The 65,400-nt window shown below is 33.0% G+C and overlaps 5 protein-coding genes across 7 annotated transcripts; 3 read left to right on the top strand and 2 right to left on the bottom strand.

Moving 5' to 3' along the window:
* Positions 1–19,189: 19,189 nt before the first annotated feature.
* Positions 19,190–30,886, top strand: LOC144853896 (lamin-B1-like). Its single transcript, XM_078711756.1, has 10 exons — positions 19,190–19,669; positions 24,525–24,714; positions 25,046–25,138; positions 25,362–25,532; positions 26,162–26,287; positions 26,726–26,946; positions 27,297–27,513; positions 28,269–28,493; positions 28,784–28,834; positions 29,746–30,886. Exons 1-10 carry the CDS (start codon positions 19,290–19,292, stop codon positions 29,776–29,778), a joined length of 1,707 nt encoding a protein of 568 aa, XP_078567882.1. The 5' UTR covers positions 19,190–19,289; the 3' UTR covers positions 29,779–30,886.
* A 7,970-nt stretch (positions 30,887–38,856) lies between these two features.
* LOC144853899 (ADP-dependent glucokinase-like) lies at positions 38,857–50,075 on the top strand. Of its 2 annotated transcripts, none has more exons than XM_078711760.1 (6): positions 38,857–38,934; positions 46,452–46,677; positions 47,056–47,121; positions 47,393–47,624; positions 47,917–48,101; positions 48,951–50,075. In XM_078711760.1, the coding sequence occupies exons 1-6, from the start codon at positions 38,918–38,920 to the stop codon at positions 49,497–49,499; spliced, it is 1,275 nt and encodes a 424-aa protein (XP_078567886.1). In that variant the 5' UTR covers positions 38,857–38,917; the 3' UTR covers positions 49,500–50,075. The 2 variants fall into 2 exon arrangements, with proteins under 2 accessions (XP_078567886.1, XP_078567885.1); XM_078711759.1 differs by lacking the exon at positions 38,857–38,934 and adding an exon at positions 45,805–46,022.
* On the bottom strand, positions 43,090–46,009 carry LOC144853907 (metaxin-1-like). The gene is made up of 8 exons (XM_078711772.1): positions 45,945–46,009; positions 45,451–45,572; positions 45,108–45,177; positions 44,770–44,939; positions 44,335–44,514; positions 44,159–44,235; positions 43,788–43,945; positions 43,090–43,482 (listed from the first exon to the last, which is right to left on the bottom strand). Exons 2-8 carry the CDS (start codon positions 45,544–45,546, stop codon positions 43,268–43,270), a joined length of 966 nt encoding a protein of 321 aa, XP_078567898.1. The 5' UTR covers positions 45,547–45,572; positions 45,945–46,009; the 3' UTR covers positions 43,090–43,267.
* Positions 50,076–50,283: 208 nt separating the features above from the next.
* On the bottom strand, positions 50,284–53,122 carry LOC144853905 (zinc transporter ZIP3-like). The gene has a single exon (XM_078711768.1). It carries the CDS (start codon positions 52,744–52,746, stop codon positions 51,664–51,666), a length of 1,083 nt encoding a protein of 360 aa, XP_078567894.1. The 5' UTR covers positions 52,747–53,122; the 3' UTR covers positions 50,284–51,663.
* A 2,462-nt stretch (positions 53,123–55,584) lies between these two features.
* LOC144853901 (uncharacterized) lies at positions 55,585–65,030 on the top strand. Of its 2 annotated transcripts, none has more exons than XM_078711763.1 (7): positions 55,585–55,697; positions 58,391–58,487; positions 58,896–59,182; positions 59,732–59,848; positions 60,599–61,036; positions 61,475–61,588; positions 62,118–65,030. In XM_078711763.1, exons 2-7 carry the CDS (start codon positions 58,410–58,412, stop codon positions 62,278–62,280), a joined length of 1,197 nt encoding a protein of 398 aa, XP_078567889.1. In that variant the 5' UTR covers positions 55,585–55,697; positions 58,391–58,409; the 3' UTR covers positions 62,281–65,030. The 2 variants fall into 2 exon arrangements, with proteins under 2 accessions (XP_078567889.1, XP_078567888.1); XM_078711762.1 differs by lacking the exon at positions 55,585–55,697 and adding an exon at positions 56,894–56,985.
* Positions 65,031–65,400: the final 370 nt, after the last annotated feature.

The following is a 65,400-nucleotide window of genomic DNA, read 5'->3' as shown; positions in this document are numbered from 1 at the left end:
TAAACATGGAGGTAATTTTTTCCCTCCATGATTTAAAATACAGACCCGTTCACACTTAGGCCTACTATTTTACCCGGGTAAGTTGGTCCTCCTACCAAAGTTAGCGGTAATTTATGTGTGCCCATGAATCCAACTATATAGCTCTATTGTATCAATATTTGAATACATAATGTGTGACTGTTGTTATTTATTAAATCTCTTTGGTTTATAAATCCACTTCACTTTATCTTAAGATCATAATCACGATTTCCACAAACCACAGGAATCTATTACTGTATTAAATTTAAATCGTCATAAAACCTATTAGTACCGGTATTTATACACTCGGAGACTTTGATTTAGAAGATAATCACACACGGCATAAATATACCGATAACAATAAGTATTTGCTATAATTAACCAGTAAATAAGATCAGTAAATATAGGCCTAGAGTATTTATAATTAAATGTAGGCCTACACATATTTTTCGGACCGGACAAAAAACATACCAGCCAAACACGATAAAAAGTATAAGTCAAAAGAAATTCTTCATATAAATAAAGGAATATGATTTCGTTTACAATTGTAAAATAAACAGTATTCATATGTTTAAAAATACAAATACGGAAAAGCAAACACTAATATAAGATATAATGCTTTAATATTCTATATGATTAGGCTAATGATGGATCGATTATTATAAAATAATAGTAATAAAAATTATTATATTATTAAGGTCAAATAATTATATACGTTTTAGTTTGATTTAAAAATATCTTTCAATCAATTTTGCCTACGATATTAAAACGAAATAATTCAAAATACACCATATGTAGGCCTATTTTCGCACACACATTTTCAGAACAAGATGCATTAAATAATTTATCCACATCCAATCGAGATTTGACGATTGCAAAAGTCAAAGGTCACGAATATGAATATCTGAATACATAAAATATTGTTTCTCATATCTGATATGGATTAATATGTCTTGCATATCTGAATATTGGTTCATATTATAGTGTATTTGTGGCCTTGGATACGTCGAGATCATTTGCATAATAACAATAACGAATGACCCCTGATATTTCCTGTGCGCATACACAACTTATCACTATCTTTTAAGCGATTCATCCTTTGTCGTTTTTTTATACAAAGCCATATTATGCAGATTAAGGTGGTTTCGTTCTTTGTTATGGAATTTAACGTGATACCTAATATTATTTAATTCCTGATTGAAATAATTAACAGTAGGCCTATTTGTGTCATTATAAATTAATACTGTAAATATAGCAAATATAAAAATTATATTATTAATTGATGATTTTTGATAAATGATTTTGTAAATAAATTTTGGCGACAATCTCAAAGCTAACAAAGAACATATTTTTTTTTTTAAATGCCTAAAATATTATTTATTCAGACGAATGTATAGTTTAACTTAATTTTAATTGTTTATCAACGTTGCAAATAATATTTCACAAACAAGACTTATATTCCATAACACAGTTCCATAGAAAGCATTCGGTCATGGCTTTTTTTAACGAATTCATTTGATATTAATAGCAAAATTTACCATGACTCCATGACACTCATGTATTGCAACAGTTATCATTATAAATATTCCACCCACCAATATTTATATAAGCTCAGGATTTTTTCCTTGCGCTATCAGATCATTTTGAACACAATATAACAGTTTGTTATAACAGAATTCGTTATGATATAATTTGTTGTTTTTACTGAGCAGTATCGGTATTTTGGACATCATTGTTCATACGGATATAGGCATTTTTGCCAATAATATGTAGGAATGAAATTCAATTTCAAGGATACAAGGATACAAGGAAACTTTATTCATCCCAACTTGGGAAATTGTGTTGCTGTCTTATAACAATGCCGTAAAGAAAAGAGAAAAGATAGGCCTAATATATAAGTGTGATAATAATAATAATAACAATAATAGTGTATCGTAATAAATTCCCCTATCTTTGATATCTTTATAGTCTCGTATGCCCCTTTGGAGGAAGGAGAGACGATGGCGTTCAGTGGATCCCCGTGGTGGCCTCAGTCTACCACTACGTTGAGGCAGTCGGCAATGTCCGAGTTAAGGGGATGACAAACATCATTCCATATCACTCTAAACATATTGCGCAATCTTTAATATAAAAAAATAAACCGCACCGAAATGAGAATGTGCGAAAACTTACCGGAAGCAATGCGAACCTTTTCTACCAAGACTTTTCCTACTTTCATGGTATATTATACTATATTATAATACCATAATAGAATTTACCATATTTCTGCATTATTATCGTTATATTGTAGGTGCATATATTAGTAATAACAAAGATACATCAAATGGTGGATCGATAGTATATTTCTAGGTTAATTCTGTAATAACATTAATTGGTTGAATTTATTGATTGGTATATACTTATCATAAAAAGTACAATGAAATACCAAATGCAACGAAAAATTTCAGATTTATTTTTTTTTTTCAATTTTTGATTATGTATATCGTACTATAACCATGGAAAAGTGAAATGACTCTTTCCTGCTATTAGTATAATGTTTCACCTGAAATATGGATAATAGTCCTACCGTATGTTATGATGATAATGTCCTTCAGTGGCTCTGCACACGTCGACAGATAATGTAGGCAACTGATCGGTTGATCATTTCGTTTTAATTGACCAGCCCGAAAGAATACCACTTTTTCAACTAAAGTCCCATGAAAATAAATATGCCTAAATACTGACTATTTTTGTCTCTTTTAGAAAAACGAATACCCTGTAAAAATCATGGCTACGGGCTTGAAATTTAAGATTCGAAAAGAATAATAAATATATATATATATATGTCTATAATAATAAAAATAAAATCAAGCCAATAAAGTAGTGTTGGTGTTGTATAAAACTATCAGATTAATTGAACGATACATGACTACAGTAATTCACAAACATTAATTGAAAATACACCTCTTAGCTCGCATGTTATATTACATTTTTATTCTCTATAGGCCTACTATTAGTATTAATAGTAAAAGATTATTTATCCTCATCAAATCTTATTCAAAAAAATAAGTAGGCCTAATTCTGTATTTGATGACGTATTTATACATTGTACACTTTTGTATTTACAAAATTGCCATGACGATTAATAGCCAGAAATTGATTTAGAGTTGAGTTAGATTACAAAATAGAATAAGACCCGTTTCTATTTGTATATTTTAGTGAATAGAAAATTAGAAATGCAGCACTGAGTTTAAATTGATAATTTTCAGAACCAATGAGGAAAAAAGTCGCCAAATGAATAATATAGGTGGCCTAACCTAAATTTATAAAACTTAGTTCGACCTATTTTTGTCCTATTGTTTTTCTGCATTCTTTAATTTTTTTATTCACATCCAACAGCCAAAGACCAATAACACGATGTCTTAAAAGATACAATATTTAAATATATATAGATTTTTAAAAAACAACACGGAAACAACAAGAAGACGAAAAACAACAGCAAAAAAACAGGACAAAATGGAAAAAATTGGTTACAAAAAATGTTAAAGTTAAAGGTAAACGAATGCTCGGTATTTCAAGAGAAATGGCAACAAGCAAATGACAACTGATGGTTAACAATTTAGATTTACATTGCCCAATAATAGAGGTAACTCTCTTTGATTAAAAAAAAAGGTTATGTAAAGTCTATTGTTGGGTAAATGTTGTAGTCAGGAGACAAGAAACTGCAGGTTCTGTTTTTTGTCTTTAGACATAGTACGGTAAGAGGTACTAACTATAATAATAGCAAATATACGCACATTTATGATAATTATCAATATCAATTATCGTTTACCTGCACAGTATATCATAATGGCAATGGAGGTATAACACAACAGAGCAGTAATTAACATATAGATATCAATTAAGCCAATACAACGAAATATACGAATCTTACGTCTAGGCCGGAAGAAGCACACGACATGTATATTGAAATTGACTCCTTGCGAGGCGGTGTCTGGTGCACTAATATACTAACAAGTTGTAAATAATTTATTAGCGGTCAAAATTAATCTGAGATATTAAACAAATAATTTTTACTATTTACAATTTTACATTTTTATTTTCATCATCTTAAAACCATAGACAAATTATTTCACAGGTGGTTTAGGCCTAGAGTTTTTTCTGCCTCTGAAATTATACAGTATTAGTTGGACCTTTATATTTTGTATATGAAATTACATGCATCTTTATGAAACCTTAATATAGGTTAGAAAGTTACTGATTATCATAACCATAATTTACCAGATTCCCTTATCATAATTATTTAATGTGTAAAAAATAGATGATAAATCTTTTGCAATAAACCTACTCATTTATTATTATACCAGTCTCATCGTCTTTAATATATTTATTTCATACACATCCAACATCGAGAAACTCGCCAATTTTAGGACAATTTCAGATAATTGATGCTTTAAGTCTCTTTTTAATGGTTGGAGTAGAAAGGAGGCCAAGATTGAACCCTGAACCTTGGGATAGGAAGGCTACATCTCCTACAAAATATGTATTTTATAAATGTACAGAATATAAACTACGAATGAAATATTATTACTTTGTTTTAAGCTGTATTAATTAACAGAGGCCTCTGTAGAAAAAACGGTTATAATTCCATATTGTCTATATTAGTGACAAGGTTGTGTAAACATTTTGGTGTTTTTTTTTCATCAAAGAATTCGTTAAATTATGATGATTGTTAAAGTGCAAAATTAATATTTACACTTACACTCGTAGACAAATACCTAAATACTAAGAGTTAAAAATATGGATTGTTATTATTATAGAACATGAGGCTTAATATTTTTGACCTATTACAGCAAAAAAAAAAGAAAACAAATTAATGAAACAAATAAGTGAACACACGACAAAATAATACGTTGATTACGTTTTTATTTTATATACAAATTATAATGCCAAACGGAAACAGCATATGGGATCGATGATATTATAAATTAAACAAAATATTATTGTATTATTATCATAATTATGCACAACGATGATTATGCAGATAAGGCTATGTAAATTAGCGTTATTATTATTTTTATATTCAGTCATGAATTTGCTGGTATTTTTATCCAACTTATAATTTAATGAGGAGTTAAATGATGACGATGATGAGCAGTTAAGACAGTGGATCCATAATACATAATTATCCATAATAATAATTCGAGGCTCGCTCACTCCATGGTTCTGGTTTGTTAGAACGAATCTTCTTGGATAAGAACCATAAACCGTACACAAAGTGCTCGTGTGCAATTTAAAGAACCTTTAGTATATCTTTGAAACGAGTAGGGGGTTACCCCGGTGTAGGCCTAGTTCGCACACATCCACTGTCTCAGGTGCCTCAGAGAGAACAGTCTGACTGAAGAGATCCCCAGTATAAAGTAGGATGGTGACGATGATGACATCATCCAAGACAAACAACAATAGTTGTTATTGTTAAATATTTATTTAATTTCCAACGCAGTGTAGATCAATTATAGGTTGTATATTAATACAATTTACATATACCAAAATAACAGCTTACATTCTCTATGGTTCACTATGTCGGTCGGTCTGTCTGTCGGTCTGTCGGTCTGTCTGTCGGTCCGGTATCACTATGCATTGTAGCACGCGACTTAATGGATGTTGTATATATTTCTCAAATGTTTATATACCGTATTTTAAGTAATTGTAATGAGCTGCCAACAACGTATTTATTTCTTGTATGTTATATGCCAGACTAATAAAATTTCTGTATTCTATGACGTTGAAAAATGTTGGAAACTGTAGTTTAAAATATCTAAAACGAGTTATATGGCTATTCGTATCGTTAGTATATTTCACCACTTTGTTCATCATCGTATGCATGGATATAACCCAAATTGGCGGTTAATTCAATTGATATAAAATATTGATGCGTATGCTCTTGCCTTCATATTAAAGACGCCATATTATTTTATTGTCGCAGATAAAAATATAAATCCTGAACTATAGGGCGGTCAATTAATTCTAACCACCGTTAATGCATATTATATTAAATATTTGTTATAAAGAATACAATATTGACTGAAACATAAGTATAAATGATTTGGTTATAAGTGATAAAATTAAAAGGCTCTTGGATGAAACCATATTTAACAGGCTTTGCGAATTAATAGAAAAATGCTCACTTTTTTTTGTGAAAATGTCCGATTAACCTATATACACTAAACCATGTGTTAGGCTAATTAAAAGTGTGTTCCCCTCTTCCATTTTTTTTAACTTATCCTCTTCCGCAAACTGTCACGAATCGTAAATTAATATAATGGAGGCTGAGGATTTAGTTGCCTCTTATTCCCGCCAAGACTGACTTGTTGTAGGTATCATTGTCTGTCCGTTATCTGACCAATCCTAGGCTTTTAGCACGTGTCACAGTGGTGTCTGGGTAGGAGGTACAAAATGACCTTCAACAAGGGTAGAACCACAAAAGACCTTCTTTAGTCCCGAAGCAGCTGTTGTAGGTCATGCTTTAGAGAAAAAGTATAACTTTAAACTCTTGGTACGTTTTAAGTGGGCCTTAGGTCTATATAAGAAATAATTTAAGAAATTACTTCCCCCAAAACATAAAGAAGAAAAAAAAAAGAAACTTCGAAACCATGTTGTAGTTTTCATAAAGTTATTCACTTCCGAAGACAACTAATTATTTCACAAATAAACGGTTAAGTTTAAACAAATTTTATCTGACAGACAATGGGATGCCGGTTGACAATCTTTTCATTAAAATACGGTTTTGTCGTGTAGGCCTGTATCCTATGTTCCCCTCTATTATTTGATAAAAGTGAATAACTATGTGAAATAAAAATGGCACAATAGGCCTACAAACATAAAAGTTTAATCATATCCTATACTATGAATTCGTAACCGCTGACTAAGTTTAGTTATAGGCATAATACAGTAATACTTTATTTATAATTATGTTATTATTGTTCTTTACCTTTTCTATACACTTTAAATAAATAAATAAATAAATGAACCACTACTACAGACAACCCCATGAGGTAACAACTGAATAACTCAAGCAAAATATTTGGACCAAATAATCTTATTCCAAATAAATATATCTTAAAAACACAGTTTAATGATATTCATACAATCATGTTAATGTTATTTTTCTTTGAAATCAACGCCTACTATACTTGCTTCAACATTCCTAAACGTAATAGATGCAAAATAGAGAAAATTACTTGTCTTCGAATTCAACTTCAAAATGGAAACGGTAATTTTTCTCTTCTTGATAAGTTCACGACCGTACGACGTTTGCATGTTGAATCTCATGTTTGAATTAATTATTGCACGTCGTGAACTAAATGTCAGATAAGTATTTCTTCTCTACTCACTATTTATCATCGGATTTAGACTCTATCCTCAGATTATCTCATATTTCAAATTAATCTCAAGGGAATGAAATGGGAACTAGAATATGAAAACATTACGATTAAAATTAAATTGTATAGCGATAGTTTTAACGCTATATCATCATCGTTGTTGTCTTAAGTAATGTGGATTGCCGATTACACTGGTACGGTACCGTAAATATACGATATTTGCGTTCCGTCTACACTATCAAACTTTATCATGTGATGTGCCTATATATGGACATGATGATGTAATATTACTACCATATTTAAGCATATCACTACCATATTTGGGCACATCACACTTTTTTTGTGTCAAACTAGTTTGATAGTGTGGACAGAGCTTTAGGCCTACGAATCATAGATCAACGTTAAGACCGTAAAAGGGGGTTATTTTCCACAAAAGGGAGAAAATTGTCATAAGTGGAATAATGTAGTTATATAGTTTCTCAATAAAGCCTCCATAAATCATATTACATAAGCTAGTTAAGCATGTTTTTCATCCTTCTTCTGTAGTGTTGCCGGTCTCTATCTTTAAAAAGGGCACTTCAGGAAAAAGCTTAAGAACCTTAACCCCGGTTCGGGCCCCCACCCATTATTGGACGTTCTTCGTGGTCGTGTGACGTCATTATCATCCTTTTTTTAGTGAGCACCGAAACACTTGACTCTACAAAATATAAATTTGAACATTAAGATTGAGAACGATCAAAGAATATTGATCGAAACGTCGGGAACTCAACAGTTCTTTTCAGAATTACAGTATATACCGCACTCTTTATATAAATATATTATAAGTACTTAAATAGAAAATGGCCGGTATCTTCTCGTGTGTGTATTTTTCCTCAATATAATAATAGTATCCCCTACAATAATAGACATTGATTGTAACTGTATAGTAATAATATAAGCAAGAGAAAACAAGTTAATTTAGGTACTGGTATAACTTGCTCTGACAACAAACTGTTCAACAACCGTCCATCTTCTAAATTTCAAATTTAAGTTACAAATGCTATTGTTAAATTACAATACAATGCTTGATCAAAGTTTGTAATTGACCATTGAAGCGAATATTTATCTGAAAATTATTTGTTCGATATAAATAAATTATCTTAGGCTATTTTTTTCTGGAAAGCGTGGTTTCCATTCAACTCAAGGACGTAGTCGCAACGCATGCGATTTGACGATAAGAAACGAAGCTTGAATAAACCCACCACTTGCGTTGCGCTTACGTTCTTGCGTTGCGTCGTAGTGGGAACCAAGCATAAACTTGGTTCTCACTAGCGACGTCAACGTAACGCAATCTACGCAACGTAAGAAAATGCCCTTCTAATAATTGTGTTTTCCCCCGCCTGTGTGAAATCAAACCTGCAATGTTTGCTGCACTATTGCGTCGTCAGTTCCCACTTGATGACAAAAAGGGTTTGAATGAACCGTTTCACGATTGAAATTAAAATTGTCTGATATATTCGTTTTGTGTAATCTCGGTCAATGTAGGTCTAAAACACACAACGCGTCACCTGTACAATCAAGCGGAACTAATCCAATGGAACTTAGTTTTCACTCAAAAGGTTACAAAAAAATGACCCGAAACTAAATATAAAATGCATTTAAGAATCACATGTATTGTTATGCCGATCCAAGGACGCTTCGCTGTGATGATTTTATTATTATATGCGCACAATTCACTGTTTTTAAAGCTCAGAATTGATACTCCTCCAGGGCTAGATATTGTAACAGTCAAGGCCAGTACGTTGACTTCCTGTTCTGTGCTACATTCGTCACTAATGAGTTATTAAAAATTCCTCAATTTATTGGAAACAGGTACTGTTACTATTGATAGATAGAAAGTAAATATTGTACAAGCGTGAGCTGTCTGCAAATAGGTTTAAATGCTTCTGTAAAACGTAAACGTGCTACCTGACGCGTTCGTAAACGTGGTACCCGACGCGTTCGCGTTTCGGCAAAACAAGCTGTATGCATGCTTACTGCATACCGTACATTGTGTATCGTTCCTCGTTCAATCAATCATATAAATATGTTTATCGTAGTACGGTAGTAGGCCTACATTAATGTTACTACATAAAATAGCATTTATCGACTGTGCGAGATCCATGACGTGCGTGCAAGTTGGACATGCGCATCTTAGTAATAGCGTAACCCGTCCTTATTAGATAAATCTTTATGGCCATTTCATCAATGAATTAAGGACAAACTAAAATCATATTGCAGTCAAAGTATGAGGCCATCTAAAAATAGAATTACATGGTACAGTACTAATCCCATAGATATCAGTTAGTACCGAAGAACCCAATTGTATAGTACTTACGACGTATCAATGTTGAAACTTACGGTACTGACTGTGTGTACTTTGAGATAATTATCTGTACACATTATTGTTGCGGTATTTGTAAAACGACGCGTTGATTACCATCTGATTGTCTCAGAGGTATCTCATTCCTACTGCGTTATTAAGTCAATAATGAAAATTAATAAAACCATAGTGTGCAGTGAAACTGGGTCATAATTAAACGTTATGTAATGCTGTATAACATATTAAATGCTGTACAAGGCTACCGTACTATGTTATCTATATAGCGATATAGCAAGAATACGGTATGAAAAACAATATTCGTTACTTGTGTAAATTTCGTGACTAAATACTGTAGGCCTACCTGTATTATACATTACATTTTTCTGGGTTAGGTATACAGATACGATTACGTTTTACCCAGGGTACTGTTCATCGTCCTTCACAACTCCTTCAACACCAAGACCATGACTGTACATTTCCTTCTGTCATGGATAACATCAAGGTCTAGGCCAGCGTATGAAGGGTAGATGTACTTGGTATAGCCGGTACTGTTGCAGGCCTAACCAAGACCAAAATCCTAAGCCAGAGGTTCTGTTGCTGTTTGTGATGATGATTGCACACAGGGGTGACGAGACACCGTATTTATCTTTGGTAACCTAGCTTTATGATGAATAGTGACACTCATACAGCTAGATAACCAAAGAGAAACGCAGCATCATAGCAAATACAATCAGACCTTTAAACATTCTACCGGGTGTCATACGCTACATTGGCCCGGCCTCTCAGTTTCACCCTTAATTGATCAACTCGTATAATATTCGTACGTTTTCCTGTGAATCAAATAGGTGCTATGTTGAATGAACCTTATATCGCTTGTCTATAGACGTCATCATGTACAAAATCGTCTGTTTATCTCGTTCATTGGTTGTATTCCGCCGACCTATCTTCACTTTTATCAGTTTCGATATTAGAAACCTTTCAATATTGTACTTCTAAATCCTTTTCCCATTGTAAGTCAAATTATGATGAGCAGCTACCGTAACTGTCGACCTATCTTTAAACTATTCAAATTGATAGAAAGCTATAAAAATCTCGTGTAACCCTGACTTTAAAATTTCTGATACGTTCGTGTTAAAATTATATGAATAGTAATTAATTTGACATTGTAGCTTAACGGTCAACTAAATGCCTACTTTGCGGGTAAAAAACAATGACCAAAGCAGTAATTTGTTACCTTGACCGCGTGTGATGAGCATTCAACTAGATAAAATTTAGAACTAGGAAGTGCCGAGTTTTTCCTTGACATACAGCCTGTTCTATTTTCGTACTACACAATCGCACCCACTAACCGTTCAGAGCTTGTTTGCATAGCCAGTTTTGCAAGCTAACCCGAGCTTCAATAAAATACAAGAATGTCCAGTTAGTTAATCCGGATTTAAAATTCGTATTCATCAAGCTGCAACACTGACCTCACTGAAGCAGCACGCTGGTGGCGTTAAGAAATAGTCATCGAAACTATCGAATTCACGAACACCATCGCTGCCAGTAGAAAAGGGATTGTGCCCATTATTAACGCGCGGTCGCATTCTCTATGCTCGAAAACGCACATACTATCGACATTCTTTACCTTCACGAGAATCGCTGCCAGTAAAAAGAAAATTGTGCCTATTAACGCTCGGTCACATTCTCTATGGTCAGAGACGCGCATATTTCCATAAGTCATCGAAACTGTCGAAATTCTTTACCGTATTCACGAGCACCATCGCTGCCAGTGAAAAAAGGATTGTGCCTATTAACGCGCGGTCACATTCTCTATGCTCGGATCGGAGACGCACAAGCTCAATGTGGGACCCGGAGTTTCTCTTTAAGTACGTGAAAACATCGCATTGCCAATCTGATGGCACACATTCCTCTTAATTTGATCCCCGGAATCTTATCATATTCATTAAAATATGAACTAAAGATGACATCTGGTTTTAACAGTGTTTAGGCCTAAATAAAATGATACCATACAGGTATATATAGATATGATTCGTCATTACTGCTAGTATAGAAATGTATTGTGAAAATGAATGACTTTGGCCTACAACATAAATGATAACAGTTAATAAGGCCTGATAACAACACCTTAAAAATGGTATTCGGAATGATATACTACCCCCAATGACGTCACTGATTGCAATATTCCTGAAATGTGAAACACTACATTGATATCGGCACTAAATAAGTTCCTTATTTGGAACATTATATACCTATCGTGTGAAAAAAGGGAAAACATTTCTCTACCACAACAGATGTATAAGGGACTAACAATGATCTACATCAACATACGATTTACCCCAATGGTGTGAAACTTGAAACACGACACAATCAATTGTGCAAGGGCCAACATTGATATACCATCACCACGCAACATGTTGAAGGGAAATTGATCTACAAACACCCGACGATGCGAAAATATATATCTACCATTTATGGAGAAAGTATGGTAAACATAAATTAATAGCAGTTAGTGTTAATAATTAAAGGCAAGAGAACACGCGTATAATTCGTTTTTGATTATCTCTGGTGGCAGCCTACATAAATTGAACTTCCTTAGTTATCAATGTATTGGTTTATAAATCGATATGGTTGTATCTGTATGAATGAATCAGGATTGTAGAAAATACTACTGTATTACTGTATATACTTGAAGTCTTTTAAGAATGTCAATAAACTATTTAAAAAAAAGTGTTGGCATTTTACCAACATCTGTCTTATTCCTAGCTATTTATATTTTTTTGCAAAGTGGTTCCGTAGTGGAAACGAAACAGACGCGTTTACGTAAAATATATGACGCAAAAACATTTTACATTGCGTTACACTGAACGCGTTTTCACTCCATGGATTAACGCGTTAAATAATTGCATTCACAACTGTACTGTAGGCCTGTCACACAATAAAAATGGAAACATAAACATCCGGTCCGTTGTCGTAAAACGGATGTTATTATATAATGTGTTTATTTTGACTAATTAAAACAATTAGTCTGCTTAGCTGGGCGTAAAATGTAAATAAACCAGGCTCATGAAGGTTAAGACGTACATATACGATTAATAATTTATTGATACAGTAACGTGGAGGGACTTAAACTCCACTCCTCCGTAATACAATATAATTTATTACTTCAATGAAGATAAAGCAGTGACAAGTTTAATATTTGCTATGCAACGTTCATTCCTCGAAAGCACGGAGGTATACCTCCATGCTCGAAAGCATAGAATTCTAGGTTGGGACTAAAACCAACGACCTCCCGATCACAACCCGGCGTTCATACCATCGAACTTGCTTGCGTTGATGACTAGGGTTATAGTTAGATTAGTCCAGGGGTGTTCTTCAAAATAATGTGTATTCATTCGGGGTAATGAATACACTATTTATGTTCAAAAGCGTAAATAAACGCATGTATTTAATCTTATAACAATTAGTTCAACTAAACAATTCAACACGAACAAATAATCAAGAAAGTCAAGTAATAATTTGGAACGAATTCTAAAATGTGTGATGAAATATTTGGAAAAATGGCTCTGAATGAGGACATTATAAGGATGTTTATGTACGTATATGACGTATCGCAAAACTATTTAACATAGCCTAATAGGAATACACCGAATCCGTAACGGACATTAAAATGGTCACAATTCCGAAAACTATAAATATTCAAAATACACACAATGTAAAGCACGATAAACTATGACGTCATCAATGTGAATATTTGATAAGAACCTATAGGTAAAATCAATTAAACTAGATATGAATATACCCACGGTAATAATTGGGATAATGTATACTTTGACTTTCCATTATACGTTACCGGAAATTACAAAAACACAACTCTGGTCTAGACAAAAAAATGATTTCTTTTAAAATATAAATTTCATGAGACATTGGGATTTTGCTTTTAACAAGCACACTTTCATGCAACATTTCTCAATAAAGCCAAATATTATACTAAGTCTCAGTAGTTGATATCGTCAAATTTATACCACCAGTGAAAAAAAATGAAAATGATTCGAAGACAAACAATTTCAATGCAGAGTTTTCAAACTATTTTAATAAAAAGCAAATTGAATTTCGAAGGAAGAACGGTTGAGATGAGAACCTGCTGGCCACCATGTACCGTATATTCGGTTCTGTTAAGATTTCAAAGAATACCAGAGTTTGTATAGGTACATTTTTACCAGATTTGAAACAAAAATAGGAATTCCACTTCCGTAACAGTTTCCCATTGACGAACCTCTTTTAATAACGGTCTGTATATTTTGCCGTGAAGCATCGTATTCAACGAAAAAATGTAATGTCACAATATTTTAAATGGTTAATGTCTTATTATTCGGACGGAGAGATGGAGTTGTTCCAATGTTTGCAGATAAAGAACAGTACAGTATTTTCAAGATGGCTAGCCAAACGAGGTCTAAAAAAAAACTACACTTCGAAAAGGAAAACAGATAATAAATAAATAATACATGTTTATTGTTGCTCTATTTGTATTTGATAAACATTAACAGGACTAGCAACAATAGATGTTTTGTTTCATCATTCGTTCTTAAATGTAAAATTGTTCTCGCCGGGCAAACTTTGTTCAAAATGTTATGGAAACTAAACTAACCATTACAAGTTTATGTTCACAGAATTAAATAATGTTTAATATGTTATATAAGTTTAGGAAACTCACCAATGAGCTTTGCTGTCAAATTCAAATAGGCGCGAACCGCGGCGTTAGTGCCTGGAATCTATTAGGCCTAGTAGAGTAATAATAGGAAAACCACAAACCGTATGTGGGCGAATTCCTACGTCAGATTCTGGGCCTCCGGGGTCTTTGGCCTAGCTAACAACATTGCTAAACACAATACCACCCTTTTAAATTAGATTATAAAGTCATTTTATTATTTCAACTATTTTACGTACCACATTTTGATGAAACATGTTTGACCAGAGAGACTTATTTTACATCTCCATGGTCTGATCAGGGAGTTGTTTGGTTAATAATTAAACTGTAAAAAGTATACCCTAATATGAATGATGAGGACCGAACTAAACGACGAATAAATCAGTAGGATTATATAATAGAACTGTGTATTATTACAATCTTATTTACAATAAGTAATTGTTATATGTAAATACAGTAATATATATTAATACCAATACTATTCTATGTGTATATACGTTAACCTTAGAAGTAGATACCACCGTGACGTGTTGACCTAAAGGTAATATGGTACAAACTAGGTTTGGTTTCCGAGTTTTTCCATTCTTCCCTATGGTTTATTCCGCATGACTGAGTTACAGTTGAGGAATGTGTTGTGTAGACAATTGTTTACTGTATTAATATTAGTAAGATATAAGTACAGCATTTTATTTTTGTAAAAACAAATTTAGTATACAGATTTTATGTAATATAAGAAACAGAAAAATTAACAAATCAAAGTTTAGTGGAAATTAAGTTTTTATGTAATAAGAAACATAAAAATCAACAAATCACAAATTTTAGAGGAAATGTTTAATTTTTCTGAAAACATCTTCGAATTTAAAACTTCATTATCATAAATTCACAAGCATAATTCTCTGGCTTCATTATGAATAATTCCAAGTTGTCACGTGGCAATCGTTTGGTAAGCGAGACACATTAGGATAATCCACAGAAACAGAGTTGAAATGATGAGGCTTATCGAACTGTACAGGTAACATGGACAGGTGCTTCGAGATTGTACGCACAAAATAATTATCATTAGACAACTTAATCGCCTCATACTTCGATATAGACAAATAAAATATATATTCATTACTCCACATAAACTTATACGTCATTATCAAGGATGATTCTGAAACTAAATGTAGAATAACCCATGGAGAAATAACATGATTAACCTAAGTAAATTAGCCAAACATTCGAACAACTTTTATGATTATTTCTCATTAACTTTTACATCGACACTTCTATATGAACGAGTGCTATACATGGCATCTGTTCTCCGGTGAAATAAGTAATGCCTATTATATCGGATGACAAAGGGAGTGGGATAGTATAGTTTGCACGTCTCCTTGGTGGGTCGGCTCTATCCTAAAACTATTGTTCATTTAGAAATACTGTATACGAAATCGTATCCACGGAATTATTAATAATTATTAAACCAGGGAAGAGTGAAAATTAAAGAGTGAAATTGTAATTTCACTCTTCCCTGATTAAACCAAACGAGAAACGTTTGACCACGCCCATTCGATTACAGTACAATGACCGAAACACAATCGAATACCCAGGCCTGGAATACCACTGTATCAGAACTAAAACTCCAGAAACGAAACAACTTAATCATGGATAAAATAAGTACAGTATCATGATCTTTTACCAAATGAATGACAATGTAATGGTGGTATTCCGAACTTTTATACAATGTTACGCTGGGTTTCTATTTTTAAAAACGCAAGTTTGGTTGCATGGTTTTATTTTAGTTAGGCCTACATTATTATTAAATATTGGGGGCTACGCTATACTTTGGTAACATGTTCAGAAAGATACGGTGAATGCATAACAGGTTAAAATGCACAGGTTCCTGGTAAGTCTACACAGTAGCCTAGCCTACTATACTAGTACTATTTTAAGCGTGGTGTTTGTGTGGACAAGCGATATATTGTAAACAACAAAATAAACAAATCTACGACATGTAATCAGACATTAGACGCGTCAATGGAAGCGGAATAGATTAAATGTCATGTCACTTTCCCGATGATTATTTAGTTGTTGACTCAATATACGGACATCTGTTTGCCGATAATAAAAGGCAAAAATGGAGAAGGAAGACCATGACGGGAATCAAAACAGCTGTAGCGTCAAAAACCAAAAAGCTTCGGGTGATAAAATGAAATGCATGCATTAAGGTATACACAAATTACAAATAAAGAGGCGGGGAATGATTATTATTATTAAATTAACTTCATAAATGTTAAAAAAGATGATTGTTATTTAAATATAGAAAATGGAAAAAAAAGAAAATGAAAATTACGTATGCCTACCAAAACTGCAGACGAGATCCTGTAAACGCAACAACAACGTTAAGTAATATGGTTACTTAACTTAGCGATGTTAAAATATATCTATGATCACTGGTAGTAGATTATAAAATTATATTGTTCGCCACTTATCTTGAATTTACCACCTCTTGCGATGTATCCACAACGATTTTTTTTGGCCCGATTCCGGAGCTGTATTTTTTTTCTCCTTTATCCTAATCAGGAAGTAAGGCACAGAGTTGAAGTTCAACAATGTTTTAAGCACGCACTTACCAAACCATCTCAAATAGCCAGAAACGATTCCAGGAAAATCACTCACAGTACTTACAGGAGTACGTAACATTTCCATTTTGGAAGAGGCCTAGGCTGAGTTTGAGCGCACACAATGTGACAACTTACGTTGTACAAGTCCTTCCGAGCAATGAGAGCGCATTCTTCGTAGTCAAGTAGCGTCAATGACCCGGCGATAAATGGCTTTTGCAGAGGCTAAGTTTGATTTTAAATAGCTAGCCTAGAATGGCGGTATGCACCCGCGGAGAAAGTTCATGGCCAACAGACCACGCCCCCGAGCTCGGGACGCCAACGCCACATTTCGGGCCTAACCATTCGGAACGACTGCTTAAATAGTACTATGGATTTAAATAGTTGATTTAGTCTTGAAAAATAACGTTTTATATAGAAAGTATTCCTATAAAAAAAAAGAAATACAAATTCTTCTTATTATTACACTTGGCATCGCGTGCATTATCGATTTGTGTCATTGGTTTTTTTTATACAATATAATTTACCATGAATGACGGACCAAACAAACATTCTATTCTTTCTGAGACAAACATTTTATAGAATGCCATGGAATGTCAACAGGAGTCATAATAATCAAAATAATAATAATAATGTTTATGAAAAATCGTAACATGCCAAAAGTATATGCCTCCCCCTGGTATTTAGTGTTGGACCCTTCCCGTATTAACTCAAACTCAGTGGTAATTTTAAGGCCGGGCAGAGTGAAATATACGGGAAACAACCATTAATCATGTTGTTACCCCATAACAAAGCTGTACAACAAGTCCCACGACACTTTTCCACACAAAAATGTTTTTAATAATTCTAGGCTAAAATAATGAATGGGAATTTTGACATAGTGTGCACTAATTTGCAGTGTTCGTAACTTACATGTAGTGCATGCTCCCAGTTGCTTTATATTATGTAGTCGGCGACAAGTTGATTAAAATCCTAATTACCTGTATTTATATTAATTATTCGGTATAACTAATTGGGCGCCACTGATCAGAGCGCAGGGCCGTTTGACATAGAATTATATGCAACAGTCAACTGACTTAAAGACAATTACCTAATTTAACCATGGGCTGTAGTACTTCGTTTAGAATTATGGTTTTTTTTGAAATTATGTTTTTTTATGACATAATTTTACAAGGACATAGATTTAACTCTTCGTCTGTTTTATATTCATGGCGCTCGTATGATTCAAATTTTTATTATTTAGATTAGCTTAGATATTTCGTAGCCTAGAGAAATACAACAATGATTTAGGATCGGACTGAATTAATATTCTTTAATTAAAAATTAATTATAAAACTCGGCTAAATACAGGGCTCGTTAATGTGTAAGAGGATTGACAACAGAAGTGGTGGCGCTATTTACTTTTCCAGATTCTGATTTATTTTAAATTCATCCATTCATCTCTTCTACCACCAGAAATAGTCCTCGTCATTTTGTTTTTGTCGTAACAATAACCACAATTACCAAATTAATATGAAACAATATTATACCGGAAAATGCTTCCTTGATATCACTAATTATAATTATTATATTTAAAGGCAGGCCTATACTGTTAAAGCATATTATTTTGTCATAAAGTTTCGAAACGCATTAATTTAGAGAGGGCGGCAAACATGTTTATCCCTGTGTCATAAAACAATAGTTTAGCATAGTTTAAGCAATAAATGTGGTCTAGTAAATATTGTAGGTCTACATAATGTCTTGAACAGTTTTGTGTTAACATAACTCTATCTGAAATGCTGCTTTACTTTTTAATATTTTCATTTATATTAAATTCGTAAATGTTTAACTGAAATTTAAAAGAAAGGGATAACTTTTTAAAGTGAAACAAATATTGATTTTTAAAACGTTGGTAAATTGGAACAAGTTTCAATGTAAAATGTATACAATACGTGCGTGCTATGTGCCATACATATGCCTACCAAAGTAAATGATCATATAGGCACATTATTAGTGTAAATAAAGCATTATTCAGTCATAATTTATACAAATTAGCACTGTAAACCCTCTTAACCCCACCCAAAAAAAGTCTTAAAGATTTCGCGGGAACCAACTTTTTTACATGTTTGTGATTGGCTTACACGTGTCATATGACATAGCGTTGCTTTTCAACTTCCGGGGACGCTGTCTCGTCGCCGCTTGCACGCCGCGAGTTTGTTTTAGGCTGGGCTTGTTGCTGTTTTAGTATTGTTATTTTACTTGGAAAGTACAGTATTTTCAAGATGGCTAGCCAAACGAGGTCTCAAAAAACTACTACAGTTCGGAAAGAATACAGAAGTAGTTCCACACGAACTCCAGGAACCCCTCTTAGCCCAACTCAAACTAGCCGGCATCAAGAGAAGGAAGATCTTGTGAATCTGAACAACAGATTGGCGGTGTACATTGACAAGATCCACTCGCTAGAGGTTGAAAACTCAGGCCTACAATCTCGTGTTACGACCATTGTTGAAGAGCATACACAAGAGATAACCAGTATCAAAGGTCTTTATGAAGCAGAACTTAATGATGCCAGAAGGCTACTAGATGAAACATCTAAAGAGAAAGCAAGGCTAGAAATCGACGTTGGAAGGTATTCGCAGGAGCTTGATGAATTCAAAGGAAGGTAAAAAAGTTACAAATCAATGCGGCAATGAATGCCAACCAGTTGATGATTTTTTTTCCATTTTGATAGATACCTAGGCCTAAAGTAATATCTGAATTATTATTATTAGGATAGTTTTATGAAATTTATTAGGCCTAGGTAGGTAGATGAATGATCTAAAACATTGTTTTTTTGGCACTCCTTCTTTATAAATGGAAAATTACTATCAAACTGCAGCCAGTATAAGGAAAGTACAATCAATACATTAGCTGTTTATGCAAAGTTGTTCATTGTTTATTACAATACCCATTGTACTGTTACATAATACAGTTTTTGTTGTATTACATTACAATACCCACTTACAATTTAAGTGGGTACTATTAAATCACATCCATTGTATGTTGCTATTTGTTTGTTTCATCATAATCATACTTTTTTTATATTCATTCCACAAAATCAAAATTTTAAAAGTCAAAGCTACTTAACGGCAGAATAATAATCTATCCATCACTATACAGTATCAACCTAACCCCAAAATAATGATTATTAATTACGTTATGGCTAAAGATACGGTACCGTGTATTAATTATCACTCACACATGATGATGAAATTATGCCATGTACTGTATAACAAGGGGAGGTGGGTGTTAAAACATCTATTGAAACTAAGTGCTTTTCAAATAACTGAATATTGAATGAAAATAAAGTAAAATTCCTCCAAACAAATCATAATTAAAAAATAATACACATTTTTCAGGTGTGGCAGCATTACTCATTTTGTGTGTATTGTAAATAAATTTATTTACAAAAAAATCAAGGTCACATTTCAAATAATAATAAATAATTACAACAATATTCTTTTGAAAGGTATTCTTTCAAACCTAGTGAATTAAAATTTAAATGTTTCCATCCTACGGTCATTCGCTTGACTGCACCCTTTATAGGTCAGAGTAATTAAAATAAAGTGATTCGGGTGTAAGCCCATGCAACGCAAGTGTTTTAGTACTGAATTTCCTTGATGTTGTTACTTAAAATGTCTGTTAATCAGCCTATTGTAAGAAAGGAAGTGGCTTGATGGACATCCTCTTTAGGCAGAGGAATAGCTTCCTGCATCAGAGTGGAATTGGGGATTTTTTTGTGGTAATATTACCCACACACTACTCGGTATACATAAGAAAGTAGGGGATTTAAATTACCACCGCATACAGTGAAAACGATTTCAATTCGTAGAAATGTGTACTTGAGTATATGTACAGTATTTAAAGGGGGATTCTGGGTTTAAAATTGCTTTTAAATATCGTTTATTTATTAAATAAAAAATATTATAACAATATAGACATGTCAGAATGAAGAAGTAATAACGAGAAATTAAAAAATTAAATTTCATATACATTTTAGGGTAAATTCATGGAAAGTCTGATTTTCAGCAGCTTAGGGAAGCTCATTAATATTCATGAGATATTCACAAAATCACGTCAGTGGATTCCAAACTCGCGACGTCATGTACGTTGTGTTTGTCAACTAATTTACATCTCTCTCCCCCTGTCAAACGACGACCACCCGATCATTGTGAAATACATTTTTTGTAGATTTTCTAAGCTAGGCCTAAAATGTAATAATAACAGTAGTAGCATATATTTATTTGACATTTAATGAAATACAAAATTTAGTACAGATTACGGAGTCATAAATTATATACTATTTTTATACCTCGAATAGTACAGATCGTATTATCAATATCGGCTTCACGTACTAGGCTAGGCCTAGCCTAAATCATTTTTTTTCATGGGTGAGAGCCATTCTGACCGTAGGGATTCCATGCCACGATGGGGCCCATCGTGGGCCTAGCTAGCCTACTACTAAACGATTGGCCCATAAATAACAAAACTCAGTGGATTCCAAGCCCATCCTATCAACCAAACTCCTAAACAATCTAAACCTAATACATTCTACAAAATCGGCTGTAAATATTGAGGCAAAACAAGGTCCGATCGCCGTCCGCACGTATGGTGTCCCGATCGTCTAAGTAGGCCTAAAATAGGCCTAGTTTACTCTCCAAAAAAGCGGATACTGCATCAAGCAAGTAGACCAGGTAGTAGGAAGGAGACCTAGCCGATCCGGCCCAGTTAAAAATTGAGCTAGCTAGTGTAGTAGACCCTATGCGAATTGATACTACCAGGCCTTTTACTATAGGCTACACTTGTTAAAATTAGCAATACTTATGTTTACAAATATTCCAACTCTCTCATTCGAGCTATATTATCTATACCATTCCGGTAGGTCGAGTCGACCTTCAATCAAATACTGTACATCGTTCATGTTGTGATATAGACGGGGTATACTCGACCCGACCAGTTTGGTATTGTATACTGTATCTGCTTATCACGTGACGATGCCAGGCATGGGCGGAGAGAGCACGTGTATCGTCGTCTCGCTCACCTCGCTCAGCAGGAATGTATACGTTACGCTTCATTGATTTTGAAGGCTTTCCCTAAGTCAGTGCGAAAATCGGCAAACGTAAAGTGCAAACATATCTAATTTTTCACTGTTTTGATGAATTTTCATAGAAAATTGACTTTATAAATGGAAAGACCGACTAAAATTACATCAGATAAGTATAATTTTACAAAAGTAATTGATATGGTTAATGATAACGAGTCGTCGGAAGATTGACTATTTCACGAATTTCCTATTCTGTAACACAGCGTCATATCGCCGTAGCTGCACTTGTAATCTGGCCTCATTTCACAGCCTTCGTTCTGCTTCACTGGGCGCTTATATAAATTGAAACTTTTACCGTTCAAGAGACAAACAAATATATTTTACATTTTTTACTATTCATTTTAAACCCGGAACCCCCCTTTAAACATGTCTGCAGTATCCTGTGTAGTGGTTATTGCTTAAGCCAACAGCAGTAACTGTATGATTAAGAATATGAAAATAAAACTAGACATGAAACTCGTCACTTTGACGAGTTAGTTATCCGCACAACGACAAACGCCACGTGCACGTCATACGTTGGAATATTGCACACAGATAAAGATTATGGCATTATGACAAGAACTGAAGAATATGATATGCTGTTAGTGCTGAATTCTGTCAATTTGTGTCATATAGTATATACATGCAAACAGTATAATCTGTATACATATTACATACAGTGTAGAATAGGTGAAATTACGGGACCCGCCATTTATTCCAATTTTTAACATGGCGACGGTATCAAAATGAAACACTTAAATAGCAATTTCTGAAGGAAATTATCTCAGGAACAACATATTAACGTGTAGAAGTAATTTGAATACGTAAAATATAGATGCGCACCCTTTTAAATGTGATGAACTATTACGCAAAATATGAAAATACGACTTTTTTTATTCAACTGGCCATATGATGACGTCACAACATCCGATTGGCAAAATGTTTACATGAATTCGTATCTACAATCCAATAGCTTCCAGAAAAAGTTTTAATCGTGATTATCACATTTTATTCTTACGAGCTATTACAGATTAAAATTTACTGTAAAGATGAAATTAATGACCCACGTAATTAAAATTTTTAGGCATGATGACGTCATAAAAATTAAAATATTTTTATCTCATGCTAAAGAAAGTTGATTGACCTACACAATATATAAATTTAGGAGAAAAAGGAATACAGATAAGCGTGATGCGCTCTATTGAATGTGATGAGCAATAACGAAAGAGACAAAAATCCTATATTTTACATTCGTGTGGCCATACGATGACGTCACAATGTTTTTTTAGCCTTATCGATGCATGATCCGATATCTACAACTCATCAACTTCTAGATTTTGTAATAAAAATAAACGGTTCACGGTTTACTTTAGAAACTATGACTGTTTAAAAAAAGACATAATTTTGACGATTTTTTAAGCTTTTTCATAAAAAACGCGCACGAATTGTCTTATTCAACGTGTTCGTATGGCGTTATTTAAACTGGAAAAGGTCTAAATTGTTTTCAAAATTACTAGGAAAGACTTGAAAAATATAATTCAAGAGAAAAAAATATGTTTTTAACGCTACGTGCGCACCGCGTGCGTAAAAAATTGCGCGCCCGTGGGAATTTTTGACATGCTCAAAATGACAAGAAACGCATAAAAAGTTGATTAGAAATTAATTTTGCGCATTTTGAAATTTTAAATGCGCGTGCGCGCGTAACTTCTTGTGAAACATGCCATTTTTAATCCGTAGAAAGTTTGCCCCTGATATGACTTAAATTTTGTCAAAGTGTCAATACTAAATGACTTTTGGCTTTTAATCTATAATCAATCATTGAAATTCATAAAATTGCGCGTAAGTCACGTTGCGCAACTATGACGTCATTCAAAAATAGGAGGTGCACAACTTCACGTAAATGCCCATATGTTGTCAAAGTTATGAAATGTTATGTTTACATATTTTAGAGAAACACGACTCACAAAAAGGAAGGAAGGAAAGAAGAATAATACAGAAAAAAAATATTGATCTCATACAATAACAAGGAGTTATCCGCTTGGTATACCAAGCGGATAACTAAAAAGTGTACTGTGTGTGTACAGTTAGATAAAGAAATATATCTCTTTTATTTGTTTACTGCAGTTTGGGTATTATTTTAGTACAGTGCCACAGTACTGACTGATACTGCAAATAATTAAAAAATTAGTTTTGAAGAAAAATAAACCAAAATATAATATTGATAATGCTACACTGTATAGTCCAGTAGTTGTAATTTACAGTACATTCAGTCAAAGTTAGAAATGACCAATTTTGTGGTCAAAGAAAGTTTTTATTGTTACTCATTGTCATCATTAATTAGTTACAGTTAATTAATAGTACAAATGAGCAACATTAAATTTGTCTTTTAAAATAGATTTCACAAGCTTGAGAAGGAACATGCGTCCACCATGAAGAAGATGCATAACCTTGAGGGCTCACTTGCAGACAAGGACGCCCGTCTTAAGTCTATTATGAGTGAGAACCGCCAACTAGAGTCTGAGAACAATGACTTGAAAAAGAATCTACAAAACAGAGAGAAGCAATTGACTGTTGCTAAGAAACAGGTGAATATTATTGAACCGTTTAAAATTGTTCTCCTATTAAGCCATATAGCCAATATTTTTGCCGTTTGGTCAGCTGTTTTACTATGGTTGAACTTCTCACCACAGGGTTGAAATTCTTTGTTACTGTATCTTTACACATTAGAGGTTAAAGATGGCCTACCTGTTAGACATGTATCAGCTATCTAGTAACAGAACATACATTTTTTTTATTTTTTTATTATTAAGTTAGAGCAATACCAAATATTTTGAATGTAGTATTTATAGTTTATATTGAAACCATGCAAAACTAAATCCTTTACAAAAATAAATAACAAAATGTTTATTTTTTTAGGTGGAAGAAGAAACCGTGCTACGTGTTGATCTTGAGAATCGACTTCAGAGTTTGAAAGAAGAATTGGCATTTAAACAAAATGTTTACAAAGAGGTGAGCTTTATTATATTTTAAAAATTGAGGTTGGTAGTTTTTTCTAACTGAAAATGATTGTAACAAAAGTGGGAATTACTATTTAAAAAAACCACCAGTGTCTTGATTAATGTGATATACACTCACGAAATATAGCAACACATTTATCATTTGAACATGAGGCTGCATAAGCACCTTTTATTAGTTATGAGGCATTTCTAAAATGATACCATTGTTATTTCAGGAGCTGACAAAGTCAAGAACACGTAGACAAGAGGATATTACCGAAATTGACAATCGTAGACGTGTGGAGTATGAAAGCCTTCTTGTAGATCGTTTGGAGGATATCCGGGAAGAGCATGAGGAGCACATCGAGAACTTGCGCGTTGAGACCGAAAAGGTTTACATCGGCAAGGTGAGTTAATAACGCAAGTGTGAATTAATTTGGATTTGATTAGTTTGATTACTAACCAAAATTAGGTTCTATTTATCGTTGTAAGTTCCCACAATCATCATGTTGATTATCACTAGTGGCAATCTTTTACAATCGCCTATTGATCAATAATGTTAACTGTCTATGGTCCTTTATAGAACACCTTTTCAATAATGTTAGCAGTCTATTGGTCCTTTATAGAACACATTGTCAATAATGTTAACTGTCTATTGGTGCTTTATACAGTAGAACACCATGTCAATAATGTTAACTGTCTATGGTCCTTTATATAACACCTTTTCAATAATGTTAGCAAGGTCTATTGGTCCTTTATAGAACACATTGTCAATAATGTTAACTGTCTATTGGTGCTTTATACAGTAGAACACCATGTCAATAATGTTAACTGTCTATTGGTCCTTTATAAAACACCCTGTCAATAATGTTAACTGTCTATTGGTCCTTTATAAAACACCCTGTCAATAATGTTAACTGTCTATGGTCCTTTATAGAACACCTTTTCAATAATGTTAGCAGTCTATTGGTCCTTTATATAACACCCTGTAAATGTTAATTGTTTTCTTAGTGCTGTTGTTTTTTTGCGTTTGCAGTTAGATGACCTGAAGCGTATTGCAGAACAGCAACGCAAGACTGCGTCTGCTGCGCAAGAAGAGCTCCGTGAAGTCAGACTTGCCAACAATAAGCTTGAGAAAGACAAAGCCGAATTGGATGCTGAAGTAAGTATATATAGTACTATCAAACTTTATGTGACAAAAAAAATGCTAGTTTGATAGTGTATACAGAGTTAAGATGTGGTTCATATAATTTTGATAACTAATTTATATTCAGTGCTTTTAATTTAATATAGACATGCATGTATCTCACAATAGATCTGTGTTTTTGAGGTATGCCCAAAGATTTTGTCCAGAGAAATTTTTATTTTAGTTCGGGTACATTTAGTTTTAATTTAGATAAATCTTGCTAAACTGCACAGCAAGCATCCTAAGACTTCCAGAAATAGAAAAACATGGCCAACATCAACAGACCTTTATAAAATATAACGAAATAGATTCGGGTGGGACCACCTATTTTGCTAGTATGTAAGTAGATGTTCATATTGATTTAGGTTATAAGATTATAGTATAACAATCTTAATTTCTCTTTCCTTTATATAGATCGATGCTTTGAACAAGAGAATTAAGAGTTTAGAGAAGCAGAACAAGGAGAACCGCGACAACTTCCAATTGTCGTTGAATGACCGTGACGATGAACTTTCTTCCCTCCGAGAGCAAATCCGCGTGCAGCTATCCGAGTACGAGACACTGCTAGCAACCAAAGTGTCGCTTGATGCCGAGCTTGCGGCTTATAATAACCTTCTGGAAGCAGAGGAGGTTAGGTAAGTCCACAATGAATGTATTATACAGAGACCGTGGCGGATTTAGAAGGGGAGAAGGCTTCTGCATGTATCTCTGCATTTTCCACTAAATTCCCTTTCTCCTCCTCTCCCCCTCCCCCTCCTCAACATTAAGATATTTTTAATGTTCTCTTTACTTTAATTTCCCCCCCACCCCCAAAATTGTTTAATTATACTATTAACTGTAAGTAAACTTGTCTGCTTTTACACTATTTAGTAATAGTATTATATAAACTTCAACAATAAAGTGATTCTATTTTTGCCTGTGTATTTTCTTATTGCAATATTTTGCAGCATAATTGTTTTTAACTTTGGATTTAAATCTGGTTTAGATTGAATATTACACCATCCCCACCAAGAAGCCAGTCCAGATCTCAAAAGAGAGCCTCTGCTAGAACCCAGACACCAATTCGTCAACTTCGTGCTAAACGTAGACGTGTCCAAGACGCCTCCAGCCTTGTCCAGAGTGACCATTACAGTGGGTCAGTATCTATTGCGGATGTCTGCACAGATGGCAAGTTTATCAAGTTGAAAAACAACACAGAAACGGTAGTGTATTTTTGTTTTCAGTTTGTAATAATTTTGTTTCAGTTTCTATATAATGGTTTAGGCTTTTAACAAATTGTTATGTTTATTTGTTTAGTTTAACATCGCATGCATGATTGATTTTTGGGTTTGGCTCAGTATTAAGTTTTTTTAGTGAGAATTCATACTAATGTCATTATACAAAATTATATAACCTATATAAAATATCTTTAAACTATATTTATATCACAATTGTTACCAGATTATGATTCGGTGTTACAAATTACGATACGATAGTATTTATTGTTATTTTTTACAACAAGGTACAAATGAAATTTGGTTGGTTGATTTACATTTGAAATAAATACAATAACAAAGAAATTACAGAGATATAACAAACTTGCTATTAAATACATGAATAGAATTATAAACAAATGATTGTCAGCAATGTTTAGTGTTTTGATTCAGAGTGATCAGTCTACCAGTTCGGCTAAGCTTATAGAATTTATTTGAGGGTGATCGGGATCTTGACAAATTTTATTGACAGTTTTTAGGATGTCCCTTTCATGAAGTGAAATAAGAGGTTCAAGGCTAATGCCGATTATTTTACTGGCCCACTTTTACAATTTTAGCTAGTTTGTTTATTCTCTTTGAGTTAGATTCGAGAACCAGACAATTGAGCCAAATAAAAAAACACTTCTATTACTAAATTCACATGTGATATTGAAGCTTGTAGATAGATAGCCAAGTAAAAGTTTATTATTATTATTTTTTTGTAGGACCAAGCACTAGGAGGTTGGCTACTAAAGTGTTCTGTTGGCAATGATGAGGTGACATATAAATTTGGAAGCAAGTACGTACTAAAAGGCGACCAAGAAGTGACCGTCTGGTCGTCCGGAAGTGGCCATGCCAGTAACCCACCATCTGACCTTGTGGCTAAGAATAAGCCTTCATGGGGGACTGGAGATGAAGTTTCAGCTACCTTACAGGATAATACTGGAGAGGTAAGGTTTAACCCCAACAAATCCTGATTTTTATTTATTAAGAATTTTGTATTTTTAAATCTTTTGAAACAAAATGAAAAATTGTATTTTATGATGACCAATGATGAGCATTTATTTATTAAGGGTGACCTGTCCAGTTTCAGTGAGGAAACCTATCATTAAGGGTCCTTGATAAACAAAGGAATGCATCAAATATTCAATACAAAGATAAAAGCATGAACATTCTGTACATGTATGTATCTGTCCTAAGATTGTTTGTACTAAAATAATACAATTGTTTATTTGTTTAGGCTGTTGCTACCCGATCATTGAAGAAAGAATACAACTATAGTGATAATACAGTAAGATTTGTTTATATTATATAGGCTATGTGAACGTGATTGATTGAAATGGCATCACATGACTACCATCCCAATGATCATAAACATTAGATTTCCTTGCAGATTATTAAATTATTGTGTAGCAACTCGCGTTTGACGACAAATAAAAAATCCAACATACCACTGGAGTTTGAACTCCAACTCTCAAAAACACGTCTAGTCACACGACAAGGTTATAGCTGTGGGCCATATGAATACTCAAAATAAACATTTCAACTAAACTATGCATATATGGTGCCCTCTTTTTGTTGTGCGGCCTCTATAGATAGACAAAAGATCGTTTGAGATTGGTCAATACTCGCAGGAGTAACCTGGTATGTGCGGGAACTTTGAGAAGGAATCATTAAATTAGTAATTATTTCCCTTTATACGTTCATTCTATGCAAGGTAAGGTGAACGCTACTACTAACTATGCAGGCTTATTTATTTAGGCTAGGCCTAGCCGACCCAACAGTTATTCTACTGATATTTGACTATATAATATAACAGATATCGGTGAAATATAAGATTTCAAATCCACTTTGGAATGATATTTTTCTCAAGGTAATATATATTTCCCTAAGCTTGGCTTTGGTTTACAGCTAGAAAGTCCCAGATCCAGAATTTTCTTATTCTACATTCCTAACTTGACTGGATCATCATCTATCTACCTTCCCAATTTTGTACCATATTGTATGATTGTATAATAGACCATTATAAAGCTCTGTCAATTTTGTTGTGACATATTGTGATATATGGACACGATGATGTTATATCACTACAATATTTGGGTATATCACCATCACCATATTTAAGTACATCACTTTTTTGGGTCAAACTAGTTTAATAGTGTAGACAAAACTTAACATTGAATTAATTTTTTTCATTTTTAGGAAGGAGAAAGTTCCAAGTGTATTTTGATGTAAACAATTTTATAAGATTTTAATAATGATTGAAGTAGGCAGATGGAACAAGACAAGACAGTACCTCATCACCAAAGAATATACACTATCTCTAACTAACCCATTTAGTCTTTTATATTAATGTTTTAACCACCTCAAAAAATCTAATTTAGAACCACCTCGGATAATTTGCAGACCAATTGAACCTTGCTAGTTTATTGGATTTTATTGTATGAATTTATATGGGTACAATCCAGTCTGCTATTGGAGCTGTTACCTGCTGATACATGATCACTGAATAAATTATAAAGAGTAGTTTTGAAATACAATAATATAATGGTGAGCAACATTTTACCAAACAAAGTACTAAACACTAATTTGAAAAATAAACTAAATATTATTGCTTATTTCCATCATTGCGTAACATTTTTTGGAAGAACCCTAATATCTGCACTACAAAAATGGACAATATGATGTCTTCAACTCATTGTTAACTTTTTATATACAAATTTGGTTGAGGATGCTGTAATTTTATATTTTTATCTTAGTTTTTGATAAACATTATAATTGCTTTTGATGAAAATAATATTAGCTACTAGCTATTTTATTTTCTGTAAAATAGTTTTGCCAGTAGTTGTGTTGCTTAGATGTAAATAAAGTTACATGTACTTGTCCGCTCATAAAGCTGTTGCGTTTTTATATTCTCTTATATCAATACAGTATTCCTTACTGCGCTTAAGAAATCTTGCATATAATTATGAAGAAGATATAAAAATGCAAATATTTTTATAATGTACATGAGGCCTAGGAAATTCTAGGCGCCAACAGAGATATGTACTTGCCTTTGTATGATTCTATGTGTGTGAAGTTTTTGATAATTCCATATCCGTTCATCGTATTGGCTAACCACTGGTGCTTCTATATGTATATATATTTTTTATATAAACATTTTCTGCTTCTTGAATATAATGTTGATAAATTGGCTATACTTTCACCACATGTACTACATTTACTTTTATTAATATTTTGAAGCGCACATATCAACCTCAATGTTCAGTGCTCACTTTTACCCCTGTAAATAATTGATTTTTAATTTTAAAAGAAGATAGGGTCCTTGCAGTACTTAAGTACTTGAGTACTAAATAAAATAAGTCCAACCTACAGTGTATTTGTATTCCAGCCATTTTAGCTGATCCATTTGTTTTTATTTCACATTTTTTGATTTACACTTTCTGTTTGATTTTAGTTACTAACATTGTTGAGTGTATATTGTAGCATGAATAGCAACCTTTGTAGCACTGTAAACTTTATGATGCATGGATACTGACGAAAGTTAATAAAAAAAAAGTGGTAAAATGTTTGATTGACACCATTTCTTGACAATTTTTTCGTTTTGAATCGCATGATAATTCAACTATACTAGTACTAGCTTGCATCAATGAGTTAATTGTACTTGGTATGTTAAAAACACTAGTGAAAGTCGTGCACTAGATATACTGTATATCAGAATTGCCATTAAGCTGATAAATGGAACCAACATTGAGAGTTTCATTTACCAACATAGGGAGTTTCATTTTGTGACGAATCGAGTGAGGAAACGCATCCGTATGTGCTCAATGAATTAATATACAAATAATGAATGTTTATGAGTGTAATGGTACAAATAATGGCATGAGGTGACGATCGTTTAATAGTGCGTACTATTGCACGCCATGTGACCCACAATCGTCCAATCAAATGACAGGAATTTATTTAGGTGTTATATAATATATAACTTTGGTCATCCCAAATTGAAAGCTCTCTATTTGGATGTATTGAAATTCTACTTATTTTAATTTATTTGATATTCCAGTCTCCCTAATTTGCATATAGCATGTGTATATTACTACCGTATTTTCTATCTGCTTAGTTGTGCAGTGTGGTACTGTGCAGACAAACCTGGAAAGTTCTAATATTCTTATAATTTTGCACCAGCTGCATTAGTAGTTTTGCACAAACAACATTCCAATACACACAGTAGTTACCAAGTTACGCAAAGTCTTAACTTGACCTTTGTACTGGGGTGTCTAGAAACCCCATGTACTGACCAAGCATCCCAATTAACAGCAAAAAAAATGATTTGTATTGATATAAGGAAGCAAGAAAACATTGTTGGCATAGTCTGCTAGAGGGTACAGGTAACCCCTTTCTGGCTCCCCAACTATCTTCTTCAAATCCAATCGTTGACCACAATTCGAACCCCATGACATTATTATTTAGGGTTTAGCTAATAATGTGGGAGTTGGTATTGTCGCTAGCCGTGTTACGATATTAACATCGACTGCTTATTCACTGAACAACCACACCCTGTCCTGTTTTATCATGTCGTAGGTCATTTTCATTTTATTCATATCAGTTTAAACAAAATTAGTGATTGGGCTGAAGACAATTGTTTGTTTGTGGCTTACGCCACCTTTATTCAAATTCACATTAAAAACATCCTACATATTAACAGCAACAGTGATTCATATTGTAATAAATTCTTTTAATTTAGCTTAAATAAAATAAAGAATTATAACATACATATCTCTTAATGTTATCAAAAAATGTAAAATGATAAATAATAAATTATTCAACTGACTCAAAATAAAAAGCTTTCGCTTGTCTAGACTTGGCCTTATAAAGTATAATACTAAATTATTAACAGACGATAGATATTAATTAAATGCGTATAGCATATAAATAAATACAGAAAATTAAAACACATACAATAAAAGATGTTATTATTGAATAGTACATAATAAAATAACCTAAGAACAAATTATAAATAATTAACAATTAATGACACTTATAATCCTATGTTTTTTTAAATTTTACATTTAATAAATCGCTATTATAATTGCTGTTTTTTAAAGTAAAAAAGTCTAACGTATTACTACAAAATAATCTAACGAGGTTAAATATGTTACAAATTAGTGAAAAGTTTGTCGAAAAATAAGGCCAACATGTTTTACTATACTATGCAAATACATTCTTTAATTCTGAACCTGAAGAAATAACTTGACTTAAAATACGAGGCAAAACAGAAATTTGTGAGTGAGTATTTCTCTGTATTTAACTAAAGTTTTCATTACTATTCGGCCGTCGATTTTCTTACTTAAAGACGTATTGTCCCCCAAATTCATTCATTCATTCAATCTTTTATTTCGGAATCTCTGGTCCTTAGAAAGTAAAACTTACACATAAATGAAATAAAATAAACAAGAATAATTACGTACTACTCATCTCAGGATGGCATTCCACCTGGAGAGCATCTTCGACTTAGCTAAGACGTTGCTTATAATCGTTAAGACTAAAACATTTTCGCTTGCATTTAGTCAACCCATCAGGCCATATATTGATTTTCTTAACAATTCATAAAAAGAAGGAATTCTAGCCTACATTCCGTAAACATAAGGTTGGCACTGCAATCAATTAAGGTTAATAACAAAATACTTAAATAGGTCATTTTGTAGTTGTAACATTATGTCCATAACTCGTGATTTTATAATCCTATCTCATCCTATTCTATGATGATGACATTATTTTCGTTTTAAATCTAATTCCTCGAACACATTGATTTGTGATTTCATTGGAAAGGAAAAGACTAATTTAATATCTAAAACGACTAATCAGATATCTTTTATTTTATGGAATTTATATCAATTTAACTGAAGATTCGATATGGTATTGAAAGTCTGAAATATCTGAAAAATATACTGTATATATTTCATCCGATTCACACGTATAACACAAAAGTAGTAAATTGTTACATGGATATCTGCCGGGATAGTTTCAATGAGTTTAAATGCGCTACTTTTTCATATATCGTGTAAAACGCATTAGTAGAAATCGCGTATATGCGCAGATACCGGTGTGTACATTGTTTACAATGTTATAATTTGTACGTGTGAACGTGGTACAGTATATGTTATATTTAGAATACTTACATACGTACATCATGGATGGACCTTAAATTGAGGTTTTCTACAAATTAGTTCATCAGTATCAAATTCTAGTATGTTAATGTATGTTTTTCCCTGATTTGGGCTGCATTTTGTATGCTTGATATCTGGGATTGTAACATTCGTTGTTCCAATCCATTTTCTAAACCACACTAAATCACAGTCACACATAAATGTGTTGTACGCCACATCTAGATATTGTAATCGAGCCAGAATTTGGAGTCCAACGTCTTCTGTGATTGTAGTCAGCAGGTTGTTGTCCAGAGAAATTTCTTGCAATTGGGATGAACCTTTAAAGGCTTGTCGTGGTATACTGGTAATCTGATTGTCGTTTAGATATAGATATTTAAGAACTGGTAAATTCTTGAATGTTCCGGAGTGAATATAGTTTATAGAGTTTTTTCTAAGATCAACTTTGATTAGTTTTTTGCAATTGTTAAATACCTTAGGATATATTGTAGATAATCCACAATACTGTAGATGTAATTGTTCTAAAGACACGAGATCATCAAGCCAGGGCAGAAGTTTATACAAATATTGGTTCTTATCCATTGTTAAAACAGTTAATTTTTGCAAACCACGGAATGCATTAATATCAATGTTATCATAAAATAGATTGTTGCTATTAATATTTAAATATCGTAGAACAGCTAAGTTCTGGAAAGAGTCGTTCTTCAGTGACGGAATAATGTTGTATTCCAGATGGTAATATTTAACATCAGTTGGCACCGTATCTTGCGATGGAATAGCTTTCAATTCTATATTTGAACAAATCAACTCATGACTGTTCCGTTTCATTCTTACAATATTTACAGTAGCATTTCTTTGGACATCTGAAATCTAGCGGCTGAGTTCCATTTACTGACGGATTGTAGCACGTTAACTTACCGCTAATAGGACAGTAGAATGTTACGAAAAGAACGATAGTAACGGGAAGAAGAGTACACATATTCATAGTGGTACTGTATGAACCTTTTACGTTGAAGTTTAACGTAATAATGAGAGAAATCGGCTGTACATGTATTCTAATAAGAAGAAGTGACAATGACATATCGTTATTCATCTCCTTTTTAGGTAATGTTTCAAGCTGGAAAAATAATGATTTATTAATATTTCACTTTCGTAACAAATGCCAGAATTTGGAGCAATGAAACTGAATTAATTTTTCAAACAGTCAATTATTTCTGAAATTAATTGACGTTATAATCTCATTTTCAAGTAAATTAAACTATTTTCACTTTCATCTTGAGACAAAACATTATGATTATTAATGGTTTATTAATATTTAAGAATTTAGTGTACTAAACCTCATATAATTCTTAAAACAATTTAATTGTTTAGGAAATTCATCGACTTTCATCCTAACCAAAACTTTATTTCTATATCCAAAAATTACCAACGTATAGCTATGTTAAACCCTACGATGTGCGTACAGTAGAAAGTTATTATATATTTATTTATGTACTTTATTGTACGATAAATGTCGAATCCTTCCATGTAAGATACGCCGTCTTGAATTTGTATAGTTGATGCCTTGTCCCATCCGATGTACGAAGTATCATGTCTGGTAACAATACACACCACGCAGTATCGTGTCTTCTAACAGCAACATTCATCCCATATGGGATACTGTGTATGATACTATACAGTTTATAGCCTCTGCTTCACGTGGTCCAATGCTGATCGCAGTGCAAACGGTAAACTGACGGTTTGTAGTTACGACAACAGCGTAACGTAACGGAGCGTATACTAACGCAATATAACGATCTACAGCAACACAATTTACGTTAAGCGATGACGTAAGAAGTATTGACGTCATTAGCGAGTTTAAACGATATTTGTACCGTAATTATTGAAATGCAAGATGACGTAAACACAATACGTCAGTCCGTTTGCACAATCTGCGAATGCCAAAGACACGATAAAAACATTGTGTTTCCTTCGCAGTTTCTTAGATCTAAGAATTAGAACACCAATTTATATCCTTATGTTTTAATAAACTCTTCTAGCGACTGTCATGATTTCATGAAGATTGATAAAAACAATATTTGCGGCTAATCAGTCGTACATCACTTTGGTTGTTTGTACAATGTCAAATGAAGACTAATTTTTACATGTACACACTTACAGTAGCGTAAGTTAGTAATACTGCAATATCTATATAATTAAGAAATTATGCAGCTGTAATCAATTTTTGAAAATTCCCCATCCAAGCACTGTTAGGAGGCTCAAACCCTTTATATCAGGGTTTTCAGATAAAGACGTTGTCCATGAAAAAAAATGTTTAATTTGCCCAGGCGATGCATTTTCTTTTTCAAACAGGAAAATTGTTTAGGTAAGTATTTTCGGAAATGTTCCCGTAATTTCTTCCTGTAAATTCTGCATCCTGAACTTTTACTTCAACATTTCTTTTCCTTTCTGTATCTTGTTCTGTATCTTGTAACTTTAACTTCCTTTTCTTCCACAAATTTCATAAAATGCGTTTCGGAAATTAGGTAAATTATACCAATATATTAAAGGATTCGTCAAAGAATTGATAAAAACCAGACTTCCAGAAAAGAAATTCATATATGTAAGTAATATACCAATGGAACATGTTAACCGGGGTATAAAAACAAGACAACTTGTAACAAGATATGGCAACCAGAGAATACAATACAGTATTGTTATTGTTAAGCAGGTTTTTAGTAATTTTCTGGATTTCTTTGCGTTTGAAATATTCATTGAAGTCAGATAATGATCTTGTTTGGAAATATTGTGATAAATTTTAAAATAAAGAAAAATAGTTATTAATAAAACTATAAGAAAAAATACTGCAATTATCACATTAAAATAAGGTTTATTAATGTAATATAAGGCAGGTATGCTAAACATGGGTCCAACCCAAATCGTAGCACAGACTATCATCTGACGTTTAAATGTTACGATAACGGAGTAACGTAAAGGAGCGTATACTAACGCAATGTAACGATCTGCAGCAACGCAATTTACGTTAAGCATTGACGTAAAAAGTATTGAGGCCATCATAAAGTTTGAAACAGCACTGTACTCTAAATTTATTACCACCGTGTTTATAAAATACATCAGTCCATTGGCACAATCTGCAAATGCCAAAGATACGATGAACACATTGTGTTTGTTTCGCAGTTTCTTAGATCTAAGAATTACAAATATTGCAATACCATTTAAAAGCACAATCAAAGTACAAATGATTGAAACCACGGGTATGATAAATATTCTTGCGTTTTTATAAAACATTTCGTAATAGTAATTCCTCAAATTGGAAATACAAGATGAATTATTGGAGATATTCATTTTAAAAGTTTCACTTTTGACGTATTTGCGTTATTCCTTCGAATATCCGTTGAAAGTTTTAACTTGGCGTTCGAACACGGGTAAACAACGCGTTACATACATTTTTTATTTTTCGGTACAGTTATAGTGATGTCTGAGACACACGTACGTTATGCTTGTGGTGATGATTACGGCGTAACGCAATGGAGCTAAGACTAACGCGATATAACAGTTCAGCGCAACACCAGTTACGTTTAAAAGTGATATCAAGAGTATTGTTGTCGTTATCACATTTCCAGGAGCTTCTAATATAATTAATAATAAATCCATTTGCACAATCCGCAAACGCCAAAGACACGATGAAATCAGTGCGTTTCTTTCGGAGAACTGTTGTTCGTAGATTGACAAAGATAACAACACCGTTCCGAACTAAAATCAAAGTGCAAATTATCGAAACGATAATTACTGCAGTTTTAGCTCTTTCAAAAAATACGTGAACATTGTCAAAAACAGAATTGCAAGGAATAGAAACATTCATTGACACCAGCAAAGACAAGAGGAACACCATACAATAACGGGTACTCAAATTGTGTTGAAAATACGGTCGGTTTAATAAGTCGATTGAATAAACCTGTAAAAGTATTCTGTCCATCATTCCCTGTTTGTCTTAATTCACCAATGTTTGTCACGTTTAATGAACTCTTGACGAATTGATAATTCATTAAAATTAAACTAAACTCACTGTCATTTTCATGAAGAGTTTATTAACTCCAAGTCTCACAATCATCGATTGTTCTTGTTGTTTTATAATTACTCTAGGGCTACTACAGTATTATTATTATTATTATTATTGTTATTGTTATTGTTATTGTTATTGTTATTGTTGTTGTTGTTGTTGTTGTTGTTGTTGTCGTCGTCGTCGTCGTCGTCGTCGTCGTCGTCGTCGTCGTCGTCGTCGTTGTTGTTGTTGTTGTATTGCATCTCGCGATTGTTGAAAATGTACACCTCTAATACGTTGTTAAATATGGTTCTCGGTGAAGTTGTCTATTAAGCGCTATGGTATGGAAGTGTTACATATTATACTGCATGATATTTATTGTCGCTAGGCGTTATACGGTATTAAAATCGACTGCTTGTGCACTGAACAACCACACCCTATCCTGTTTTATCATATCGTAGATAGCTTTCACTTTATTTATGCAAACAAGTCAGCGATTGAGCTAGAGACAATTGCCACGTCACCACTCCTTACATCCTGAATGCACGCGCATGTAGTTTATCAAAATAATAACAGGCATAGAAGTATCATATTCTTATATTTTTAATGTCTTACTATATTTCTAACTACCTAAGTATTGCTGATTTTTTTCTGCATTTTTATATTCTCAGTGAAGTCTACATTTGATTAATATTCATGATTCTCAGTCAGGTTACAATAACGCTTATTCAAGACCACGGTGCGTCTATAGTCTCTGAGTGCGCCTTCTTCCTTACTTTAGGCTTCCTATACATAGGCTGTGCTAATGTATGTTTCACATTTTTTTAAATGTAACAAAATTTTACTTTTTTAAGTTATGAGGCCGGCCTACTTTTATTTTCATTCATAACAGTGATGCAATTCAAGTTTTAAATATGTTTGTTTTAATTTAGTTAATTCTATACATTATAATAAACATTTATTTACAAGGTTACATTACATATTAGTGACAACAGTTTGTTAACTAAAGAAGGCGCCAACACGTTTTATTAATATGCAAATACCATGCAAAATGTCGTGTATGCAAAGTGTAGGTGGTCTTTGGTTCTGAACGTGAAGGAGTGAACTTGCATTAAAAAAGGACAAGCAAATCTTCAATGGTATTAGTTCAATATATAATCAATGCACCATGGTGAATAAGCAGAAGTGAGTATGTTTCTATATTTAAACAGGGTTTCCATTATATTTTCGCTAAGTCTGTATTTAATTACTCTTTTTTATGTTTGTCCACCAGTCGGCGTTTAGATTGCCTAGATTGCGAGCACAGGTATTATACGTATGAAACGCAATAATTGCCAAAATCTTTTCACTAATATTAAGTAGACACACAGTCTATAGAATAGGTTTCCATTAGATTTCGGTCGTAGACATTCACATAAGTTTAGAATATGTAGGTAAATTAAGGTTGAATCATGAAGTACCTAATCAGATACTATATGTAGATGCGGATACGTGTGCAAAAATACGTTTACTAATTTAAAAAAAAGAAATGCATTAATAAAGCTGTTATACATTGCATGCAAATTCGATACCAGATGAAGACAAAGTTATAAGTAGTTGACAAAGAGTTGAATTAAATGGTAGTTATATACAAATTGACTAATCATCCAAATCATCATAATAACATTTAGAGTAAATTTATACATAAGGCAATATCAGCAGGATATTTCTCAGGCCACTGTCTAATCATAATTCTATACACTATATCTTTTCTTTTGCCTATGAAATATTTGGAGTTTACACAAACCTGAACGCACATCCTATAAAACGCAGGTGTAGAGTTTGCTAGTTAATGTGAAAGGGGAATTAATCAGAAAGAATTGGGTTGTTTGCCATCCTGTAAGAGCCATGTGCTTGCTGTTGTATATGGTTGAAAACAAAATCTATATTTTATTAAATCTCAAATATACTAATAAATGTATTTCTTTACATTTGGTAAAGTAATGTGTCTTATGCGGTAACCTTCGGTTTCTATGGGTTATCAATTAGCCTATCTTTTGGACAGTTAGGTGACAAAAGAGCTGTTTCAAGCTTGGCCCAGAACAATGCTTGTCTCTCTGGATGTTCTTCCCATTCGATATAAGTTGTAGTGGTCAATATCTTGTGTAACAGTATCGGCATGTCTTTGGGTGACACCTTCTCAATTAGCACCACAACCAAGATATCTTCATGGTTTAACGTACGCACATGTGCCATCTCTAACTCGAAGTTGCACCACTCACTTTTGGCAAAATGTTTGGAGACAACTAACAAAACTTTGCGACTGAATTTAACAGCGTTTGCAATGTTTGTAGCAATTGCTTCTCCTGGAAGAAAGTCTCGATAGTCGACGCACAGTTTGAAATTCCGCTGCTCTTCCAACGATGGATGTAAAACATCAAGAACCCATTGTATGTCTTTGCTGTTGTAACAGACAAACACGTCATACAGAATGTTTTCTCCGTTGATAGTAGGTGGTCCTTGGTTGCAAATTCGCTGGTATTGTTTACGAAGGCGTCGTCGTTGGTTCCAATACCTAACATTGAAATAAATAATTGAAAAAAAATATTTATATAATATATTTTATTAAACGTTAACATTGAAATGGACGACTAGATGCTTATTGTGTTAAAGATGTATTGTCCCCCAAAAACATGAAAAATGAAGATTAATTAAATCAGACTTTGAATAGGTTATTTTGTAGTTTTAATAAAGTTAATCACTTCCGTAGAAAAAAAACCAGACCAAAACCACTTTTAAAATAACATAATAAATGTTTAAATTCAACCAAAAATCCATTGGCTGGCAGCCAATTTGACCATTTTTGCTTTAAATTCCAGTTTTTTCAGGTAAATAAATTTTTTTTTGATCCAATTTTTGGTCGAAGTCAATAACTATTATGTGACATTAAAATGGCATATTCAACAAAAAAAATGTTAAAAATTATTTTTCAGGGGGACAATACATCTTTAATGATATATTAACATTACGGATATGACCTTTTAAGGATCCCAATGGAAATAAGCTAACGCTTTTTGTGCTATCCTGGAAAATATTTTATAAACGTATATTTTTGTAATGTCAGTAATTATAATGATTTTCAAAAAATTAAAATCAAAACATTTTTAAATACATTAATTTTTTTTGGCATAAGCAATTATATATTTAAAATACTAATAGCACTGATCTTACCTTAAATGAAATCTGTAACGGTAAAGATTGACAACAATTATTACAACAATAAGCCCAGCTGAAGCACAAGGAATTGTAATTCTTAAGATTCTATCCAACTTTCTACAGTGTAGTTTATCGGGATCGAAATTTAACATTTTCGTGTATTCTTTACTATCTATATATTGTCTACATTCTGTTTTGTTGATGTCTTCAATTGTAACATTCGTTGTCCCAATCCATTTTCTAAACCACACCAAATCACAGTTACACAGATATTTGTTGTACGCCACATCTATAAACTGTAATTGAATCAGATTTTGAAGTCCAACGTCTTCTTTGATAGTTGTCAGAAGGTTGTTACATAGAGTCATTCCTTGTAATCTCGATGAACCTTTAAATGCGTATAGTGGCATACTAATAATCTGATTTTTTTTAAGATATAAATATTTAAGATTTGGTAAATCCTGAAAAGTTTCTGAGTAAATATAATTTATATCGTTTCTTGCAAGATCAATTGTTATTAGTCTTTTGCAATAAATAAATACTTTAGGATATATTGTGGTTAATCCACAATGTTCCAGAAATACCTCTTCTAAAGATACAAGATCATCAAACCATGGTAGTAATTTATCCAATTCAGGGTTTTCCTCCAAAGTTAATTTTCTCAGTTTTTGCAAACCATGAAATGCATTAATCTCAATTTTCTTATAATTCAGGTTGTTACCATTAAATTGCAAACTCTTCAGGTTAGTTAAATTGTGGAAAGAGTAGTTCTTCAGAAACGAAATATTGTTGTCTTCCAGATGGTAATATTCAACATCAGTTGGCACCGTATCTTGCGATGGAATAGCTTTCAATTTTTGAAATGAACAAAACACGTTATGAGTGTAATTTGAGTATAATTCCGTTGCATCCTTACAATATTTACAGTTACATTTCTTAGGACATCTGAAATCATCTAGCGGCTGAGTTCCATTTACTGACGGATTGTACTTGTAGCACGTTAACTTACCGCTAATAGGACAGTAGAATGTTACGAAAAGAACGATAGTAACTTGAAGAAAAGTCCACATAGTGGTAATGTAGACCTATATGACCCTTTTAAGTTAAGCACAACGTAATAATGAAAACAATTGACTGAAATGTATTCGAATAAGGAAGTGATATTGAAATATCGTTATATATTTCATTTTCAAGTAATTGGATCAAATCACTTTTATCGGACGAAACAATATCATATGTTAATTTACCTCTAATATGACAACAGTAGACGGCAGCTGAAACAACGAGAATAAAAATGTACAAATAATGTCGCATCTTTAATATGAACGATCAAAGCTGAATCTTCCCATGATACGTAGGGGATCGTATCCCGGTGTGCTGATATGATAGACCTTGCACTGTTGGCTGCCGTGGGTCCATGGAGGACCTAATCCGAATTTCCTCAGTTTCCAGTTAAGCTTGAGGATAAATACCTTTACCTTTATAATATAGGACTTCGTATAGTCGGTAGTTAAACCCACATCCTCACCTGCTTTAATTAGGCCTAGACTACTCGTAGATAACTTTCACTTTTATTGTATCTATATCAGTTTTAACCAATCAGCGATTATTTCCAATCGCCGCCTTATATCCGGATTGCGCTTGCATGTTTTGGTTTCGTTATATAAGCGATCTCCGGTCCAAATAAAGTATTTTAAACAAGTTTAATACATTTAAAGATGTATTGTCCCCCAAAAACATGAAAAATGAAGATTAATTAAATCAGACTTTGAATAGGTTATTTTGTAGTTTTAATAAAGTGAATTACTTCCGTAGAAAAAAAATCGGAAAAAAATAATGTTTTCACGTATAAAATAACATGATAAATGGTTAAATTCAACCAAAAATACATTGGCTGGCAGCCAATTTGACCATTTTTTGCTTTAAATTCCATTTTTTTCAGGTAAATAAATTTTTTTTCGATCCAATTTTTGGTCGAAGTCAATAACTATTATGTGACATTAAAATGGCATATTCAACAAAAAAAATGTTTTTAATTATTTTTCAGGGGACAATACATCTTTAATAGTTTTGGTCCTTAATTTGTCTATATCAAACTAGTTGATAGTTGATACCAATACTACAGTTAGTACGAAGCAAGAAAATATGATCTACATTATGAGTGTGATATTGATTTATTGCTGACTTTCAAGAGAAAATATAAAGTTAGCTAAATATAGAGTTATCCAAACATGTTCTATATTGTCAAAATCACAAATGTATTTGAATCTTCTAAAATGTTCCTTCTACTGTATTTCATTAGTTTGCTATATTTTCTTGTTGCTTAATCAACATCTTTGTCCCCATCATTATAGTCCATCTCCATTTCAAAAGAGTTAGACCGATTTACATTTATCTTGACTAGACCACTGAATATGGCATATCCAACCATCATGGCAGAAGCAAACAGGACAGAAAGGACTTGATTTCGACGTTTATGTTCCTCATCGAATGTATCTGTATTTGAACTTTTATTTGGCTTGTTTTGCTCAGGTTCATCTGTAAAAAAATATTGATATCCATTTTAACTAACTTACTAGTTAGGATATATAGGTGTTGTGGTAGAGTGGTTAGAACACGTTGAGACCAGCATAAAGAAAGGGTTCAATTTCTAATAAGAATAACTCCCAGTCCATTGAGTACTTAATTGAAAATCTACGGAGGATAAGGCGGCATGGAAAGAAACTGGCCACCCTACCACATAATGCGGAGGCTTCGTACAATGAGCTCTTAACTGCTCATTACGTTCAGAAAAAACCTTTAAACTTGACAATAAAGTACCTTGTCAGCATGGTCCTACTTACCAAATGGGACATCTGGGAAATACCGCTGTTGAATACGACTCACAAGCCTGCATAGGTTGTCGCATGCCTTTAGATGGGACTGTAGCTCAGCATTTGGTAATGGGGCTCGTAGCAATGGGGCTAAGTAACCAAATACAGCGGCATCTAATGATGTAGGCCTGTCAATCAAATTATATAGAGTACAGTTAACAAGAAAATACACATGGGTTGTGACAAATCTGCTATTAAAAAACTACAATTTTTCTAATGTGAAATACATGTGGCTTAAACCAAGTTGCTAGCATGAATAAGTTCCTTATTTCTGGGGATAAATGCCTTATTTCTTCTCAGGAAACTTTTTTATCATTCTGTTTTGAAGCATTCATACTTACATATCACCAAAAAAGAAAGATTTATCCTCAAGTCTTTCAGATAATAAGTTGATACAACTCTTTGCTTTTTTAAAAATCTAAAAAAAAAGTTATATTATTATAACATTTATTATCATATGAAAATTAATGGTCAAATGAGGATATTGAATTATCGACTATAGTTTCACAACACCTACAATTTGTTTCAATTCTCCGTCTGTCAGATGTGGCCCTCCATACATAGTTTCCACACGTTCTTGACTGTATCGTTGCCATCTACCAGGGGTTATAAAATTAAAAGGAAAAGAGAGGGCTTTTGCATAAACTGGACGGAAAACATCAACATAATTCTTTGCATCGATCCAATAGACTTGAAGCTGTGAAGAAAAGGAAAAACATTTATGACTAGATCTATTATTAATTTGATTTTATTATTAATAATGGTTACTATTATAATATACGTATCTTAAATGATGATAATGTGACACAGAGATGCACTGGGTTGTTCTACCACCAGACCTATTAAGAAGAGCCTTGTGCCAATTTTATTATGAATCATATTTAAAATACAACACAATTTATTCAGGTACAAGAATTTGGGCTAGTTTCATCATTATAGTAGTTGTTCTTACCAGGGCAGGGAGAAGTCTCTCTTCTAGAAATGCGTGAAATGCTAGGATATCAGCTCGTTGGCAATCTGTCAACTCTTTGTCTGAATCAAACCCTTTAGTTCGGAGATGATCAATAATGTCATTCTTTCCTTCAAATATTTTTTCATCTGATATCAATATCGGATTATTTCCTAGAAAATAATATCGGCATAATAAATAAAAAATTCTTTCTTCCTTTTTTTGTTGACCATAAAGATATTGAAATCACATACTTGTTAAATTAAAATAAATATTAAATAAATAAATTATTACAAATATAAAACAATACAATACTAGACACTGCCTAAAACTTAACTGACCTTTTAAATTACTCCAAATGTCAAAATCATTTTCCAGTTTTATTGGCGCTCCAGAAAACTTTGCATAAGCCTGAAGAGATGAGAATATCAAGGTAAAGTATGCTTGTTTTTAATGTAATCTACTACTACTGTAACCTAGGCCTACTATACTAGTATTAGTACAGACTACACTAGCACGGCCACGGCATGGCAGGCTTTGGTATCTCTCGGTAGGAGGGGTAACCTTAGTATAGGCCTAGCCTAGGAGACTTAAACGGCCATATATGCTAAACATTGCTACACTTTTATATTGCAATACCACCGTCGTATATGCTATATACAAAGCAATTTAATATATAAATACCATTAAATATAGGCATCTAGTATCCATAGAAGGAAGGCCCCAATTGCCCTTCCAAATTTTCATCCGCATGTTCGTTTCCATCTTGGATTTTACCATTACACAAGTGGGTAAAATTACTGAGACTTAAACATTAATATATATTAGCTTTCGTTTATTGTTCCAAAATTTCCAAAAACAAGATAAACTATTTTTTCTGTAGCTCAACAGTATTAACAGTTGTACTTTTACAGGTCTTTTTTTCTTGCGTTTTACTGATTTTGGCATTATTCTCAAACCTAAAATCAAGATGGGCGTGCCCAGTCAGCCAGAGGTCCCTGGATTTTTTAGTTTTCAATTAACTGCTGATGATGAGACTGAGAGACGTGGTGGTGGTAGAGGCAAAACACCAACAAAATGATTAGTAAATCTTTGTTTATCGGTTTAATATTGATAGCTTTAGCTTACTTTTATGATCGACAGATATCTAATAGTAATACATCATCATATAGTACTACCTCCGAAGAAACTACCTTGAAAGCATGGGAGGACACGATAGTCAAGCCATCTCTGCAGATCACCAAGGTTGCGATCGGGTCGGTAGTTCAGAGCCTACAAGGCTACATACAACACCTAGGCTAGGCCTAGATAGAGAGGCCTAGCAAAATAATACTACTAAATATATAAAACTTATGAATGATAAAGTGATATGCACTGGGATCTTTCTAAATAAACCCTGTTAACTGTTATTTTTAGAGTATTAATTATATAAATGTATATATTAATAATCTGAACCATTTCATGAGTGAGGTGAGTGAGGAGGAGGGGTGTGAGGAGGGGTTGCGTTGTTGTTTTTTTTTGGAGAGAAAGAGGGTGGTGGGGGATTTTAAGGGGATCTATTTCTCATGTTATACACAACATTTGGTAGCTAGTAGGACCAAAACCTCCATGCACGTAATATAATATAATTATTATTTTTTGGGTGACAACTGGTAAATGAATTTTCCTAACATTTCTTTTTGTAGACTTAATGTAAATGCAGATTTGATTGTTTCTGGTACAGCACTACTCAAAGCACTGGATATTGAACCTAAAGACAAACAAGACCACGCTACTCTACACTCCTTGAATCACTTAGGAGAGACATTTGGATTCTTCTTTAGCCAAGGATCTGGTGGAGAGAGATACTTTAGCAATGGAGAAGTTTATCAACAGATAATAGATGTTGCAAACAAACTACCAAAAAAACAGGTTGGATGAAATTAGATTTTGGACTTAAACCCTCGTACCAGTTCTCTTTGGCTTTGGCACCTAGAGTACTATCTGAAATATAGGAGAAAGAAAGCTGGATTGGGATAGGGAATAACGGGCAATACTGAAAGATAGAGGAACTTATAAATACCATACTATTATTATTATTATTAATCCAGTACTAAATGGTGTTATAAAATATTGCTATCTTATTGTTAACATGATATTTTCTAACTTTTCTACTTGGTGTTAGGGATTGGTAATTTTATTTCCTGAATATAAATGCATGCATTATCCTTTCTCATTTTTTATAACTAGTCAGCGAATATATCTAACATTATGAAAAATGATTATAATCATTATGTTTATTTGATACAGTATTCTCTTGGTGGAAATGCCGGTCTTATGGCTCAGAAGATAGCAAACACAATGCCAGATGTCCAGGTATGTCTTATTTATTGGTATAGTCACTTTAAGTTCGACAAAAAAGTGTGATGTACCCATATATGGACACAATGATGTCATATCACTACCATATTTGGCATATCACTAACATATTTGGGCACATCACACTTTTTTTCTTAGTTTAATATTGTAGACAGAGCTTTAGACATTACATATTAAACATGGCACAGTTATGTAAAACAGCAATATTTATGTGTTGGGTTGATACCAAACATAACTGAAATCTAACATTAACTCACATTTTTTTTAGATTCAGTTTGTGGGACCTGTTGGACCAATTGCAGAAAACATGTTCGCTGACAGTATACAAGTTCCAAATGGGGTCAAGGTTCAAGATGATGAGGTTCACCTAATTATGGAGTATGCAAGAGGCGAGAAATGGGGCGATGATGTCGCACCTCTTGCTACCCGCTTTATCACTTCAAATGATATTGCTAATGCTAATCTTATTGGAATTAATATGTTTGTGAAGAGTGTTAAAGGTAAAAAGATGATCTCAGTTAAAAATTAGTGTTTTTTTTCTATTGAGCTCTTTCTTAATAATTCATTGCTTGCTATATAATTTAGTCGAGGTGAATCCTGGATTTTTCAAATCGATGTGCGCGTAGCTGCGTGAAAACGAAACATTGACGTTCGATCAGGTGCAAGTGTGAAAGATGCTTAAGCTTGAGACCCTAAATATGTGCCGCATATAATAACATTTGTGAATATTTTGCTGTCAGTTTTAGTGACTTAACTAAGAAATAAATTCATACAGTGTATATTTATTTTCAGAGTTTCAACCACAGTTGATTGTATTGTCTGGACTGCATCTTCTTGATGGCCATTCACAGGAAAAAAGAGTAAAACTGTTAACCAGCATGAGAAATGAGATTACAAAGATGCCAAAAAACGTTCCTATCCATTTAGAACTCGCAAGCATGGCAAATGCAGACTGTTTAGCAGAGATTGCGAAACAGGTTAATTAATACAGAATTTTATTTACAATACAGTTACATTATTTCAATGCCGGAAACTGTTAAGTAAAGCTCAGTCTACACTAACAAACTTTGCGACAAAAAATGTGACGTGCCCATATATGGACATGATGATGTCATATCACTACCATATTTGGGCATATCACACTTTTTTAGTCCAACTACTTTGATAGTGTAGACAGAGCTTAACACTAACAGTACACACTTATGTTTATGTACACAATGTATGTAATGCTGTAACCAATTGATTGACTGTTTTTTTCGAAATCTGAAGTCTACAATAGCAGGAAATAATAACATAATAATAAACATTATGCAAAAGTATAATTGCAACATTTATTATAATGATGATATTGATATAATATCTACATAATGAGCAGAACATTCCAGGTTTCAATCTCGAATCTCACAGATTTCCTTTTCGTAACTGTTTCTAAATTGTATATACATTCATTTCAGCAGTACTGTATAACCCAGTTTTAGAGTTTCTTTATGCCTACACATCTATATGCTGTGTTAGACTCTGTCTACACTATCAAATTAGTTTGACAAAAAAAATGCCCAAATATGGTAGTAGTGATACGTCTATATATGGGCATATCACATTTTTTTGTCACATAAAGTTTGATAGTGTAGACAGAGCTTTAGTATATTATTGTACAGATTTAAACGTTAAATAATAAGTTTCTATTATTAAGACTATAAATTAAAATTATTTACTATAACTATAAAATAAAAAGGATACTTGGCACCCAATAGCTTTGTTCTGCAAAGGATCATGTCCCAAGTACTATACCAAGATAACAATTTTGCTTATTTTCTATTTGATAGATTTTTCCAGTAATACACTCTATTGGCTTGAATGAGCAAGAGCTAGTCTTCTTCTCTAATGTAAATGGTGGACCACATCAAGATCTTCAACCAGTAAAAGGCTATCCAGAGATTGCAGCAGTTTCTGACATCATCAGCTGGCTTTTCAACAAGTATGCTACAGGATCTAGCACTCTGTCGCGTGTTCACTTTCATAGCCTAACGTATCACTTAATAGCAACAAAAAAGAGTGCATGGGAGAACAGCCAATCAGCTGTAGCTGCAGGCGCACGCGTTGCCGGGGAACAGGCTTGCATGAGAAAACCAATAGACCCATCTCAAGTGGATTTACATATACCTAAAGCATTTAGTCTTTCAGTAGATGACATTCCATTAAGAAAAAATATAGTTATATATGACCCTGCTAAGCCAGTATCTATATGGGATAGGGATGGGGTAGATTTTGCTTTTAGCCCAGTACTTGTATGTAGAAAACCAGGGAATACGGTGGGCCTAGGCGATGCAATATCAGCAACTGGATTGCTTTATTCAATGTATAAGAAAGAATAGGACAATTTGGCCTCTGAATTATTTATAGCAAAACGACATTATATTTTGTTATTCCTGTCCGTTTTTCTGGTTATGTACACAATTCTTGCCCCAATCTGAACAAATTCACAGAACATTTGATTAAGTTCGATCTGGATCCAAATTTAAATGAATAATTCATTAAAAAAAATACAATATTCCACTTAATATTTCAATGAGTCCTAAGTATTTGTAGTCATTACAAATTAAACAATTCAACCGGAGACAGGTTTTTAAGTGAAAGTTCAACTCCATCCAGGGTGGTGGGTTTTTAATTTTCTATGCATGTTTTAAGCATAGTATAGTGACCTAAATAACTATATATTTTTATAGACATAAAGTATTCTTTTTGTTATTGTGTTAGTGGTGTGATATAAAATGTAGGTACAGTATTAATACACGATTTGTTTACTTTTCCAATTTTTTTGCGTGAAAATTGATATACAATTATGTCTGTAGGTACAGAATATTTTATTTTTATTTTGTAATTGAAGCTTTGTACTTTAATGATGAACACTGTGCCTATGGTTTACAAATGCAAATTTTTTCAATTATGTATTCGGTCATTACATTGGTTCTATGTTTTGCTTAGTCTTAGAAGTTTGACTAATGCTTAAAGATGTATTGTCCCCTGAAAAATAATTTTTTTACATTTTTTGGTTTTGAATATGCCATTTTAATGTCACATAATAGTTATCCACTTTGACCAAAAATTTGATCAAAAACCAATTTATTTACCTGTAATTAAAAGCAAAAAATAGTCAAATTGGCTGCCAGGTTGAATTGAACCATTTATTTTGTCATTTTATAATTGAAAACATTATTTGTTTTCGTGTTTTTTTTTTCTGCGGAAGTGATTAACTTTATTAAAACTACAAAATAATCTATTCAAAGTCTGATTTAATTAATCTTCATTTTTCATGTTTTTGGGGGACAATACATCTTTAATAATATTCATAAAAATAAACCTTTTGTCACACATGGCGTGTCATACCTATAAATGACCATGGCTATTGCATCATGCCAATATTATTTCAATCTTCCCTCTGAACTTTAATTTTGATCATTGAAATAGTGAGAAAAAAAAACTGATCAATGTTTTTCTTCTACTAATATGAAATTTAATTACCAATAGTAATGAGATGCTTATGTGCGATAAATAACATATTCTGTTAACAGCTTATATTAATTCCAATATAAAACGTTACATTCCTAAGTTAATGAAACATGCAATTAGTAATATTTATTTTTCACACAACATAAGAACATAAATATAGGTGTGTATATAAATCTATTTAACATGAGTTGAATGGAGGAAGACTTTTTAAAGTTTTATAATTACGTTTAAGTCACCTCAATAGCCACCTTTAAACAGAGTTGAAAGCAATAAATATTGTAAGTAATACTAGAGAGTATCTAAATTATAACTTAAGCAAAATTATAAATTAAAACCAAGTGTAAAAAGAAATAATGCAGGAATGGTTTCATACACATCCTAGAAAGTTATAAAGTAACGTGTTCAATTTCATCATTGTCTTGACATTGATTTGTTGATCTTTCAGTTTTAAGTACTATAATAAATACAAAAGTATAAAAACATTTGTGATAAAACTTACATTTTTTACAATCATGTAATTGTTAACAATTTAATATATAATTTTAATACAGTGCTTGGAGGGATAATATATTTCAGATGTACTGTATTCATAGTGGCAAACTATACAGTAACAATAACAGCCCTTGAGTAAAGAATGTAACTTTACTACACTGGTATAGAGTATTATAATATAATATTCATAAAATTGTGATTATTGAGATGTATAAATATTGATTTGAAATAATACAAATATTGATTAAAATAATATCTACAGTATGTTGTTTTGGTTCTGAGATTGATTGTGATATTAATACAAACTTAATACATAACCATACGATTAAAAATTAATATTCTAGTACTGTACTAGTAGTAGTCTAGTAAAAAACTTATGTAATGGCACCTGCTCTTTATTTAATACTTTTCAATTTATTTATTTACTTATATATTGATCCAAATACATTAAATGTAATATAATTACTTTTTGATAAAATTATAACTTTTTCTGGTAATTTTGTGAAATAATTGGGCAAACTTGATTTATAAAAACAGTTATGTGTCGTCGACAGGTTCGGCAGAACGATAGCACGTAGGACGGATAACGGTTGCATGTATGAACAATAGCCCACATATAGTTGCATAACCAAGTATGATACATAAAACCTTTAAAACACGGTCTACTGGTTTGGTTATATCCTGGAATTCGTGAGGTAGAACTTCGATAAATGTAATGTACAAGAATGTGCCAGTTGCTATACCCTGTAGTATTCCATTTATCAAGCTGTGAATAAAATCATTTACATCATCAACAGCAATTCCGATCGCAATTCCAATAGGGGCCATGATCGCAAAACAAAGACATGATCGAAAGATCGCAGACCGAGATAGATTGCTTTGTACAAGATTTAAGCCCAGACTAAAAGCCAACACATTTTTATGGATGATAAGAGCGATGAAAATTTGTGTGATCAACGCGGTCGAGTTTTGCAATCCAAGAGCCAAGCCTTCAAAGAGTGAATGTAGGGATAACGCAAAGAGTAACATTAAAGAGCGAAAGCCTGAACCATCACCATCTTCATGTCCGTGAGAATGACCATGTGAATGACCATGTGACGGGGCAACATGCACGCCATTCATACTCGTCAAAGTGTCTCTATAAACATGCTCATCATTCGGATGATAGTTATTTGATGCGTACAGACTTCGCTGGTACGCTTCGGTGTCCGCAATTAATGGTGCATTAACGCTTTCATGCATAGTCTCTGACCGTGTTCGAAGTTCATTTGGCGACGTTTCTTTTACCATCACAGCAGTTTGTTCAATAATTAAAACAAGAAAAAATCCCATAACCATAACAAATTCTGCAAAAGGAAACGCAGTATATTCCTCAAGTTGATCAAACACTAAACTCAGTCTATCCCGTACAGTTGGTAACAAATCTAACAGGCAAGTTGCGAGAAATACACCACCTCCATAACAACTTAGAAAACTGACAATCCGCAGAGTCTTTTTTCGCTGTTCTTCGCTTTGGTCTTTGCCTAATCTCTTTCTCAAAGTTATTGGAAGTAATGCAAAAAACAAGCACAAGAAGAAAAGAAGAACTAATATCATAATTTTAAAACCCAGCACATCCATTTTACTTTTTTGGTATAAGTATTCAAGCTAAAAAAATGATAATAGTAGGCAACAGATCAGGTAGGTAGCCTGGTTCCATGAAGTTTTCTCTAGATCAGACTCCTTACTCCTTCACACACAACAAACATAGGAGATGACCATGTCTCTGTTCTCTGATGACAGCTGGTGGGATCCTACCAATGCTGTCAGTTGGTGAAACTTCAGTTAATTATTTGCTAAAACCTCACAATCATCAACCAAAACAATTATCCAAACAGAATTCCGTTCTTCTCCATTCGGTTTAGGTAAAACTAATGTGATAATAAACAATAAAAAGGTATCTGCTTGTCTTTTTGTGTGTGACCAAATCTCTGATTACTAAGCGATCTTGTGACTTCTTCAATTCCTTGTACTTTAAATAACCTCTGACCTCAGTGTATATAATAGAACTATCCATTAACATTATAGGTGTGCAATATGATAAATCCTATAGATAGGGCATAAACAAATGTACAATTTTCTAATGATTTTGCTAATAATTAATAAAATATATAAATAAAATGAAATAAAAGTTGGATGTCACCTATTCTAGAATGATAATTAGCTGTTCCACAAACTAAACTAGTAACAGTTATCCCCCTACTAGATCAAATGGAGTTGACCTAGGCCTAACCAAATTGAGGTATATTCAGAGCGTCATTTCGACGATCGAGCATTCTCTACTTCTACGGAGCGCCATTTATGCCTTTATTTACTTCCGAAATAGAAATAGTACTACGGTAACTGGTTCAGTGGACCAAATTTAGCACCAGTGGAGCACAGTGATATAAAATAGAAATAAGTCACTAATTTTAATATCTTTTCGTATGTTAAAACACTGTGCTCAAGTGGACCCAATTTGGAGCCAGTGGAGCACAGTGATATATAAATAGAAACAAGTCATTGAATGTTAATATCTTTTCGTATGCTAATACACTGTGCTCAAGTGGACCCAACTTGGAGCCAGGGGAGCACAGTGATATAAAATAGAAATAAGTCACTGAATTTTAATATCTTTTCGTATTAAGCATATTTGAATACCTACCGGTATGGTACCATACATGTTCGACAATACAGTGTCACATATCTCTATTAAAAAAAAAAAACAATATTAAAAAAAAAAAAAAATATCCGTCGAGGTTCGAACCTCAGCCGATAGCACTCAAAACTGAGCATTACCCGTTACGCCACCAAGTACATGACTGAAAAGCTGATAATAGTCTATTTATACGTGTATTACGTAATTGATCATTACGTCATAAATATCCTATTAAACTTGCTAAAACCAAAATGATCAGTTAGCTCAGTCGTCTGAGCGTCGTGTTAACAACACGTATGTCGTGGGTTCGATTCCCACGCTGGTCGGTGGAATAGAGTTAAAGGCATGCGGCCACTGTGTTTGGGGTTCACAGATCATACGTCCCCCTTTCCACCACACATCATGAGGCGACAACATCAATGCATCTGGTGATGTGCTGGAAACGACCCCAAAAGGCTGTGGCAGGGCCTTAGTGCTGAGGCAGGGAGAGCACATTTACCATCTTTTTTTTTTTTTTTTGGCTCTCGCAAACTGCTTTGGTGGTTTAAATTTTATGTTTAGCCCCCTCAATTTATTTTAATGTAAAAAAAAGGGAATTAATTCTCTTCCTTACGTGTTTAGAAGAGAATTAATTTTATCTCATCGTAGTTTGGTATGCCGTGCGTTTGTTATGCAAATGAGTGTGCACATGTGCTGTGGGAAAGATGGTATTGTTAGTCATTCGCGATCAACACACAACACTGTTCAATTTTTATTTTGTTAATCTTTTACATTAGAATTGTAATTCTACCGTTACACATTATAGTGTACTTTTAAATATCCGTTTCATGCAAGATATTGTATTGTAGGCCTACTAATATGTTGTGAATAAAAGTTTATGGTAGAATAAATAAATAAATATGTTTTAAGCAGATCTTCGAAATTGAAGCATAATAAATTATGAAGTCGAGTTTTTTAAAACCCAACCTAAAATTTGCATCTGGATAGTTGAAATTTAACATTATAATTATCAAAGGTGATATGATAATTCTAATTGTTTTCTAAATTATAGAAATATTAAAATTAGTAAGTAGCCTTTTGGTCCTGAAGACTTTTATATTTCATTTCATAATTTCCGAGGACTAAGCTTTCATTCTTAGCTCTGCCCCAACCATGGTGAGCTTAACTGGAGACTTAATATTTTAATTTCATATTTCAATAAATGTTTTTTCAAAATTGTCTTTGCTCAGCCCCAATCATGGTGGGGTAGTGAAGACCCTTATATCATGTTTCAAAATACTATAGGTGTCATTTCTGGGGACCTTGTAGCTATTTTAAACAGTTTAGTAAGCCCTGCGTTGTTATGCAAATGAGTTTTTGAATTTTTACTATTTTTTTTTGGCTTTCGCTACATGTATTTGATCAATTTTAATGTAAAAAAGGAATTAATTATCTTCGTTACGCGTTACGTGTTGAGAAGAGAATGTATCTCTCATCATAGTTTGGTATGCCGTTCGTTTTTATACAAATGAGTTTGTGCAGGTGTAGTAGGAAAGATGGTATTGTTAGTCATTCGCGGTCAACGCGCCCCACCGTTAAATTTTGATTTTGTTAATCAATGTTGCAACATTGGTAGCGAAATGTGCGATTCTTCATAGTAGTTGGTGTGTATGGCCGCGCCGTCCCAGAATAAACATGTTTTAAACAGATAGTCTCCGATAGTTTTTATATGAGGTTAATGGAGAGTGAAATAAGATCAAATATAGAACATTTGCAAAGATGCCTATTTCCAGACCAATTTCGAAGCTTAGACTAATTCCGCCGCCGGGCTAGGCCATAGAAGTAGAAAACCCCACCTAAAATGCTGAAGTCGCATCTGGATATTGAAATTTTAACATTATCATAATTATCATAGGTGACTATGTATAGTAATAAGTATAAGTAAGTGCATTTCTGGTCTCTATTTTCATTGCTCTGCCTCAACTATGGATGGGCTAGTACTGGAGACTTAATATTTAATTTTATATTTCAATGAATAGGTGCACTTTACGGGGACACGCTCATATATTGTCCTGGTGAGTCTTATATAGTTTGTTTCATTCAAATCATGTAACGCCATTTTTTCGGGCGGGAACCTACTGTATACAGCTCATTTTTTCAAAATTGTCTTTGCTCAGCCCCAAGCATGGTGGGGTACTGAAGATTCTTATGCTTGTTGTTTGAAAATATAATAGATGTCATTTTCGGGTATTTTAAACAGTTTGGTATGTGCGTGCGTTGTTATGCAAATGAGTCTGTGCAGGTGTATTATGGTAAATATGGTATTGTTAGTCATTCGCGGTCAACACGCCACACTGTTAAATTTTGATGCTGTTAATTATTTACATTAGAAGATGTTTCAAATCATGTAAATAAAATATTTTTCGGGCGGGAAGCTAGCAATAATCTCGAAAAGAACTCCATGTGGAAAAGAAGCCCACTCAAGAGTACTAAAAATGAAGGAGCACATGGGCTTCTTTTCGAGGTTTTATGGCAGTTTGGAAAATGGAAAATAATGCCATGCAACTTTGTTTCTGATTTAAAAAGTTCCACTTGACATTTACAATCCTCAAAATATCTCTCTTTCAAAATAAAAGAAAAACAATATTCATTATTTTCCATTAATGGTGCCAAATTGGGTCCACTTGAGCACAGTGTATTAACATACGAAAAGATTGAAACTTTATTTCTATTTTATATCACTGCTCCCCTGGTACCAAATTGTCTTTAAAGATAATGCGAAGTGCTCTCTCTGGAATGGAGTTTATTTACAAGAAAAGAAAAAGATAAATTTGAATCAATGTGAATGCCAAGATGTTTCTGTTGATCAGTTTGTAATATGGGTATATACGAAACGATATTAAAAGTAGTGACTTTTATTTCTATTTATATCACTGTGCTACCCTGGTGCTAAATTGGGTCCACTTGAGCAGTTACCGTAGTACTATTTCTATTATTGAAGTTAATAAAGGCATAAATGGCGCTCCGTAGAGAAGTAGAGAATGCTCCAGTCGTCAGAATGACGCTCTGAATATACCTCCCAAATTGTATAAAATCATATCATGATGATGGCTTCCCCCGTTTTGTTGTAAATAAATAATATGAGAAATTGCCTTTTGTGGTTTCGATTATTTTTTACATCGGAAAGAAGACGAACATTATTGGTATCATTTTTTAAATGTATTTGTTTATATTTCTTTTATACTAGGCCTAGGCTTATAAGATCATAAGCTAAACCTAGCTAGGCCGGCGTAGAGTGAAGCAACTAACTTTACCACTCTAGCCTACTGACTGAGCAAAACCGACTTAGCAGTAGAGTAGACTTTGGCCTAGGCCTAGCTATAGTATTAGGCCTAGCCTAGAGTTAGGGTAGTATAGGCCTAGTACGTCGTCTTATTGACAAGTTGACTAGTAGCTTAACTAAAAATGACCTAATCTAGGCCTAGCACACTAAGTAACAGTAGACTAGGCCTACTGTAGTAGGCCTAGCCTATACCTTTTTCTACAAAGTAACATGTTTTTAATTTAAGCCTTTTAAAATAATTATTAATATTAGCTCCAAATTGGATTGTATTATTAATTATTAATGTGGAAAAGAAATGTTATCTGTGCTCTTGAAAGTTAAGTCCACTGGCACTTTACTGTATGTTTTGAAAATTGAAAAGAAACAAAATTAATGAAATAGGTACTACTGTCATTTGCAAAAAGAAACATATTTATACGAGCGAATGAATACACATCATTATAATAATAGTTCATTCTTATATAGCGCATATAAGCAAGCTCTCAATGCGCTGCAAAGCTCTCAATTATCACTGAACACTAGCGGCCACTTAGCCAGGCAAATAAGTAGAAATATCATCTACAGTTAATCTATCAATGCATTATTGAAAAATGGAAACAAACAGAAAGGCATTGTCAGAATGACAGAACATTGTTCTGACAAACCTTCTGTAGATTTTACATTATTTGTTTACTAAAGCAAACACATCCATATGAATTAGACCTTGACTGTACGTAAAAAAAAATTATTTCATAAGGGCAAGATTTGTTTTTATTTGATTAAATAGAATATAAATGTGATGGTGCATGACCTTATGTGACTGCTATCTTCCTGCTCATGTCTTTGTTCATAATAAAGTAGTGGTTACCTTCATTCCTTTCCAAATAACTCATATCCTGTCCTAATGGTTCCTATCATTCTATTTCCTTTATTTCATTGTGGAAAGCTCCACCATGATTGTTAATGTTATGTATGTGTGTATGGTTACAAGGGAGGTGATAATATCAGAGGATGTGGAGATGTTTAGTGCAAATCAATTCATATATAAACTTATAATATTTATTATAATTATTATTATTATCTTTCTTTCATCGAAACTTGTTATATAAGTTATAAAATGGTCTATTTAAAGTTAGATTTTATTCATAATTTTTCTTGTTTTTAGAGACAATACTGTATTTATTAATTTAAATAATAATTATCATTTTACATATCAGATGTTTTACAATTTAGCCACAATTAAATACCTGTTTTAATAAAAAAACATTTTCTATTTCTTACTGTAGTCTGAGAAAGAGGAGGGAAATGTTTCACCTTTGCAAAAGGCTACCTCAACTCAACTACTTCCAAGGTTTCAGCTTTGTACAATTTGATAGATCTTTTGTAAGTATAAGTGTTTGCCCTGATATCTCTTTATTGAGTGAGTGGCCAAGCGATTAAGACAGTGGAACCGTAATTACGTAGCCATAACATCGGCAAAGGTTCGAGGCTCACTCGCTCCATGGTTCTGGTGGTAGAACGAGTCTTCTCGGATAAGGACTATAAACCGTAGGTCCAGTGTACACATCTAGGTCATGTGCACTTTAAAGAACCTAGTACATCTTTCGAGACAACCGTGTACTAGTACATCACAGCCACTGATAATACCTGGGCCCTCTGGGAGACCAATGTTTGCCTGAAGAGGTCGCACATTATAAATTAAATTTAAAAAAAAAATAATAATAATGCAAACTCTTAAATTGTACTAAATAATTATAAATAACATTATTCTGGTATTTTTATTTATTTCAGATAGTCTCAACTTCCATTTTATTTAGATATTCATCAGACATGACATCAGAGAGACCAGGATGGAGCAAACCATCTCAGCAGTTGTATAATAAGTTGTTAGAGGATACAAAACATGGCAAATGGGTAGAAGTATTGAGTACTAAAAGTCCACCACCAATGCAGCCTGACTTTGCTCGTTTGACAATGTTTGACCCTGCTGTGTACGAGTATGGTATTTTCATAAATAAAGAAGAACAATGTTTACATGGAGTTTGTGAATTTGGACCCTATGCACAAGGAGCTGAAGGGTACGATGTTAGGACCTTTATTTTACATTTATTTAACTATAGTTTAAGTAATAGATAAAGGGATAGCATTTAAAGCTCTGTGTACACTATCAAACTAAAAAAGTGTGATGTGTCCAAATATGGTAGTGATATGCCCCAGTATGATAGACATAGAGTTTGATAGTGTAGACAGAGCTTTAGACTCAATAAACCAGCCACATATATACAATTTAAGTGGAATCCCTCTAGGGACACCTCTACTAAGTAGACACTTTCCTGTAAAATGAATGAGAGAAAATATATGTTTAAATACTATGACCAACCTCTAAATGTAAATGGGGGAATAACCTGCGACTTGCATTCTACTGGGCTGAATTGCACACAGGTGTGAACGACACATACCACAACTTTCTACTCCCTAAGGGTCCCTTTGTGTTGAGTGCTGCCACAAAAATGTGCCCATTTGTATGTCAACAATGACAGGGGCTGAACGACCAAGTACACCGGGTAACCCCCTATATATCTTTGGAGGAGAAGGTACATAATTACTATTACTACGTTTTTCTATAGGCATGTTCATGGTGGTGCCATAGCAACCATAATAGATGGTGCGACACAAGTATTGAAGTCCAACTTATTTCCAGAAATTTTGGCTGTAACTGGTAATTTAAAAGTTAACTATAAAAAGTAAGTCAATTATTTATGTAAAGAATTCACATTACTGTAAATAATGAAGGTGGATGACCAGATAGACTCCAACATTGATAAAAATATACCAAGTATATTATTGATTAAATATGCCTCCCATATCCGGTGCTCATTTGAGTCACATTAAAGAACATTATATTAGACCATAGCAATTCGGTTCAAAAGCACACACCACACATGTATTTCTGCCATTTGATTGGTTGAGGTATCACATGTCATGCCTTATTTGGATCCATCCTCACAATTGGGGGTACATAAATTGCACACATTTTTTGAATAGTAGTAGACCTATGGATAATGCCTGATCAACCACCAACCAGTACTGTAGAGTGTGTTGTTTACCACAGCTCTACTCAGCGTCCAAAATCTGAACACCTTATTTTAAATGGGCCTAGCCTTCCACATTCAATTAAAGATGAAAGTGGCGAATTTTCAGTACAATTTTACTTTTACTGTAAATGTTTTATATTCCTGGAATGGGGGAATATGTTTGTATGTATGTGCTTAATTGAGGAGACAAATATTCACTCCATCCATAAACATTCATTTTTTCATTTGTATGTTATAAATATTTTATATTCCTGGAATGGGGAATATATTTGTATGTGTTGAAAGATATATTTGTTTATTCAATCCGCTTCTTTGAGTAGACAAATATTCTCTCCATTCAGCTCATAAACATTCATTATTTAATTTTTATAATAATGATAATAATATACTTGTTCACAGACCACTGACAATAGGAACTACAGTCTTTGTTGAAAGCCACTTGGAAAAAAGAGACGGCAAGAAGTTCTTCCTCTCATGTTGTTTAAAAAGTGCTGATAAATCAATTTTGTATGACTCTGGTACTGCACTATTCTTTGATGTGAATGACCGCACGGATGACCTACCTGAAAGGTCATGTGAAGTCGATGAACTCAAAGTTGATCCAGTAACCGGTTGGAGTGAAGATTCAGAAGCAGTTCTGAAGGAGATTCAGGATGAACTGGATGCTGAGTCTTGGAAAATGTCAAAGACGACAAAAGTGCCACTTTCAAGAAAAATATTTACACGTTTGCCTATAGGTCCAGGGGCAGTATTTGAATATGCTTGGCTATATAATAAAGATTCAATTGCAATGAAAGGGATCTGCCAGTTTGGACCATATACTCAGGGACCAGATGGGTAACAATGAACTTTTTTAATAATCATTTTATTTTTATGCAAAAATATCTGGCCTTATACAGAATCTTGTATTGGCCTACGTGGGAAAATCGTTTGTTGACAACTCAGTATATACCGAAAGCTCTGCTAACTTTTCTGGCTGTTTTACTTTATCGTTTTGATTTAGCTTTTCGCCTTTTTTTTGTATCTCCATTGAGATCCAGCCACTGATACCCACAGCATTGTCAATAAACATATAAATAGCTTAAAAACAATATAAACAATATAACAATCAATAGAATAGAAATATATAACCCATGTTTATAAAAATTAATTTAATTACAGTATATCATTTAATTATATTCACAAACAATCCAATGATTATTATAGCTTATTATGTAAGGAGTGGCTGATTGTTTTTCCAAGTTGTAAGTTGACAAATTGTTTTTCCTTTTCTAGACTTGTTCATGGAGGAGCTACTGCCACAATGATAGACTCAATTCTTGGTTGCATGGTAAATGAAGACCCTCAAATTAAGGCTGTCACAGCAAATCTAGACATCAAGTATAAATTGTAAGTTCAAAAGAGGTGCAATAGCTACCACAATATAACCCCTTTTTGAGACTCGATTCAGGGGTCATCCCTAGGGGAATCTTTCCTGTGAAATAAATGAAGAGATGTTTTACCCTACAACCAACCTATATTCTATAATAGTTAAGGAGATAATGTGTTGGGTCTGAATAAAATATTTGCACATTTTTTTTAAAGATTTGAATAGGCCATTTTGCAGTTTTAATACTTAATTTAATAATAATTCAACAAACGTAATTATTTCACTTAGAAAAAGACAAAAGAAACAGTTATTTTTAACCAAAAACCATTGTCTGACAGACAATTTAAGTATTTTTTTGCTTTAAATTACTTTTTTTTTCAGGTAAATATTTTTTTTTTCGATCCAGTTTTTGGTCAAAGTGAATAAGTATTATGTGACATTAAAATGGCATATTCGACAAAAAACAAAAAAAACCCATTTTTTTAGGGGGACAATATATCTTTGAGGTAAAAGGTGTTTCGTTAAATCTTCCTCTTTTGTTTTTCATAGGCCAGTTCCTATAGGCTCAACATTACGTGTTGATGCCAGTCTAGAGAAGAGAGATGGCTGTAAGTATTTCGTACAATGCAAATTATCAACGGCAGATAACTCTAAGATTCTGGTATCTGGAACAGCTCTCTTTGTTGATCTTGTTCAATTATACAATTTATAGGAGGTTTTACAAATTTAAAATATCAAATTATTGACTGAATATACTTATACCTGATTCACACATACAACAAAAATGTAACAAATATCTACACTGAATAACCATAATAATTTACTGCTTTCACACATAATGTTTGTTTCGGTGTAATGTAAACATCATGTAAAAACTCATTAGGAAGACATACACAAACACCACTATGTATATTGATGTTATATCAAAGATATATTAATATCTCGATGGTTATATCAATGTCATCTTCTTTAAAGGCCTTGTTGAGGCCTGTAAAGAATATTGACTTGTTCTGAGATTTTACATCAATGTAGCACAAAAACAATTTCACAATCATACAAAAGTAACAATATGTTATAACAATTTGTTACAATATGTGTTTATATAATTTTAACTGGCTTCTATAATAATATGTAAAGAAAAGTTGTAAGTAAACACACAAAATGTATCGTAACTCTTTTTGATTTTATCAAATCAAATCTTCATCAACCAATCTAGTATAGGTCGACACAAACTCTCACTGACAGCCAGTCTTATGAAGATTTCATGTGATCAAATCAGAACGTTACATTTTTTGGTTTAGTTACATTTAATATTCCTTACATGTTACAATATGTTATATTCGGTTAAGCTCTGTCTATGCTAGCAAACTTTATTTGACAAAAAAATGTGATGTGCCCATATATAGAAATGATAGTGTCGTATCACTACCATATTTGGGCACATCACACTTTTCTAGTTTGATTATTGATAGTGTAGACAGAGCATTAGATTTGTGAATCAGGTATTATTGGTATTGTAGGCTGGGTCCTAAATATTGGTCAAGAATTTTCTTGCTGATGTAATAATTCAAAGTCTTCTGTGTATAATTAAGTTGTGTTTCAGTATCTCAGGTATCGACACTAAAATAGTGATGTGCCCAAATATAGTAGTAGTATGCCCAAATATGGGCACATCACATTTTTGTTGTCACATAAAGTTTGATAGTGTAGACAGAGCTTTTAAGAAAATGTTTTCTGACAGTGCAAGCAAAAAAAAAAACAAAACAAAACTGTGGTAAAAATGTTGTGGCAATTTTACTGCATTCAAGAACAGAAGTATTTTCAGGGAAGAGTATAATTGCACTCTTCCCTGGTATTTTGGAATCTATACTAAATATAACATTAATAAGTTTGTTCATTATACAAATGTATGAAATTAGACATATCTAGTCATACAGGATATCAAAATGATCAGAATTGTACTTGGAAAATTTGAAGCTATGTTTGAAAATGACCGCTCAGGTGCTGGAATCTTTTCTAGTGAGGCATACAGGCAGATAGAAACATGCCGTCCGTGATAAATTGTTTGAATGTCTGGAAAGTGTTAAACCATAGTAATAAAATAGTATAATATAAATTAAGCCTTTAAAAAATGGAAGATGGTATTGATTTGTATTGCCAGAATATTGGACCAAAGTGAAAAATACAAATTTAGAGGCCAAAGTAAAAATATTGTGGCACAATATGTGATTACATTTGCTGGAACTGCAGGATAATTGAGAAATGTTAATGAGTATTTATTTATTGTAAGTAAATAAAATAATGTCTATTTATAGAATTTTACATATTATCTTTGTAATATATGTATGTGCTATTTTAATATCAATATATATATCAATAATGTTATCATCTTGAATAGGTTTTGTTGAATATAAATAATCATAATAATAATAATAATATAATATTTTGTATTACTACACTGTAATAAATATACAGTACAATAATCATTTACTTAGATAAACTTTCAAAACATTTTTAAAATTCATATTTCGAATTTCATTGGTTTAGAAATGATATTAAACCTTGCTATCAAAATCCCACCAGATATTTATGATTGTAAAATGATTGTACCTGTATATGTTTATTTCGTTTTTAATAATATTGAAGTTATGTTGATACATTTTTATTATTGGAAAGTCATAAATGTTTTGTTTTAATGGAATCATTTCATTTCTACACAACTCTGACACAGGGGCAATAGGGATGTCTCCTGAATAGGGACTAGCCTTAGTTTATATTTGTAATACCTATCAAAGTGTTCTACTTAGCGATGGTGCTTAAAATAATCGTATGCAATTGCCATTCTTATTCATCCAGGTGCTGTTTTATTATATGTCTAACCAACACGGTTCATATTAATTTTGTTTTTTCTGTTGTAGAACCCCTATTAAGGGGACACATTCAGGACATCATAGGTAATAGGAGGGCATCGCTTAGTAGGAATGACAGCTTGAATAGGGGTTGGTAGTCTAGAGACTCTAGGTTTTAGACAGTATTTCGAATTAATATTAGCAAAAATCTAAATATTTTGGCACATATGGCGTTTCATACATATTTTAATTGAGCTCAACAGGGAAGCGCACAACTATTTTCCAGACAAAAATCGAAACGCCGACGGGCGGACTAACATATAAAAGACAATTAATACAGACTTGGGGGAAAGTAGGCTATAAGCGTTGGCTGTAGAGATATATTTCCCATCGTGTATTTCATGGGAAAGTTCCCTCTTCAATTATTAATTGTTTTAATACATTATTAAATTATTCCCGATTTTATTAATTTTTAGTTATATAATTATTACGATTTTAATTTTGTACTTTTACACAATGGGACACTATTGTACATTATGTGTTTTGTACCGCTATGCTTATTTCATGCAGTAAACATGTACGCTTGAACATAATAAATATTATTATATAAAAATTATTTTCCATCTATTTATTTTATTATTCATTTCAATTGATAATTGTTTCTTTTGTATTTTTATAAATTGCATTGTATAATCTTTAATTTGTGATTATTCATTATAAAGCCTCGATCGCACTGGACTTAGTTTGGTCAAATTAACCGAGTCGCCGGCTAAAATGACCAAGAAAAGTCCGATGGTTACTTCTACCGACCACTGCCCGCCCAGTAAAACTTACCATGGTCTCGGTAAAGATAAAAACCACTGCGGATAAGAAGTCCAATCTGAACGTGCGACTCATGTTAACACATGTGAGTCAATCGTTATTTTTAACATCACGGTTAAATTTTAGTAAAATTACGATAAAACTAACTGCGTGAAAATATC

The sequence above is a fragment of the Antedon bifida genome, chromosome 10, assembly GCF_963402885.1.
Source record: "Antedon bifida chromosome 10, ecAntBifi1.1, whole genome shotgun sequence".
NCBI lineage: Eukaryota > Metazoa > Echinodermata > Crinoidea > Comatulida > Antedonidae > Antedon > Antedon bifida.
The sequence above is the reverse complement of the archived record's forward strand: the minus strand, read 5'-3'. Positions and strand labels throughout refer to the sequence as shown.

Excerpts from the sequence above, each read along its gene's own strand:
- LOC144853905 (XM_078711768.1), bottom strand. The coding sequence starts at position 52,746 with ATGGATGTGCTGGGTTTTAAAATTATGATATTAGTTCTTCTTTTCTTC.
- LOC144853907 (XM_078711772.1), bottom strand. The coding sequence starts at position 45,546 with ATGGTAAAATCCAAGATGGAAACGAACATGCGGATGAAAATTTGGAAG. Across the intron at positions 45,178-45,450 it reads CTAGATGCCTATATTTAATG|GCTTATGCAAAGTTTTCTGG; the intron begins GTATTTATATAT and ends TCATCTCTTCAG. Across the intron at positions 43,946-44,158 it reads TCTTTCTTTTTTGGTGATAT|GCCTACATCATTAGATGCCG; the intron begins GTAAGTATGAAT and ends TTTGATTGACAG.
- LOC144853896 (XM_078711756.1), top strand. The coding sequence starts at position 19,290 with ATGGCTAGCCAAACGAGGTCTCAAAAAACTACTACAGTTCGGAAAGAA. Across the intron at positions 19,670-24,524 it reads CTTGATGAATTCAAAGGAAG|ATTTCACAAGCTTGAGAAGG; the intron begins GTAAAAAAGTTA and ends CTTTTAAAATAG. Across the intron at positions 25,533-26,161 it reads AAAAGGTTTACATCGGCAAG|TTAGATGACCTGAAGCGTAT; the intron begins GTGAGTTAATAA and ends TTGCGTTTGCAG.
- LOC144853899 (XM_078711759.1), top strand. The coding sequence starts at position 45,844 with ATGATTAGTAAATCTTTGTTTATCGGTTTAATATTGATAGCTTTAGCT. Across the intron at positions 46,678-47,055 it reads ACAAACTACCAAAAAAACAG|TATTCTCTTGGTGGAAATGC; the intron begins GTTGGATGAAAT and ends TATTTGATACAG. Across the intron at positions 48,102-48,950 it reads TAGCAGAGATTGCGAAACAG|ATTTTTCCAGTAATACACTC; the intron begins GTTAATTAATAC and ends TCTATTTGATAG.
- LOC144853901 (XM_078711763.1), top strand. The coding sequence starts at position 58,410 with ATGTTTCACCTTTGCAAAAGGCTACCTCAACTCAACTACTTCCAAGGT. Across the intron at positions 59,183-59,731 it reads TATGCACAAGGAGCTGAAGG|GCATGTTCATGGTGGTGCCA; the intron begins GTACGATGTTAG and ends GTTTTTCTATAG. Across the intron at positions 61,589-62,117 it reads CTAGACATCAAGTATAAATT|GCCAGTTCCTATAGGCTCAA; the intron begins GTAAGTTCAAAA and ends TGTTTTTCATAG.